Consider the following 72,089-nt stretch of genomic DNA (forward strand, 5'->3'; position numbering starts at 1 on the left):
AACGCAGACAAATATCTGTGTCTGTCACATAAAACATATCAAGAGAACATAATCCATTGTCCCTAATCTCAAAATGATATAATCCGTCACTTTTCTAGATTTATGCTCAAGTAAATATTATTTATGTTATTAAGTTATTGGAAACCGGATCGACTAACTTTTCACTTCAAGGAGGTTGTGTGGTTAAGCAAAAGCATTATTTGTGTAACTTAAACGACTTAAAAGACTATTCTTGATTTGTTCTGAATACTTATGCTCTCAGTAATCAGATTCACAATTTGTATATACTTTGATAGTCACTGGTCATTCATAGCAGTGGCTATAACTCTGACAGGAATTATTTAGAAGTCATTAGCAGTAGTCTTCTTTAACATATCTGTTGCCTGCTTGCAAAATCAATGCCAACGTTAATTAACTGATCATAGACACAAGTACAGCAAATAAAAAGAACTCACTGAATGGTTCATAGGCAACTCTAAATATATTCTACAAAAAAATAATATGTCACAAATGACAGTAAATATTAAATATACCTTCAGAATTCAAAGTGGGGGGGGGGGGGGGAGAACTCATGCAAAGATTGTTGGTGGAATTATGCAATATATTTGTAACTTGATTTTTTTAACTGAACTTCAAAATGTTGGTATTGAAACCAAAATGAAGAAAAAAAAGTAACTGATCTGAAAAAAAAAAAAAAAAAATTCTTTAGTCCTTCTGTCACTGTGGTAACATTGATTCTGTCAGTAGTGAGGGTACATTTCATATAAATCACTACAGCTAAGTCCCCTCGCTTATCACAGGCTTATCACAAGTTGTCTGCGTCAATGAGCAGAGGTCACAAGTATCCACTGTTGCAGCTCACTTCTGGGGATGACTGAAAGAAGAAAAACTGTCAAATGAGACATCAAAACCCCTTCTTTTTTCAGTACTGCTAGAGTAAAAAAAAACACCATGATAAGGACATTAATTTCAACATTGTTGTGGGCAATTTTATGTCTAGTATAAATTTTTATCACCTGCAAATGTGGCTTCTTATTCATTAGTCACTATTGCCATGGTTACATCGTTGAAATTTCTGATCTAGGTAGTAGACAAGCTTCTTATCTTGACATTTAGTTACTTTTAGTTGTAAAGAATAACACAACTGAAATTAGCAGTCAGGTGTTAACTTATCACCAAGAAGATCAGAACATAGATCTTCATCTAAATCAAATGAATAAATAAATAAATAAGTAAATAAAACCACCACCACCAACAACAAAAACAAACCAGTATGAAACCTTAAATTTGTATGATTCTTTACAAAAACAGGATTTTTACTCATACACGTGTGGCATTCAGACTTTATGTCAAAACACAGGAAGCCTTTGACTATCATAGATAAGTAACTTTCTGGGGTCTAGTTTCCATCAGGTCAGTGGCACTAGAAGTAACACATGGAAGTCATTAGAAGCAAACCTGAAATCACGTAACAAGATCTATGCTGTAATTTAATTGTGTACAAACTTGTGGAACAAAAATATCGTTTATATCACTACAGTGATATGATTCAGTGGAGTGTGAAAAACTGATTAAGCCTTCAGCATGCTACAATTAGTCACTTTAAAAATCAAAGGAATAATGCACAGCCTTTCCCCCATCCCTCATTAGTATCAGACAAATTGCAGAAAGCTGAAGGCCTAAGTATAATCTTCAGCATTTGCTTTTTTTTTTTTTTTTTTTTTAATTTATTTTTGAGCATTTCATGGGTATTTAGACAGTGGAAAATATATTGCCTTTGTAAACATTTTATAATCTCACCAAAGTGGATGATGGAGTTCAACTTGAACTTTTCAATCAATATCCAAATAAATTCAGCATCAAACAAAATGAATTCACTCATCTCTCCCTTCACACCTTGTGGCAAATGAAGCTTCCAGCAATGCAGCAAATTGTAAATTCATACCTGTGTGTTCACATGCGAAGGCCCCATTCAGAAATAAATAATACATAACTTGACAATGTATTATTTATTTCAGGAAACACAGTGTGATTGATGCAATCAGACACAATATACTGCAGCACATAGCAGAGAAGCTAAACCTTCAGGAAAAGGAGGAAAAACAAACCAAACCTTTACATCCCTGAAGAAGAAAGAAATTTAGGCATAAAGACACCAAGAAATGAAAAAAATGTTCATTCCAATCCTTTCTTACTCTGGGAGTCCCAGAACTGAACACATTACTTCAGGTGAGGTCTCACAAAATTGGAACAGAAAAGAAAGACCTCTCTCAACTTACTCATTACACTTCTTTTTCTGCAGGTCAGGATATGGTTGACTTTCTAGGCTGCAAGTGCACATTACCAGCTCGTGTCGAGCTTTTTGTTCACTGGTACCTCCTAAGTCCTTCTCTACATGGCTGCTCTCTATTCCCTTGTCACCCAGCCTATATTTATGTTTGGGATTGCTCCAATTCGCATGCATTTGGCCTTGCTGAAACACATGTTGTTCACCTGAGCCTACATCTAGAGCCTGTCAAGATCCCTCTAGATGGCATCCCTTTCCTCCAGCATGCTGACTGCTCCGCACTGTTTGGTGTCATACACAAACATCCTGAGAGTATACTCAATCCCACTGTCCATGTTGCCAACAAAAATGCTAAATAATATTGGTCCCAATGTAGACCCCTGAAGAATACCACATTTCACTGATTCCTTATTTGGACATGGAGTTCTTAACCACAACACTCCGAGTGAGACCACCCAAATAATTCCTCATCCACCAAGGGGTTCCTCTGTCATATCCACATCTCTTCAATTTGGACACAAGGAACTCATGTGGGACATTATGAATATTCTACTTATGAAAGTAGTAACACAATGCAATAATGAATTTAAAATCTATTTCTTTAAACATATGTCATGCTGTGATTTTCCTTGAGTGGTTCTTGAAAGGTAATTATAGGTCTTGCCTTCCTGAAATCTTATGAATTACCATAGGGTTTAAAAGCTAGACCTCAAAAACAGATTCTACAGAAGGATAGAGTTTTCTCTCCATTCTTCAGTATTAGAATCTTCAGTATTAGAATCTTCTTCAGTACTAGAATCTAACCTTGTTACCTGAGTTGTTACTATGTACGCAGGTCTCTCTTATTTATTTCCATGGAAACGGCAACAGATACAAAGAGTACAGTAACATTACTTGATAGAAAAACATCTCAGCTACAAAACACTGTTTTTCAGCATAGTCACTACCATTAGCTGTGCATGTGATTAACTAGAGCCTGCATGCCACACTTGTAAATTCCACATGACCATCTGGAACGTGGCTTGTATTTCACATCGCTTGCCACTGCTGAAATCACCTCACTGTGCTCACATCCACTGTTTGGTTTCCATAAATATTCAGCAAGTATTTATGAATGACAGTGGGCACCATTTTTTCCACATGGAGGGATACAGTACCACCTCTTTGCTCCATATGCACTGCCATGTCAAACACCACAGTGTTGCCTGTCTGTCTGCCATCTGTCCCACAGCAACAATGTGCAACAGAATAGTGGTGGGAAGGTTCAACCTCTGCTGACATCCCACCAACATCCACCTCTGAGGTCGTGAGCCAACATAATAAAATGAGAAGCTTTACTTTCAGAATTGCCCATGCATATAATTCTGCATTATTATTTTTCTTCTTTGAAAGGCTCAGTTTACCTTTTGGTACAAATATAGTTCCTTGATCTTGGTTGTCTAGCTCTCCACCAAGCTTCCTAACTGAATTTTAAATGACTGTAAATTTACTTTGAACAACAGAATGAATGCTGAATACTGTTCTACCTATTATTTCTCTTATCAGGATTCAGAGGAAAACTCCTTCAGTGACAACTGCTTTTCAGATCTGTCAATAAGTTAGCTCTTAATTCATTTCACACAGGCTTTATGGATATGAATAGTGCTATTTTGCTAAAATGGTGTTGAAGGGAACTATCTTATGCATACAGTTACCTTTATCTATCATACTTGTGATCAGAAACACTGAAAATAAGTTTACATCATAAGACAGATTTTGCTTATAGTAAGTTTGGGATATGATGGAATTGTGGGGATACTTCACATACGAATATATTTTTAGCTAATTTACTTCGGGAAAGTAAGTAGTGTTCAGAGTTCATTCTATTTAGGATAACTTTAAGAGATCTCGTTTAATTTTTGTCCTTCTCCAAACAGGGAAAGAAACTGGGAGCTCTACTCCTGTTTAAAAACCAGAAGACAGCACAGTTATCTAAACCTACCTATTTACAAAAATTGAGTCTCTAGCAAATGCTCTCTACTACTACTTGCCATCTCTAATGGATTGGAAAGTGCTTCATTTTTATCAATGGCATTATCAGACACACTAACAAAGTTTCACTGCTTTCCACATACAAAACAGGACTTCTGATTAGTGCATACTTATGCCTTTTCTACATTGTTATTCAAAGTTCCATCATCATCTGTCTGGAATCTGGTTTATGTCGCAGTATTACTTATTATGCTTCCAATATCTTTCAAATACTAAACAAAAACAATAACCAAAAAAAAAAAAAAAACAAAAAAAACAAAAAAAAAAAACACCAAACAAAACAAAACAAAAAAAAACCACAAACAAAAAACTGCACAGCCTTTGCTATTAGGGATATTGCAGCACAGAGCCCCCAGGTAAGGATTAAGGGTACAGATAGCAAAGCAGACATCATTATGGGTATCTACTATCAGCTGTTCACCCAGTAAAATGATATAGATGAGCTGTTCAGTAGGAAAATAGACGTAATATCTGGATCAGTTACCCTTATCCTTATATGATATGTCAACTTCCCAGACATAAAATGCAAATATAATACTTACACAATAAACAACCCTGAGAAATTTCTAAAGCAAGTTGAAGATAACTTCCTATCACAAGCACTGGGTGAGACAACTAGGAACTAGATTTGCTGATTGAGAATAGAGAAGATCTTGCAGGAGAGGTGATGGTAGGTAGCTGTTCCAGCCATGGTGATCTTAAAACAGTTGAGTTCAACATTTTTGGTGTAAGGAGAAAAAAGATCAGCAGAATTCCTATTCCGGACATTAAGAGAGAAAATTTTAAGCTACCCGGGGATCTAGTTAGCAGTGTCCCCTGGGAATCTCTTCCTGAGGCTTTATTTGTCCATGAGAGTTTATCATTTTTTGAGAACCACCTTTTAAGAAGCATAGGAATAGGCAATTCTCTTGTGTCAGAAGTCAAGCAAGAAGTGCAGAAGACCACTCTAGCTGAACAAGGAACTTCCCCTGGAATTAGGGCAGAAATATAAAATAAATAATCTCTATAAGCGAGGCCTGGCTTCACAGGAAGATTACAGAGCTGTAGTTCACATCTGCAGGGATAAAATAAGAAAAGTGAAAGCTCAGCTTGAATTAGCACTGGCAAGTGTAGTGTCAGACAATAAAAAAATAGGCTTTTTCAAGTATGCCAACTGCAAGAGGAGCCTAAGGAAAACATAAGACCAACATTTTATGAGAGTGGTCACCTAACAAGTAAGGCTGATGAAAAGGCAGAGATACTTAAAGACTTTTTATGCCTCAGTCTTTAATAGTAATAACAGAATAATAGATCTTGAGCTGCCTAATCCTCAGCATTGGACGACCTTGATTAGAGCAGTGAGTTTTTATCTGTGGTCATTGAAATTGTAAAAGAACAGTTACATCTGCTGAACACTCATAAGTCCACAGGGTCTGTCTGGATTCGAAGTATTGAAGGATGTTATAGCTGGACCCCTTTCAACAATTTACCAAATGTTCTGGGGGCCTGAGGTAGTCCCTAATGACTGGAAGCTAGCCAACATTATATCCATCTACAAAAGGGGCATGACGGAAGACTCAGGAAACTACAGACCTTTTAGTCTAACCTCAGTGTCTGGAAAAGTTATAGAGAAGATTATCCTGGATTCTACTGAAAGATATTTAAAGAACAAAGCTATTATCAGGCATAGTCAATATGGATTCATGGAAGAAAATTCCCATCTTAATAATTTTATCTTCTTCTATGATAAGGTCACTCACTTGGTGGATGAAGATAGAGCAGTGGATGTAATCTTTCTGGGTTTTACTAAGGCCTTTTATATCATGCCTCACTGCTTCCTTCTGGACAAATAGTCCAATTGTGAACTGAACAAGTTCACTGTACGGTGGGTGATATGCTGGCTTAATGGTAGAGCTCAGAAGGTTACATTGAATAAGGCTACATCTGGTTAGCAGCCATTCACTAGTGGTGCTCCCCAGGGCTAAATTGTAGGGAAAGTTCTGTTCAACATTTTTGTTAATGATCTAGATGCAGGAATTGACTGCATTCTCAGCCAGTTGCTGATGATACTAAACTGGGAGATGCCACTGAATCTTTGGAGCAATGGGAAGCCTTGCAGAGGGATCTGAAGTGGTCAGGCAGTTATATATGATAACGTTTTGCTCCTTTCTTACTGAACTCTTCTTTCCTGACAGATCCTTCTTGCTTTTGCCAATTTTCTATGTATTCAAATTTCTAATTTTTACTGATTTTTTTCCAAGCTTTTCTTTACTTTGATTGCATCATACTTCTTAGTAGCTTTATTTCATCACTTATGTAGTTTACTGTAATTAACTGTATAGAGGAGAAATAGGCAGGTTTAGCCAAGGTTACAAAAAAGAGGATTACTCATTTAAATTAGACATGAACAAAGGACTTGAATCTAAATATAAGGTATGCTTTGAAAACAATGTCTCCTGTTTATTAAACTGGCCTACAGTGTCAGAGGCAGATGTTGGTTGAATGGCAGCAGAGGTTGAATCTTCTGTCAGTATTCCATTACATTTTGTTACTTTGTGACAGATGGCAGCAGAGGAGCAGTCTTACACTATGGTATCTGACATAGAAGTGTGTATGGAGCAAAGGTGTGTCTGTGAATGTGGAAAAAACGTCACCCACTGACATTCATAAATGCTTGCTGAATATTTATGGAGACCAAAGAGAGGATGTGAACACTGTAAGGTGGTTTCAGCAGCAGCAACAGTGATGTGAAAGACAAGTAACATTCTGGATGGTCATGTGGAATTTTACAAGTGTGTCATGCAGGCTCTTGTTCACCACTGGCAAAAATACATGGCTAACAGCGGTGACTATATTAAAAAATAATGTTTTGCATCTGAGAAATTTCTCCATCAGTACAGATAGGAGAGAGCAGAGACAGTTGCTTTAAATCAGTTTCAGATAACCTAAGAAAGGTAGCCATCACACTCCAGTAACAAAAAAGAAAACTTTTACCCTTTTCCAAGGATCAGGCCTCACTAAACATTCCAAAGGAGGCAGTCTCCAAGTAGAGGTGCTTTTCTTGTAGCTGGCAGCTCTTAAATGAAGTTAGGGAGGTACAAAGGTGAACTGCTTCTACCTATGCTTCCCAGACCTACTCAATCACTGGTTCAAGTCATGACCTGTTACTGTACTCTATCAAATAATTTTATTTAACTCTTTGTATCTCTTGTAGTTTCCATCAGAATAAGGAAAAGGCATTACTTTTGGAGTGACCTACATACTTCAGAGTTTAACTTCATATGAAGAAATTTGACATCTGCTAGAGCCAAGTGTGCTGCAAGAATGAAGCATTCTTACGCTAGTTTATCAGTCATCCATTCTATGCTGTGGAGACATGACCTTCCAAACATGACCAGTTTTCATTTATATTCGCACATAATTTTGTCTTTCCTCCCAATTTTTCTGACTTACGATTTTTAAGTTTAGAAATATCACTATTCCAGAAACTCGGCCCTGTTTAATATCTGCTACAGATGTTCTCCATTATAGATCTATAAAGAAAAATCTCTAATCTTAATAGCTAATCTATAAATAATTCCTGTGTACAATAAATAGTCATTTTAAAGGGTTCCTTATTGTGTTCTGTAGCTTGATTTGACTGCTATGTAGCACACCACTTTGTACATTTCTTGTTGAGCTCATTGATCTGCATGCATTGCAGATCAAGCGCTTCTGAGTTTTTTGCGGCTTTAAGTCAGATAATGTTTTATTTTATTTAGAAGATCTGTTTTTCATGCATAGAAGCTTACATATTGTAAATTCCTGAATAAGGTAAAGCAGTTTATAATATGGTGTTCATGTGGATCCTCACAGTCATTATTTTTTTATAATGCCAACTGTATAAAATGTTTGTCACCACCAATAATTTCTGCTTATTTACATTTTCAAAATTTAGCTTTGGTAGTAAATGAAAAACCACCTTTCTTCACAGCTTTGGGAGCTTGCTTTTGTATAGGTCTAGTTTATTTAGCATTCTCTAGGATGTTCTTGCATGCTACTCTTCGATAATATCAGTGTTCTACAAAAATAGGATGGTCTGCTCGCTCATTTTTTTTTTTTTTCTTGCAAAAACACAGTACCCCTAAACACACACAACATACATTAGTTCACCTCTTGTATTTTTTGCCATCTGTCTTTTCTTTAGAAAACCACAAGGACATCCAAAAAACAATTTATATTTTTCTTCTATTCAGTTGCCTTCTGAGCTCACACTGGAAGAGTTTTTGACAATGCAGTCAAGATCAATCTTGCTGTTACGATTTCCATTATGTGAATGTAGAACACCTTGTATAATCTGTGTAAACATATATATGTATTTCACTATTTATATTACAGAGTTGGTGATGAGAATTTCTGCTATGACATGCTTGAATAACTTCCATTAGCACTCGCTTTTTTATGCCAAATCGTATTTTGTTCTTCCAACAGAATAATCTCACTATATGACTCGACAAACCTATGATAAAAATGTGAAATTTCTAGCTGCATAGAAGACCTCCTACTTCTTTTTAGCAGTTGATTATCATATCACCAATCTGTTTCATTTTCCTGGTGGTTTTTCTGAGAAGGATGTCAAATAATTTAAGCTGAAGAAAAACACTGTTGATGCTTATAGTCCATTCAGTTATCAGATTACACTTAATGCTGCTGCAATTTCTCTTTCTCTCTTTTTTCTTTTCTTTCCTCTTTTTTTTTTTTTTTTATTCTTCATCAATATACAGATACACCTGCAGGTTAGTGGTTGATGGTCAGGGAGTGGTCAGGGAGATGGAGAGATGAAGTGGTCAGGGAGATGGAGAGATGAAGTGGGAGGGAGAATAGAAAACAGGAACTGTCCAAGGCAGCTTAGTCATTGTACTTGATTACTCATTATCTTCTTCTGTTACCTGCTGTAAAGCCATCTGTTAGTAGAAGGAACTCTACCCTATTCTTCAAATTTGCTCAAAATCCCTTGTTTATCATTCCGTTCAAGTAGTTTCCTGGGACTAATTGAAGATATAAAGTTAAATTGTGTTCTTACATTTGCATGAAAAAGGTCAAATGTTTGCCAAAAACAGTAAGAAATTACTGACTTTTTCTATTCATTCCTGAATGAATAAAAACACTACTAAGGATCACAAAATAAAACATTTTGTAAAATGCCTTCTTCCTCTATTTTTCCCCAAACTCTAACATATTTTTCACTGAATATACGTGATGAAATTAAAGAGCTATAATCATTATTCACTTCAGCAAATAACTGGGGATTTTTTTTTAGATACTCACCTCACCTGGGCCAGTTAGGGACAGATGGTGTTCATGTTCAAGCTAGACATTTTAACTTTACAGTACATTGAACTGAACCAGTTTTAATGGTGAAGCTATGAGTTAAGTCTTATTCTATATTTTTTGAATAATACTGTTTGTAATTTATAAGCCTATTAGTGAAAAAGAAAATAATGCATAATAATTTCTCCATAAAACATAGCACTGTAAAGAATTATTACAGCAGCTGTAACGTTATATAATTTTACTTCCACAATTTAAGTTTCAGATAAAAGCTTTAAAACAGTCACAACCATTCTAAACTTTTCATTGTTTTTACCCTTGAAACTAACATTGTTAATACTCAGTCTTCAATATCTTCTTGTGTGAAGTACGGACTTGATTTATTTAATCTACTACATCTGTCCATCTGTAAATAATGGATATATAAACAGAAATAATATTTTCCTATATGTTAGGTTTTTGGTGTTTAGCATTTTTTTGTTTTTGTTTTTGTTTTTGTTTTTGTTTTTAATAACAGAAGAATAACAATACTATTTCTTTAGTCATAGAATGATTGAATCACAGAATTGGTTGGGTTGGAAGGGACCTCAAGGATCAACAAGCTCTTATCCCCCTGCTACAGGTGGGGCCACCAGCCCCCAGATATGGTATTGGACCAAGTTTATTGGAACACTGCTTCTCTCAAACATCTTGAATAAAGTACATGAACAGGGAAAAAGCAGGAAAATTTAACCTGCAGTCAGTGTTCCTATAAAATATTGCCGTATATTTGCAGTTAAATCACAAAGATCTAGGAAACCATTAAACACATTAGGTTAAATGCTGTCCTATAAAACAGGTGAGTTTTTTACTTCATATTCCAGATGTGCTAAAATGGGAATATCAAACTATGAGTATTGAATTTAATAAGTTTGTTCTGATGAAGTTGACCGCTTTATTTTATCCGGCTTTTAATTGAACTAAATTAGATTTATATAAAAACACTGAGCTTACAAAGCTTTCCTAATGAGTAAGCCCTGTTGGATTTTTCCTTTCTCATCACAAATTGCTTATAAAAAGGCTACTTCTCATTTTTGTCTTTATGAAAAATTGCTTATGACAAACTAATGATTAGTAGCTCATTATGAGCAAATGGCTGTAAAAACTAATTTTTTTAATGAGAAACTTTACATTGTGTTCTTTTTCATACCTGCTAATCTCTCCAAAACTGTCCATCAGAAGTGAGAAGTTGATGCATTTAATGTAAGGAAAGGCACAGCTATAAATTTCCTATTTGTGCTACAGACTACTTTTCATAATATTCATGACGTAAACTACTCTGAAAAATATTTGAGCAAGGTATTTGAAAAATTTAGTTTTTTTGCTCATGGTGAGGCACAATAACAGAAAACCATTTCAATGGGGAAAATTCAAATGCAACAACAAAGAAGAAAGAATGGAAGAGCAAGCAGTTTCTCACTATTCTTATTAACTAACCAGAGAGTTAAGAGATATCAAAGCAACATCCTGTAAGCTCAGGGGTACAGTAAAACCTGGATTTACTCAAGAGACAGTTCAGCTGTACATTAAACCACGTCCCACTGAAGGGTAGGACAGACACAGCACTCTAATCATCTGCTTCAGCATATGCTCAGGGTTTTGGGTATTCACAAGAGTATTTGATTCTCATTGACTTTGACTAGTTTATACGCTGTTTTGATTTTCTAAAGTTCTGTCACATTATACCTTTTAAACTCTCCAAGAAAAGACAGATCAGGAAATCTTCCATATTTTGTAAAGGACCAATTTCTTTATAGCCTTTGCTCAGTAATTTTACATACAGATTCTGCTTTGTATATACAAAGTCCAACAACAATTTAAGATATACAATTTTTGTTGTTGTTGTTCTTTTAGATGTGTGTCTATTCCAACCGTAACACTTATCTAATAACAGAGTCAATTCTCATCTATCTTACAGATCTCACACATCGTTAGATGAAACTGGTAGAGAGATCCTCCTTTAAAAACATGCATGCATTTCACTGTATCTTCACATTAGGAAGAGAAATAGCTGGATGCAAATAGAAAATTGTAAAAATATTGACATTTTTAAATTATAACAATGATTTGTGTTTAAATTAAATAAAATATTATGCTAGCTATCAGCTATAACTTAAGATCATTTAAGAGATGATTAAGCCATTTCTGGATTGTAATATTACCAGTGTAAATCATCAGAGCTTTAATAATTTACCCAACATTGATCAAAAACAAACAAAAAAAAAAAACATGCAGTGAAACAGTCCAGCCTTTGAACTTTATATTCCAAACAAGCCACAGCCAGAGGTCTGTTACCTAGAAAACTAAAGGTCATGATTTTATCATAAGATCAATATTCCTCTCTTCCTCATTAGAATAGTAGACATCTCTAGTAACAGTAAAATGAATCAAACTATCATAATCCAGTTAGTGGTTATTATTCTTCCTTTCCAAACTTCCTGAAATTTCTCTATAATGTTATCATCTTTTTAACACTTCTCTTCCCTTTATACTTCATTTTATCCTTGCTTTGGCTCCAATCTTCTGGCTATACATAGTTTGATAAATTTGCTCTATAAAAGATTCCCCTAGCCATTGTACAATTTTCCTGCTTTTGCAAATCTGAAGTACCTGAACAATTTGTCTGTTCCAATTGTCGAACATGAAGATATGCTTCCTTGAAAATGAGATTCCATTATTAGCTGTAATAAGAAAGAAGGAAGAAAAACCTTTTTTTTCACTTTGTGCTTTCGATGTCTGCTCTATTCTCCTCAAATGTTTATGCATTCACAATTCTGCACTGACTGGTTGGTCTTTTTTTCTGACAATATTACTCTCCTCTGTACTAGACTCATCTTTTCATTTGGTGTCATATCCTTTTGTAGCAACAGGACAAGAGGTGATGGCCTTAAGTTGTGCCAGAGGAGGTTCTGGTTGGATATTAAAAATGACTTCTCAGAAAGAGTGGTGAAATATTGGAACAGGCTGCCCAGGTAAGTGGTAGAGTTACATTCCCTGGAGGTGTTCAAGGAAAGGGTAAATGTTGCACTGAGTGATATGGTCTAGAGTGGTCATAGGCATGATTTGATGGTTGGATGGTTGGTCTTTCCAACTTTAAAGATTGATTCATCTTCAGAACAGTTGAAACAAGTTATTTTTTGTCCAAAAACTCCTATATCTTCTTGTCTAGCATTCCAATATTTCTTTCTTTCAGTTTCACATCTGTTCTTCAAATTTGCCACCAGCACAGCATAAAGAACACCAGCTGCTGCCCACCAGTTGCCCAGAGAGGTGGTGGATACCCCATCCTTGAAGACATTCAAAGTCAAGCTGAACAGGGCTCTGAGCAACCTGATCAAACTGTTCATTGCAGAGGAGTTGGACATCTGGTTGATCTTTTAATGTCCCTTCCAACTCAAAAGATTCCATGAGTCAATGATTCTTTGATTTATTCTGAAAATTCAGTGTTACAGCTTGAAACAGTTACTGTGTTGCTGCAAGCATTCTACCCTTCTGGACAGACATTTTTCTTTATTGCCCTTTCTGAAGTGAAATGCTCATTCTTCTCCTGCAGTGATTCTAATCACAAGAATATTCTGGTCACTTATAGAAAGAACTAATGTCTTCAACAGAATCCTACATGATGATTAGGAATTCCAAAGATTTCTTCCACTGTTTTCCTTTTGGCTTGATGCACTGGGAAGAATTTTTAAAATAGAGACAATATACATAGAGACAATATGGCCATAACCCAAAATATCTTGCTATTGGTGTAAATTAAACTCCTGTGAATTATACACGCTATTAGTACCTTACAATCCTAATCAGGTGTTTAGCAACTGTATGTACTTTCATGTTACAGCTCTTATATTCCTATGCATTAACCTTGAATCTTCCATTCATACAAATGCTCTGCTGCACGTTTTTTAAATACTTGTCTTATTTCACTCCATGTTTTCTTTATTTTTTCATCTTTTGGGATCACTCCTCCATGTTGTGGCTTACTTTAGAATCTCTAATCTTCCCAATATTGATTTCAGAGATTGTATTTGTTTTCAGCACCTTCTGTGCACAACAAGAGTAGCAATAACCAATCTGAAATTAGACTTTTCAATTAATCAATGGTATTTCTAGATTTTTATGCTTGTATAGAAGCATAAATACATATTATTTTGTTCTTATTTTTGTTTTGTTGTGACTTTTTTTTTTTTTTTTTGCTACATCATAAAAGAAATTTATTTTCTGCTCTATCTTTTGTTGCTGTGAATAATACTGAGCTTTTAAATTAACGTACCTCTAGAGAATGAAGCACTTACTCACTTTCCAGCAGTTGTCATTGTAATTATTCTATTCAAATGTATCCTAGTTTGACATACTGGAAGGGTTATTCCACTTTAATTTTATTGAAGCCAATTCTTCCTGCATTGGTTCTGTTAGTGAAGTTCAATTTTTCTCCTACAATTTTTTCTCAATCACGTACAAACATTTTGTCTGTTCGTGGAAAATTTGCAAAGAAATGGAGCAGTACGTTATAGAATTCCTGATCTTATTTTATACCTGGCAGTTTACTTTTAAAAGTTTAACTAATTATTAGAAAAATTCTTTATTAACTGCGGGTGTATTATTGCATTTTCAGATGTGAAAGAATGACAGGAAAATACAGCAAGTCCGATAATCTGTATACTTAAAGAACTGTGATTATTTAGTTGAGTAAATGTTCACAAGGTGATTCAAATCTATCTGTTCATAAGTAGTTTTAATTATCACTCTGCTTAATGGAGCTTTTCATCAATTGAGATGCTCGAGCTGAGGGGCTACTAACACAGTTTAAAAAAAAAAAGTATTTAACACAGAATTGGGAATAACATTACAAATACCAGAAAATCTTAAAATCTGAAAAAAATGGCATATATATTGCTCTTTCTATAGATTATTGTTTTCCCTATGATTACATCTCCTTTAGGAAGGTTTGATCGATAATTCTAAAATTATTTCAAAAGCTTAAAAATATATTTATTTATTCATCCATAAAATTGAAGCCCAATTAATCATTACAAACATGAGAAAGTACAAGAAGCATGCAGTTAAGTTTTTTTGTGACTGAGGAACAAAATCAGCATGTACCCCCATAGAGCTCCTATTGCATATAAGCACAATATAAGGAATTCCAAGAAACTTGGAATCAGACAACAAGATTTAAAGAGTCTGTATGGAAGAAAACCATGCTGACCTCTTAAAGTCCTTGAACACCACCTGGTCTTACTGTCTGTACTTAAAATAAACTGATTAACTAGGCTGCTGTTTTGATGCTTCCAAATTAAAAATCTGCAGACCTACAGATCTCAGGATGTTGTAACAGAAGACTTCAAAATACAAGAATGGGATACACCAGGGTCCTTAGTTATATAAACACAAATTACAAATGTCTGATGTTAACAAAAGCAAACAACTTTTCAATCTGTATAGTTTTCTTAATAAATCCTCACAAAGATTACAAATGTTTTTATTACAGAAATGAGTAAGTTTCTCAGTTTTCAAACAATAATTATTTTGCATTAGTCCAGTCTTACCTCAAGGGATTTAATATGTAAGTATGTTCAGAAACATAATATCTATTTAAAAGGGAATATTGTTAAGTCAATGCTGAAAGCTGTAGGAAATTCTTCCTACACTCTTATTGTTAGGATTAAGGGAGAAAGAATTAAGTAATTTTATGGTTCAAGCAATAATTTAGTGTCAGAGAATTTTGGTCTGTAATGACTGACTGTGTAATGGTCACTAATGACAGGCTTCCTGAGTGAAAGCATATGGGTGCACACTGAAAAGTAATTCCATTATACCAGCTGAGTAAATTATGCCTATCAGCTGAGCCTTGATAACTAGACTGCTCTCGGTTTGTTCCACCATGAAAACTGTTCACACAGACCAAGTTTAACATCTCATAAAAGTACTTGTAATATGAACTCCATAATCTAATGTCATGGAGACTTTCCAATTGGATGGACTAAATCTGCACATGATCAGTTACTACAGTTACTACTGACAAGCAGAAACTCACTTAACTGTGGTAACTCAATCACTTTAGCATATGCTTACATGTTAAGAAAATATTCAGAACTACCCTGAGCCCTTTCTAGGTAAGTTCTCCAGACTGTCACCCATCTGCTACTACCAAAAATATGAATTCAGTGATACAATTGATTAAATGGATATCTGCTGCCACCATTTCATTTGAAATTTTGGGGAAAACAACAGAAAACAACAGCATTATACTTCTGCAGCACTTCAGATGGTGACAATACTTCTCTAAGCATCCTAGGGCTGCAGGTAGAAGTGCACTGGCAAAAACATCACTGATTTTTTTTTACACCACTTGGTATTCAAAATTAAAGCAAATATTTTTATCTAATTTTCATATTATCAACATTCACATTTTGTTCGTTGGAAGACTCTCGGTGTTGTCTAATAACTAGGAAGGAGATTATACGTAGTTTTTTTCTGCTGTCATTCATATATCGAACTCATAAGAAATTCAAGTAAAATCAGAAAGTCTATTTCATTAAAACATGAACAATGTGGCCTATAATTTTCTCTACCTTGAACAATTGGACCACCTAGTTCACAAGTCCTGCCCAAGCAGTTACTTACAGAATAGAGTTTTGATCTTGCATACCATACCAAGGCCTAAATTTGCAACGGTTATTTGGCTATAGAACACTGAATTGATAAGTTTAAATGATTTTATGTATCCTATTAAAAATACAGCATCAACACATTGTGTAAGAATGAATCTGATTCTATTGAAACTTGAATTTGAATTTCACAATACAACTGTGATAAAAATCTGCCATAATTTCTCAACAACACTTTGATGATATGTTTCCCCACATTCTGCAGATCTTTCAGGAGCCTTTGACTAAGCACTAACTCCCACTTTTGTTAATGCAGATCTACATTCTTAATTGATTTGGGCCTATCTCAAGGGAGTAGTAACGCAGTTTACATTTGAGCTACTCTAATAGATTCTTTTAATAATTTAAAAGAAGCAGCAAGAAGTTGATGAAGCTCAGATATATTAGATGTTTCTGAACATGCTCTTAGTTTCAACCAACTAATAGTGGCTGAAATTTCTTAGTAACTTCTATATTTCATTATTTGAAAATAACTTTAAAATTTATTATGTTTTTTTTTTTTTTCATTTTCATCATATAATTAAGTGCATTCCAATGAATTTTAGGAGATCACATGCTTTTGTATTTATGTCCATGAATGTTTCATTAGCAGAAGCCTTTGTGATACTATTTGAAACAGCGAGAATGAGGCAATGATTGTTCCTTGGAGCAAATTTGATTATATAAGTTAGTGAACTGTAGATGAAAATAACCTGACTGTGTTATTGGTGAGCAATAAGTAGGATGGCTTTTGTTTTCTTTCCTTTTTTTTTTTTTTTTTTTTTTTAAATTCAGTCAGAACTTGAATGTTTGTCAATATGAACTACCTGGGGCTAAAGTAACATTTATTAATAATTTTCAAGAGTATTTTTATTCCCTTTATTAAGGCAAGGAATTGAATGTTGATTACTTTTAAACTTTTTCCAAGCAGTCTGCACCGCTTGGTTGTTTAATAACTGAAAGCCACAGCTTACTACTCATGTAAGTGAAGTTGACAGGCCTGAGTGAATAATGTATTTTAATGTTGACAGTCCTCTGGAAAACATTTTACTGACAGTCCTATTGCTGGTAGTTTTACCTTGATATATATTCTTACAGAACTCAAAAGCCGCTCTGCCAACACACTAAAGACTTTCTAGATTTGCATGTATGTGAGAACTAGGTCTCTGGAGGATAGCAAAGAAGTCCTTTCAGCTAGGGACTGTACTAGACATTATTCAGCATAAAAAAAATTCTCTCTGGGACAGTGCTTGTCAGAAAGAGACTTTAATAATGCAGAGGCACTGACAGTGATTAGCTGATTAAGTTGGGGCCTCTCTTCTACAAACTAACAAAAAAAGCCAACATATTTCTTTCACTACAACTTGTCATTTGAGTATCTCTCAGGCTCAGCTCAAATTTTCCTGTTGAATGTTGAGAAACCTCAAAAACAGCCATAGTATCAGAGCATTTGAATGAACAAGGAGAACTGTAAGTCAGATCTCCACTGTGCATTTGGGTAAATAGCATCATCAGCCATCAGGTGATGGATATTTCCCTCCAGTTTTACACTAAAAATATACCATTTCAACAGTCTTATTCTGATGTAAAATTGAGAATTGGGCAAGTTACTTAGTTTTTCTCCTAGTGTGAAAGCAGAGATAATACAATTGCCTACCTTGTATTATTAACATATGTATCAACTGGTATTTGTGGTGTGCATAACAAGCTTGCTTGACATGTGTAATAAGTTTTATTGTACTTATGAGAGTAATGAAGTCTGATCTTGTATTTTGCAAGGGACAGTTCATTTGACCACAAGAATAAATTGAGCTTTAAAATACAGTTTTGCATGCAACAGAATATGATTTTAACAGTCAATTTCTGAAGGACATGGTGAATGAAACCTATTTAGTGCCATCAGTCCTACTACACTTTTCCCCCAAACACTTTTTAAAGCATCTTTAATCAGACACTAAGGAGTGTACAATCATTGGTAAACTGTTTATCTGATACAAAAATCAGCTAAATTAGGTATTTAAAGGCTCAAGATTTAAAGTAACATAGAGAGGATGTACTTATTTAAATCTATATCACATTCAAACTTGTATATATTACATATATGCAGAAGTAAATTGATTACTCCTTTAGGATTACTTATTATTACTCTAAATACTTAGAAGATTTGGCAATGGAAGGAGCAGTTGAAAGGCAATGCTAACTTGACAAACAAATGTTGATTTAAAGCATTTTACAAAACATGTTACAAAAGCAGTGTGATAGGAAATGAAGAGAAGAATTTCCAGCTTTTATAAAAGAGATCACTTGAAAAAAAGCTTCTCTAAGTTTAAGAGAATCATTGTTATATTTGAATGTTTTTATAGGAATAGTTTTTGTCTTCCTAATCTACACATGTGACTAATCGAGATGAGTTAATTGGTTTTACTCACATACTTATACGTGTACTTAAGTATTGATATGATTATTTTCTTGGTGATTATATGGCAGAGTAATGTTCCTTTCTTATACCAACTGCATTTACAAATTATTTTTATGCTAAATATTGTCTATTATGTTGAATTCGTACAAAAAACAAACAAACAAAAAATAGAAAATTGTTACTACCTCTTTGCTAGCACTGGTGAGATAGTCAAAGATTGCTTTCTAGGGCTATTATCAGCATAAATTATAATCAGCCTACTGGCAGTGGGAGGCTGATTTTCATGAACAAAACTGACCTGTTCTGCTAGTAAGAAACATTTATCTTGGAAATATCACTGTATTAAACCAATAGAAAATATTACTCAAAATATCATGGACTAAGGAACGTGACAATGCCTATAAAAAGGAAGCCTATAAGAAGGCAACAAACTTTTTAGTGGAGTGTGTTGTGACAGGATAAGGTGTAATGTTATCAAACTAAAAGAGGGGAGGAGATTTAGGTTGGATATAAAGAAAGTTTTTTTATGGTAAGGGTGTGAGGCACTAGCACAGGTTGCCCAGAGAGGTGGTGAATGCCTGATCTTTGGAGACATTCAAGTTCAGTTTGGACCAGGCTCTGGGCACCTGATCTAGCTGTCGGTGTCCCTGCTCATTGCGGGGAAGTTCGATTAGGTGACTTTTAAATCTTCCTTTAAACACAAAAGATTCTATGGTACTTGCATTCTATGTGATTTATTCTCATAGTGAAGTTCCTCATCCACAAATCTTCACTTATTTTCAAATGCTCAATGTATATTTTTAGGATATGACATTTGATGTAGAACTTTAAATTGCCTAGTTAGCGACAAGATTAATATAAAACGATATCAACAGGATCGCTTAAAAGTTACTTTGAAACCACGTTATAAAGCCATTATTTTACACTGTTTCTTACACAACAGTGTAGCATGGAAGACTGCATCTAATCTAAGAATATATATTCAAATGAATAAAAAAATTTACATTAAATTATTAAGCTTTAGAAATAAATTCCCCAATAGCACTATGCTGGAGAAAGGCATTTCATGGAGAATGAGTGATCCCACTTCGCATTTTGGAACTTAACATTCTGCTTACATGGTTATAACCTTTTTCAGTCCTAAATGCTGAGCAGAAAATTTTAACTGCTATAAAACTCAAGAATGGGAATGATAACACAAGTTATCTTCTCCAGCATATTCTACTAAAAAAACCTGTAGTATTGCTATGGAAATCACTTGTAACAGTAAGATACTGAATATCATTAAATGCACTGAGTGGACTGTAATACAAGAGCCACTGAATGAAGTGAAAGTCTGCCATTTTGCTAAAGAACAGCATGGATCAATATCAGTATCTTTTCAAACCATTCTGCAATATATTTTAGTCACATTCAAAGCTACTCTGAAAATGGTATTTGTATTCAGTAAAACTGACTGGTAGCCCGTCCATCTAATGATCACCTACATTTTCATCTTGTATATTTCCTATCTGTGCACTGACTGCTGCTTTTTACTGTGTGTCACAAGAGTCACATTTTCTCCACAGGTTGTCATTACTATTTAATGGATAACCAAAGAGAACAGATGCCAACATTTTTGTTTAAAATAAGAGACTAATTAGACAGACACCAAAACAGAACTGTATTGTATACATTCATGCATAAGTAATCTAAAAGGTGATAATATTTTATTTTTTTTTTAATACTTGGCATCTCAGAAGAGTTGTTTAAACCTTTAGTGTTTTCCTTGTAAAATTACATGCAGCAGTCTATAATAGTTCTGTTCTTACTTGCCTTTCTGAGCATTTCCTCCCCCTTGCACTTTTGAGGAGAGGGAGTCAGAGAACAGCATGGAGTTCAGCTAGCCATCAGTGTGAAATAACCATTTCAGTGCTTAAAAATTAGATCTTTCATTCAGGATATGTAAGGCAAAGGAAAGTAAACTTATATAGTTTTATCAATATCAAGGGGAGAAGACAGCATTTTCGCAATACTTTAGAATCACGAGATACTATGTCAGAGCAGCTGGGCAGACTCACTAGAAAATAATCTACAATCTCTCTTTTTATGAAGGGGAGGGGGAAACAATATTTAGAAAGATAATAGGCAAGTATGATTCTTATCCTTTGCAAATCCCAAGTTATCACCAAACTGAATCAAAATCATATGATGAGGTTTTTTTAGCACTATTACTACTCTCTTTACTACTTGATATTTCTATTTTTCTCAATACTGTGTTGTTGGAGGAAACTTTTCTTTGAATGTAGACATTACGGCCAGCCTCCCTAGAAGATTTCACATCCATTGAACCTAGAGGACAAGTTTTTCACCAGCTGGTCATAGATTTCCCTTTAAGTTTTTGCTAGTGTTCAGAGGAATTGGGATAAGGCCAATTCTGTAAACCCTGTAATGTGCAAGTAGACAGCCAGATTGCAAACTCTGAATATCAAGGTTTAAAACCTAAGTTTGTACCTTGTATGAAAGCTGTAGTCATCCCAAAAAGATTGGAACTAAAAATCTGCTTTGACAAATGAAGATCTGCCTTTAAAAATAATCCTGTGCTTCCTGCTGCTACATTTTCTTATACAAAAGATGTAATCTCAATACTCAGAAAAATGGTGAAGGAACAATAATACAACTATGGATGATTTCAGTGTTTTGCCCTAGGACACAGGCTCATTGAGTGCTCCTAAACAAAATCTATCACAGTCACCATGGAGCTTGGCTGTCCTCCACACACATCAGAGCTCCAGGGCTGACATTTCACCACATCATCTACCTTCTGACTGTGAGCCTCTGCCTTCATTATTCCTGGATAACACCTCAATTACTGCCTATACATGCTGTCCATCTGGATAGCGGCCAAAGTCCTGCAGTCTCATGTATGCCCTTCTACACCCAAAAGCAATCCTGAGTGTATCAGCCCAAAGCTGGATGACAGACTGATAGGAAGTTGGCTACTAATGCTCAGTAGCTACTTAAATCTAGCATACTGTAGTGAGTGTTAAAAGCCACAGAAGGATTCCAGTTTTGATGGCAGCTAAGAGGACATGTGTAGTGAAGAGGCTCTTTTAACATGGAACTGTAATAGAAAATATTGCTGTCCTTAACAGAGGCAGTAAGTTGTACCTGTTGCTGCAAAGTCTGAGTGACTTTCAGATGAATAGTTTTTAAGCCTTTGTGTATTCCAGGAGCTCCTTTTCTGAATTCTAGCTGCATTTCAGTCTGGGGACATAACTCCTACTGTGCTTTTAAAAGAAGGTCCACTAAGCTATCACTGGCCAGAAATGATTCCATTGCTTCCTACAGATTCAAGGATGATTTAAGAAGAACGTCTAACCACATGGATGTTCAGATGCATACAGGAAAACATCTGTGTTTGACAGCTCCCTATGAAGGAGCTGACTCCCTGAAAGTCAAATGGGCTTGGTTCTGATATTGCCAAGGAGGACTTTGGTGGAATGATTGTCCTTACTACAAAACACCACTTAAGGTAGTGCTCCCCTGGGGAAAATTGCTTGCACAAAAACCAGGATATTATCAGAGAGATTAACTAACTGATTTATTTTAATAATATTTGTAGTATTGGTCAAATCTAGAACATGGTGACAATAATTGTGTTGCTATTTGCAAGCAGTTCACTGCAAACAGTGGTAAATTTTATTTCCTTGTACTTTATTTCTCTCGTCATCCTCATTCCGTCCATGCACTGATGCACTTGAAACCTTGTCCTCTCTCAGTGTTCTGAACAGTTTCAACTCATTCTGGTCCTGTCACAGCTCATTCTTTTTCACCCACACAGTGTAGATTTCTAGAGCAATCTCTTTAGAAGGTAGCTGCTGAGCACTTTTCTCAGATTTTTCCACAGATTCTCTGAAAATCCCAGCCTCCTGGACTAGTTCTATATTTTGGATGCTTATATCTGGCAGTAGCCCAAACAGAGCAGATTTGTCAGCTCAGCCAGGACATTAACATTCACATTGTGTCCCATCCCTTACAGACAGCATTTAAACCTCAAAAATAGCTTAAAGGTGCCTGGGAGGATGTGAGAGGATATTATTTTCTCCTTTAAATAGAATGAAAAAATATATGATATAGGAACTACCAGCATGCTCAATGATTTTTTTTTTTAGCTAGGACTCTCTAGGTGATATTAAGAGCCACAGTAGTAAATATTTTTTTGTGCAGAGAATATTTAACAGAAATTTTGGGTTACATAACTGTTACATCATTTGAAATAGAGAATTGTACTGTTTTAAGCATACACAGACACTCATGAATTCTTTCCCTTCTGATTGACTAGCCTCTTCAGCTATCTGTCTCTGGATTGATCAAGAGTGATAAGCATAGGAATAAAATTAATGTTCAGTTTTAGTTAGATCAAGTTCTGCTTTCTTTTTTTTTTCTTTTTTTTTTTTTGAAGAGGGAAAGTCAAAACAATTTCTGCATGGCTTAACTCAGATGTTCTTCATAATTGCAACAAATCTGCAATTAATTTCATATTTGAATTATTTCAAGAAGTTCCCACTTTTATTACTGCTCTTTACCTCTCTTTTCAGCTGGTATAAAATGAGTATTTTCTCTTGTACAAGAAGGTTTCAGAAGCAGTTGTAAGAAGTCCTGTGCTTTTATGTGGCAAATAGACATACCCAATATTTGTAAATCACAGTAGTTTAATATGTAGTATAAATCTCTCTCACCTACTATATTCCAGTTTATTTTTTCAGAAATAGATTTCTTATATCTGTGTATTACCTTTTTGGAGATAATTTAGAAATGTTTTAATCTTTTCATTTTTCCCTTAGCAGCTTGACACATTTGCCCTAATTCAATTGAAAACATTTCCTTTAAGTTCAGGAGAAATTGATAAAGCTCAGTACTGAGATTAACAATGAAGTATGTCTCAGTGAAATTCTGAGAGGTTTCTTCAGTGCACTAAGGTATTTATAAATAAAATGTTCATTATGATAACTATCTAAAAAAAAAAAAAAGAGTGAATTATTGTGTAAGATATAAGCAACTTAGATGTCTTACAAGAGTCCAAGACTGAATTCATTAATTATACATGAATATTTTATATTTAAAATATGCTACTAGAGAATGATGCAAGAGACAGCTGAAACATAGCCATGCACCACAGCTCATCCATTGTTTACTTACATGGCTGAGAAATCTAAAACAATCACTTCTCCTCAAGTCTCCCATAGGTTTCTAATAGGCTTCATCACTGTTTTCTCTTGAAAGCAGTGGTAGCCAGGAATCACAGTCAATTGGGTAATGAAAGCTTGAGTCTTCACCATGCAAATGATTTAAAGAGTGCATGCTGCGGACAAGAATTGTTTGGCATTGCAATTTCGTTTGAAGTAATACATAAATTGATGCAATATTTCTCTTTCAGGAGAAATATGGCAGTTAATAGAAAAATAATACCTTGCTTAGGCAGTGTTTTTGCAAAAGGTATCCAAGGGCTTCTGATATCAATGGTAAGATTGTGTTGACATCACTGGCAGACTGGATTACCAGCCATTGAAGCATTTGGTCTGTACCCTTTCCTTCATTTGAAAGACCGTAAAAAGTTGGCTATCGTGTAAAAATAAAAAAGAAAATTCATTTTATGCAATAAATGAATAGTCTTACAGGGGCTTCTTATTTATAGAATTTCCCTCTTTAAGGTGATAATCATCACCTTATTATCTTGACACTTCACATGAATATGTAGACTCTCCTCAAAAGATCCCCAAAATATGGAACAAAAAATTCAGTGTTATGAGGTGAAAAACTGTGACTGAGGGAGCTATACATAATGGTTTATTGGGAATCAGAAACACTGACTCTATAGAAGAATCAAAAATTCAGTGAAAAAAAAAATTAAATATGCTCTGTATTATTATAATGGAGAAAAAAGTCTACACAATCTCAAACTTCAAGCACATTTTAACTTCAAATAATATTTTATGGTGTGCTTTTTAAAGAAATCTTTCATAACTAAAAGTTTTCAAGTTAGTATAATTTTCCCCCATAACTAAGGAAAAACCAAAGCATCAGGCTTGTTTCTTTAAAAATCAAAGCCATAAGAAAGTCACAGTAGTTTCAATCCTCAGCCTGCAAGTAATAGGTTTTCCCTTTCTTTCTTTCCTTAATTTTTTAGAATTATTCCTTTTTTTTTTTTTTTGGTCTGACTGGAAATCTCCTTTTGAAAAGCAGGTTGTATTTTTTCCAGGCTCTGTGCAAGGAGAGTAACAGCCCACAAGAAGTCTTATCATATGTTCAAGGCTGACTACTACTACAATAATCTTAAAATGAGAATGAAATATCATTCTTGTGAAGTCTTCTGGGATTCCTACTTTTTCTTCAGTGTAATAATTCTCTGAATGGGATGCATCCCCTGAGGTACGAGTGTATCTCCACTGATAATCTCTATGAGTTTACACAAAATAATTCATTTGTATTATTGAGAAATACATCATGAATATTCTAAGGAACATTCTTCTTAATTATCTGCAAATGGTTTTCCTTGTATGTTGATATTCTTAAGCAGAAAACATCGCTTAACATTTTGGTCCTTTTTATGTGATGTGAATTTTAAGTCACAAATATTTGGAAGTTCTTCAGTAACCTGTCTCCATATCCAAATATCCAAATAAGGTACATATCAAATTTACACATAATTAATGTCACATTTTCTAAGCACAGTCATTTAGAAATAGTTTGCTGGAAGTCTAGAACCTTTAAATGCACTGAGTCTTCTTAATATAATTGTACTGTACCACACTTAGGTACAGATAAAGCAGCCTCAAGGATTAGAAAGGTTTAGAATCGAATCTGGCACTTAAGCAGAAATCATAAATCACATATGAAGTCCAAAATGATGGGTCTATGGATTGTTTAAAGCAGTGATCATTCTAGAGAGAGACTGCTTTCAAAACAAGGGTTTTTTAAAAATTCCTGTTTGTGGCCTTGGAGGAACCTGGCATTTCATCAAACATGGAAGAAAGCAAAACATTTACCAAATCCATATGAAACACTATTCCTCTCATTTCTCTCCACAAGTAAACACTTTGCATGTTGGAAACAAAGATACATTACTGTTCAGTTTCAGTTTGATTTCAGCAAAGGAAAATAAGATACAGAAACTTACAGAGATGCATTATTTGAATTTCGGAACCACACACATGCATGCACACACATAAAAACCTTCAATTCCATTATGTAAACAACAATCTCTTGCTTCTAAAACAGGTCAGTTTTTGTACGAATAATACAACATATAATTAATGGGGATATATTAGCAAGGATAATAAATATTTTTCTTGCCAAACTGGAGTAGTATTAATCAGTAGATACTTTTGCCTGGTAACTACCTGATGTTCTGATTATTCAGCTTATTTGTGCTTGACAGTAAAAGTAGAATAGTGAAGCCTTTGACCTATGGATTAACAAGCTCATGCATGCATGAATAAGAAAACAACTGGGGTTGAACTATAGATGCATTTGCAGTGAATTTCTAGAACATTTGTAAACGATTCTGTGAGACACAATCAAGGAGGCTTTAGAAACTAAAAATTGTAGGCCAGTTTAACAACCCGTTTAGGAATAGAATGGATAGTATAATTGCATGTGAGTTCTTCAACTCTAATGTAAATTGATGTCAAGGCACCATATATTAGGGAAGCAGATAGAAGTGATTTGCTCATTCCATTTGTTCGTTATCATAAGAAAATATAAAACATGCTGAACAAAAAATGTCACTGACTGAGAAACTGAATGTTGACAAATCCATAATTCCTGAAAACCACAGAATCACAGAATCACAGAATGTCTGGGATTGGAAAGAACCTTAAGGATCACCTAGTTCCAACCTCCTTCCATGGACAGGGTTTCCACCCACTTGATCAGGCTGCCAACCTGGGCTTGAACTCCTCCATCTATCTAATAAAATCCAAGTATTAGATACACGAATAAATAAATAAATAGCAACTTCAATCTATCAATAATCCACATAGTAATATTGTAAGTTTGTAGCGTTTGGCTTCCCACCATCTAGGCCGAAGCGCATGCCAGGTCTGGAAGCTATATGAGCTGCTGACTGAACCAGAAAGACTTAGAGTTTCAATATCATCCTTCATAAAATAAGAGAATTACTGACCACTTTTACTATTGCTCTTCCAGTAGCAATGAAAATACAAGGATAAAATGCCTGCAGCTATCTTATTTCCCTTAGAGTTCATGGTATACTGGATGAAGTCTGTTCTGAGATCAAAATTTACTTTTTATGTCACAAGATTTCTTGTTGTTAATACATAATGAAGTGTAAAGCCCTTGCCACTGAAAAAATCATACAATTACCTTACTTCAACCTCATATGAGTAAAACAAATACATATTTTTAACAGTGCTTCTTCAATACAGCTTTCTGGTGAGAAAGTTAACGCTGCTACTAAATTTGCTCTCAGAATGAGAGCTCTAGTAGGCATGTGATCTCTTACTAACAAATTATGAACATTTACAACAACAGATGCTTATCTCTGATGGCTAAAAGGCTCAAAACAAGAACACTGAATTTACATGAGTAATGGGTGTAGAAATAACACCTTTATATTTACAGCTAAAAAGGTGAAAATTCTGAAAGCTGGTATCAAGAGGATTTTTCTTAGCTCTCAGAATTTTGCAATACTATCTTTATGGAGGAGCACTGGTGAAGTTGTGCTTCAGCACTGGACTTCTGTCCTTTGAAAATGAGATATTACTGCTTTCCAAGGAAAACACTTGCACTGTAATTTGAAGAGAACTTTGACACAGAATTTCCACACAATATGTAATTAAGCTGTGCACCTCATTGTCATAAGAATGTTCAAATACATGACCTAAAATCTATACATATAGAAATTCTTTCTTGCACACCGATTTCTAATTCGTGCCAAGCAGCTTGTCTACATATGAAAGGACTGGCTTTTAAGACAAGGAAGAGAGATTCAAAAATTAACAAAATGTGTGGTATTGTTTTTGTTTTCTTTTTTTATTTATTTATTTATTTTTTACTAAATGCGGTAGTTCTTGAATCAGCATTTTCTTATTTACATGTATTGAGGAGCATGAGACAAAAGATTTCTGAGGAAGTACTTTCCAGAAGAATAATCACCTTTTCACTATTTCAGTATTCTTTGATAGGAGAGAAATAAGTTTTCCTCCTTTCTCAAGGACTTTAAATAACCTTAGTTTCCACTCCAATATAGAACAAAGATCAGCAGAAAGATATCAGCTTCCAAAGTATGTGGGCATTTGCAAAGAAACTGTTAATTTTTATGTGGCCATCACAGTAAAATATCAGAGAAACACAGGATTTTGAGGTGGCTACATTGTCGGGAATTATATGGTACTTGACTATATAAAAACTATGAAAACAAAACAAAACAAAACAAAAAAAAAACTATAAAAATAAGAATACCTCTTGTACATAATAATTTTTTTCTTTTTCCAATTTCTTCACTGTGAAAAGGATGTGAAGGTGTTGAGATATATCAGCTGTTGTGAAGTGTATTTTGTAATGAAATACCAAACAATAGGGCATTTTACCATACTTCAGATTTAAGTAAATTATTTTTCTTACATTTCTTATTCTTTGATAGAACACTGTCATGAAATCCTGAATAAGCTGGCTATTAAATCTTTAAGAGTAAGGCAAAAAGGACTAAGATGAGTACCTTTTAAACAGCTAGCACATGACTGACTACAAAAGAGACACAAACCAAAATTAAAATTATAATCTTTTAGTTATTCTGTAAAGCACTCCTAAAAAAATATCACAAATGCATATCACCTTGGATGATATGCTAAAGAAGAATTGCTTAAAATAATTTATTTCTTCTTGTTTCCTTTGCATTCATTTTGGGTAATAACTTTATTGCTATGCTCTGTCTTCCATTCTTTAAAACATAAAAAATCTGGTTTCCTCTCCACCTACACCCCCCTACAGCCAGGACACTGAGGGTGGGAAAGAGGTGGGGAGGGGACATAGTAAATACAGCCAGTCTAAACCCACAAAGAATATTCCCTACCATATGGCCTCATGCTCATCATGCTGGGAAGGAAGAAAGAACAGGGGGAACTTGCACTATGATAGCATTTGTTTCCCAAGCAACCAGTATGCATATTGAGGCCCTGCTTCCCAAGAAGTGGCTGAACATCATTTTCTATTGGGAGATAGAAAATAATTTTTTTCCCCTCCTTTACTTCCCATGGCTCTTGCTTTTTTTTTTTTCCCCTTTAATTATACTACTCCTATCTGAAACCTACATATTGTTTTCTATATCCTCCATCTCATCTCCTTGCTCTGTCCTGATGAAAATGAGGAGTGAGAAAACAGTTATGTGGTACCTAGCTGCCAATCAGTGTTAAACCACAGTAGACTGCCCATTGTACATCAAGACCTCTTTTCTAATCAGTTAATTATGCTCATGCATATCTCAGTTCTCATTCCAGCTTTTGAAATGATCCCTCCCACATAAAAATGGTTAGAAAGCTACCTGTACATGTCTGTGGCTGTAATGCTTCCAAAAGCACTTGTACTCCCAAGCCTAATCAACTCAAATTTTGGGGGCCTTAAATTCTCGTCACCTTTTTTTCTGTACCTGTATCTATTCTGTTGGAGTACTCCATCATTTTTCAGTGCTGGCCAAAATAAGCCTGATGCTAACATTCAGAAAGATTAAAAGAAAACCTTTACAATAAGTATGGAGTACTGCAAAGCAAAAATACCTTGGTAATCACCAGCGTATACTAGGTCAAAGTACATATTTTGTATCTTCTTGACATGGGAAAAAACAACTGAGTAGTAGTAAGAAAGCAATTTGAAAGTTTAGTTTTCATTCAAGACAGTGTTTAGCTACCATCTGTTTCAGACTCACCTCATCTCTGGTTTTACCTGGAATGCAATTAAGCATTTAACAACCTGCAGGCTTTTGATTCAGATAATCACAGGGAGGTAATGCTATTCTATTCCAGCATGATAATCTAGCAACTTTGGGCTTCAGTAATAAATTTCTATACCTGTCTCCTTGTGGAAGTTTGTTTGTTTGTTCTCCCCTCCAGGAAGAAGTGAGACTATCCTGCCAAAAGGGCTTTGCTGCTGGCTATTGAGGCCTCTCTCCTCTAAGTCCTTTCCTCACCACCTTTTATAATCCTGCTTTTCATATACTGGTCACGGGGAATAGAGAAGCTGGATCAAACTACTTCCACCACCCATTTTGTAATTCAGTCGTGTACTTACAGAAGGTAACTTCTGACAGGAAAATCCTAATCCATGTAAGCACCAGAAGGTGAACACCCTGTTCTCGTTCTGAATGGCTTTAATGCACAAGGAACCAACATACGTTCTCTACAACAAATATTACTCCTGCAAATATATATTTTAATGAACAAAAGCTGCTTAAAATAAATTTAAAACAAACAAGCAAAAATCTCTCAGTATGCTTGTCTCTGTGAGCATCCTTAGTTTGACTACGTTTATTTAGTGAAAAAACAAAGATGACTAATCAGTATCTGTGCTATCACTAAGATTGTTATGCTCAGAAGTCGCAAATTCAGGCACACATAGAAATTACTTCACCTCTGATGAGCTGTGTCCTTCCAGCAGATACAGAGCAAAATTTTGGACAACAGCCTGAGCCCTGTTGAATAAGTGAAACTAAATCTGCTCAGAGAAAGAATCAACAGTGACTGATGTTTTCATTATTTTAGTAGAAAAGAATAGAGGCAAGTTCTCACTGAAAGAACATTGTGCAAAATCTTTTTCACTGAAATGTGTTCCTCTTGTATCTTTTCTGTATAGTGGATTTAATCTCCAAAGCTGCCTATTTGGCATATTTCATAATAACAATTTATTTTGAATTGCTGCACAAGTATATACAATACACTGTTATTTGCAGAACAACCTGTTGTTAGGGTCAGGTTGTTTTTTTTTTTTTGCAAATTGCTACTATTGCATTTGGGATTGATTTATAGACATAGGAAGACTGCCAAAATCGACTTTGTACTACCCTACTGCTTTCAGAGATACACTAAGTTTGAACTGGTGTGCTCAAGAGCAGAATCGAATTATGCAGATAGAAAATTCTACTTTCTTAGACAAGAACAAAGTAGCAAACACTGAATTTATTTCAAGTTGAAAAGAAAATGCTATAGGAATGGAATTTAATACCTAACAAAAATACAAAATTAGAAAATGAGGAACACGACACAACCATGAAAAGTAAAAAATAATTTCAAGTACAAAAACTGTATCATTTTCTTCACAGCACATGAGTTACTGGTAGACAAGTGTACATTATCAATAGATCAATCAGTGTAACTATGTGACAAGAAATCAGTTTCAGCACAGGTATGATTTGCATTTCAAGTTGAGAAACACAGCCTTAGAGAATCACAGAGCAGCTTGGGTTGGAAGTGTTGTTAAAGATCATGCAATTCTAACCTCCCTGTCATGGGCAGAGTTGCTAACTACTTCTTACTTCTATTGTTTGTCACCAGAATTTTTAGTGGGAAAATTTCTGTTCACATTTTAAAAGGGATATTTTCTGAAAGCATGCAATAGAGTTTTCTTTGGGGTTTTTTTGTGACTTTTTATTTACACATCCTGCTTTTTAAGAGTAGATCAGCAAGCCAGTTTTCATTAAAGTGCATTCAAACCTCTTTGCCTGAGTAGAGATTATGAAAGCCTACAAGAAAGTGACTGTGTACTTCTCTACACAGAGAGTTTGTGGGCAGTCAGGAAATAATTTAATTAGAACTCTTCCCTCCTATGATAGTGAGGGAATGAGAAGTACGGATGGAGATCAAATTTAGTATACAGAATGCCTAACAGGATCTGGTCCTAGGAGCTGGTACAAGATCTACTGCAGCCCTATTGAGGTCATTGGGTTTTGGTTGTTTTATTTTGAAAGCAGATATATAACTGAGCATAAAAGTGAAAATATCCTCTTTTACAAGGCTGAGAGCTTGTCAGTGACCTTTCTTAAAAATAAAGGCCTAGCCACAGTCACAGATGCAGCAGAACTAGTGGTAACAAATAAGATTTGAAATGCTTTCTGCCCAACACTAAATACAGCAGATTCAGTACGGGTTAAGCACTGAGCTTTAAGACACTGTAAATGAGAGACAAATTGTCTTCAACTTCAGAAAAGAGACTGCTTTTTCTTTCCAAAGACAGCTGTTCAGAATCTGGAGGGATGCTTGCCTGTCTTGACTTCAGCTCATTTTAATCCAGAGTGGCAAAGAATTTTAATAGCATAAGGTAACAGCAGTTAATCAAGTGGAATTCCAGAAGTGGAGAAAAGATAAACAAGCAGGAAAAATATTTTCTTTCTGTAGATATTCTGGAATTGTGAGTATGTAGATAAAATTTTGAAATTGACTTGGATGGATTTTTAGCTTTCCTCCCATTTTTACATTGAATTATATAAGAAATAATTACATAAGAAAATAAAAATTGCAGATGTTGCTTTTACACATAGCCAAGAGCTGTCAGTGCAAAGCAGATTACTGAAAAATGGATGCAACTGTCCTTTCCAGAGTATTTTCTCACATGTGTCACAGATCAGAGGTGAAAAGTGCATACACATCCTTCTGTGACAAAAACCAACCAGCCCAGCACTAGTAGAACAAGGGATCATTTGGCCAGAAAGGGATACACTAACACTTTCTGATACTGCAGGCAGAACTCAATGCTTGAATTCATGAATAGGTGGCATGGTTCAAGGCATGGGCTAAATTATGTGTTCTGCTGTGCTTGTAATAAAATTCTTAATTGCAAACAATTTTAGAGCACTTTGTTTAAGTTTCTGAACTTTTTCAAAAAGTGAAGAAACAAAATTGTTTGTTTTTACTAAATGACCTATCTTGTTGTTAAACAAAATCCCATTTTGAACCTCAAAATTTCCACTTCACGTAAGTCCACAAAATGTTGACTGTCCCATCATAACTGTTGTAGTAGGAATTACTTGATCCTGGTATAATGCTAAAACCTCATCTCCACCTAGCCACAGAGGCCTGAGCCATCAAAGAATGGCAAGACTTTTCCATCTTAGTATCTCCTACACTTAAAACATCTGAAGCATTATGTGATTCCAGAAGTACTACCTTAGTCAGAGTTCAATCTCAGCTGGAAAAAATATATAACTTCTATTAAAATAGACTGGCCTTTCCTTCCGTTTAAATTATGCTCCAATTCTCCGTTTTTTAATTTAAGCTTTTCCTTATCTAAGAACTAAGTATGCTCTTTACAGTATCACTTAAGGCAGAAATTTCATATGAACATAGGGTGAATGGCCCAGAGGATATGTGCAATAACATTTCAGCAAAACAACTTGTGAGAAAAGAACTACCACAACCCAAAATGTGCTGTTCAAATTGTTTAAAGTGCTTTAAAGTACCTTTGTACTTTACTTGAGGTTAAATACCAAAATGATAAAGATTTTATTGTACTTTGTCTAGAGTATCATCAATCCCTTAAGTATTTTTTCTGCAGTTTAAACCTTTCATCCTCATACTCATTCTCCTTGGATTTCACTTAAATGTTCCCTTTTCCTTCAAGCAATTTCTTCTAATTACTCCTTAAGTTAAAGGCAAGATTCACCTTCCACAGCAGTTAATAAATTCCACTAAAGTACCAGAACACACAGGAAAAAAGACAGCTTTTTGGAATTCAAGATTTGCATGTCTAATTGCAGTGGAATTTTTCCTGTCTTTTATTTTTGATTTGAAGTGACTTGGGTGGCAAGTTTACCTCCTTGGACCTAGATATTGATGATGGATTAAAATTCTTGGAAAAAGAGCCTGTCATTCCATTCTTTTAGATTATCTTTCTCCCAGAAATGTAGATAAAATGAGTTTCACGAAGAAAATATCCAGACTCTAAGTCTGGATATTTTCCTCCATGACAAAATCATAAGAACTGGTTGTCATGTGTAATTGTATGACAATATGTCATGTTGAAACACCAGTGTCAAAAGAAAGAATAAGCATAGACAAAGTTAGAAACTCTTAATAACTCCCGACAGATTTACCTTAGCTAGTCTCCTTTGTGTCTCTAGGAAATAATGGAACTGAAATACAAAGTACTTTTTAATCCAATGCACAACTACTTGCTCCTCTACAGAGCACCTCAGATGGCAAGCATGTCATCCAGAGTCCAGAGGCAGAGTTATCTATTCTTATTCTCTGTATCTTCCTGAACACATTGTTCATGATTAAAAATAGTAAGAAATTATCATAATTCATTTTCACAATATGTATTATTCTTTTCCAAGATATTTGTAGCACAAAGATTTTTTACTTCCTTCTAGGTTTAGAGGGAAAGGAAAAAGGCTTCTGTGTCAAGTGCCCTCAGCAGTACAAACAAAGGAACAAACTCATCATTGGCAATAGGAAATTACTTCTTAAAAGCCTTTCTGGAGGCAGACAACTGAGTCTCAAGTGGCAATCCTTAAAATCTGCTGCCTACATAGCTGTTCTAATCCACTTAGCCTTTTTTGGAAGGTAGCAACCTGAAATTCTTGTGTCAAAACCCTGAGAGCAATCTCTCTTAAACTGTTCCTCTACACAGCAGTATAACTCAATAGCACCACCATTAACATACATTTATTAGCTCTGTAGAGGTGACTAATTATTTTTGATCATACACAAATAGTTGTCTGAATTTGTAGAGAAACTGGTCAACACCTATATAAATGTATGCTTCTAATTTGAATCAGGCTGGAGTCCTTAAAATTTTGAAATCATTTAACATATGAAAACATATAAGAAATGAGAAAAGACATAGTATTTGAGAATATTACACAATGTACTGTAATAGACACCTCTGTGACTAATGAGGAGCTTGTACAAGAACTACAGCCGTTTTTAATTACATCATTAAAGTTTCGAGGAAAATAAATTCAGAAAGTATTGTTAAAATGTCAAGAGCATTAGAAAGAGACATGGAAAAAGGCGTTTTTTTTTTCATTTCAATTTATGACCTGTCAGCCCTTGAATTTACACATCCACTTTCATTGTGCTACAATAAAGCCTCAATGAATTTCTAGTGCAGGTGCTTTTCTACAAGTGGAATGTGGTGAGTTCTTTAATCCTAACTCTAAATTAAACTTGTTTGAATTATGTGGTTAATCAATTTACACAGTTATCCTTAAGACAAATACTTCTGACAAACTCCAACTAACATTTCTATTCTTAAAATAACTAATTCAGAATAACTGTTTCTACATCTGTTCATTACTTCCCACACTTTTTTTTCCCATTCATATCTGACAAGGGAAGAGGTGAAGAGGTAACACAGTGCTGTAAGCATTGATGGATCCTCTGATGTGTACAATAACATTATTACACCTGTTCAGTTTTAGCTGTTTTTGGAACAAACTGACAGAACTCCTCCAGTACATTTAAATACCAATTAAAGATTATCATATCTTCTGTAATTTTCATTTGCAGAATTTCATCAGTGTCATAATCAAACTAATAAATTTGCTTTCGAATTATTATTTGTTTCTGTTTGGGTCATGTTACAGAGCAAGGACGATCCAAATAAGAAAGTAGAACGGAATTAGGAGATGTGCTGAAATATGAAGTCAGCATTATCAAGTAATGTAAGTCTTTGTATGTTACCCTTGAGAGTGGGGATTAAACCTGATGAGTGACTAGCTGAAATATTATTACTAATCCATTTCTAAAATTGCATCAGAATGTCAAAATCTAAGGATCACAGGCAAATGCCTGAATATCTTAGTTCAGCAAAACATCAACTGATCTGATACATGTATTTAAAATATATTATACAACATTAGTTCAGTTGCTGTATTCTTGCAAAATAATTCTGTTTGTTCTACACCATAGTTTAACTATATTTCACTGTACACAGCATATATACTGTTGAAAATACACATTTGCCTACTTGTTAAAATCTAAGGTACTTTCAGAAGGCATTCTGAGACATCACCTCTGACAGTAACTAAATCATTTTCTGCTTATACCAGCTTACACAGTTCTGACCTGCATTTAACTCATCACATCTTAACTTTCCAAACACGCAGTATTTTTCTCCAAGTGTTCAATAACGTATCAGTCAACATGCCATGGGATCTATGATCCCAAGGAGATCAAACTGCAGAAACATATTTTTAAAGGTTTTTTAAGTTTTTGTAATGGTATAACAACCTGACTTAAACTAAATGAAAGTATTAGCAATTTTAATTAATTTCACCATGAAGAATAGCAAGACGCAATTTTTTTGCTTGTTTTCTATTGTTTCTGGAATGTGTATAGACCAGAGTTGGTAGCATAATCCAGTGACAGGGATAGCATTGTTGTAATAACTCATAAATTAATAAACTACTAGAAAGAAGTATTTAGTGTGACATGTTGTTTTCATTATTTGTTTTTTAATCTCATATAGAAGTCAGTGAAAATAAGGCAGTTCAGACTTGTAATGTTGATTTCATGTTGATAATTTATACTCTATATCTGAAATAACTTAGTTTCATCTGCAGAAACTCATCAGTGTTTGGCTTTCTATAATTAAAAGTTAAAACCTTGAATTATTTGTTAGAGCTTCTGTTTGGATTTTGTTTTGATTCACCAAGGATGGAAAAATAACATAAATAATTCTCAACTCATTTTTTGTATATTATGTATGTAAAACTAAATACAATATCTTACTGATGTCTTATTAGAGGTAAATCTCTTTGTACAAACAGCGAATTCAAAACAACAAATAAAAAAATATTTCCTGGTCCATCTGTGCCATATTTTCAGAGACAAATTTGATTTTATATTTACTGGAGAGAGAAATACTCTCTTGGGATAGTCTCAAGTACATTGAGACATTAGAGGAAGGAAGAAAGAATCAAACAACGTGAATATTTGTACCCACGTTTTGTCAGTGCAACTCAGGTCTTGTGTTAAGGAAAAGTCTTTTGCCAAATAGCGCTTTAACTGTGCATTTTTACTATGTTGTTTTCCCTGAAAACTGGGGTGATTTTGTAGTTCCAGTGAAGCCAGTGAAAGTTTTATCATTGTTTTTAAGATCAGGATTTAACTTTTCAACTTCTATATATGTTTTCTACATATCTCCATTTCTCCTCTCCTGTTTTTTGCTAGAATTGCTGAGGTTCTTGGGGAAGCCTTCAAACTGTATTTAAAAAAAAAAGAAAATTGAAAATAATTCACACAACTAATTTTACATATGAAGTCGAATTCAGAGTAACGGAATGGCTGCTTAACAAGGCATGTCATGTTCAGGTATTAAAATTCTACTTTTCTTGTACCACAATTCTGTCTTTTAATGAAGGACAGTGGAGATATTTTTCCAAGACTTTTCAGGAAATATTCCACAATGTGAAACCTCCAGGCATATGTGAAAAAGCCTGATAAGACGTTAAAGTTTCTCATCTAACTTCCAAAGAGAAAAGCTCTACATTGAAATCCTTATTTAATGTTTAAAATCCATCAACTGAGCAATGTCGTTAACAGACATTTCCTGTTCCTGGATCATCTGGCCTCTTTTAGCTAAAATTGCTCAGTGTTAAACTTTGCCTTTATTAAGAGCCACAGGATGACTCAGATTGGAAGGGACCTCAGCATACCATCCTCTAGGCACACTAATTTACAGCTCATAGTGGTATCTCTATACGCATGTAATATTCAATACTATGGCCATTCTGCTCTTCTAACCGGGAATCCTGAAATAATTCTCTCGTTACATAGGTGTGCACAGTTAAATTGTAAAAAGGAATCAGGATGAAAATTCATTTGAAATTGAAATTACTGGCACTAACACATTTCAAATCATGTACTGAAATATGTTGGAATTAATTATATTGCTACTTGACAATGTTGTTTTGTTGTTGATATTTTTCTATCATGATATACTTTGTTCTGTGCGATGAAAAAGTGGGAGCAGCTGCATGTACTGCAAAACTCAAATGATTTTGCTCTAGTCTCAGTATTGTTATGTGAACCAAACTACCATCATACCTGGCAAGTTAAACCAGTTTCACTGCCAAGCTGCTGGTAATTTTACTGCATTAGTAATAAGATAAAAGAAATATAGATGATGACATGAAGTTTTTCTGTATAAACAAATGGTCAACCTGGCCAGCATATGAGCAATGGTAATTATTTGTTTTTTGCACAGGAAACACTCAATTTCAAAATTGTTAATTTACCGGGGGATAGGAAAAATCCTAAAGTTTTTGCAAAGCCTAATAATTACTGTATCTCAGTCTTTCCTTAAGAAGGGAAAATCAGTTCTGCAGCATTCATATTCTTATCAAGAGTCAATACATGGGATATTAATTTTTTTCCATTGAGAACTATCTATGCAGGAGACTCATTTGTAATATCTGACAGTGAAAAAGTAGCTCTTGAATACATCTCATCATTTACCCGCAACGTATGCCTGTCCCTGTAAGACAGAATGATGTTCTATATGACAGTTTTCCAAATAAATCTGATTCCATTCTGTCTTGTAGTCATTGTATTTCTCTGTGCTGTCTATTAAGACTTGCCAAAAAAAAATCAATTATTTTCAGCAGTGACCACGCTGTGTTCTGATTAGAAAGGAAATAGTAGAGGAATTAATGGTTTTGAGGTAATAAAACCAAAACCCTTCTCATGCTCCACTGCATTAATCAAATCTTACTTTTCAAGACATAATTCAGATAATTAATCTGTTGTTACTGGTTGCATTCATTATAGCCACTGTTGTATCATTTATATTAAAAATACAAATATGGTTTTAACAAATGATGGTATTTCAAAACTTGGCTAATGACAGATAGTTCCATTAGTGACAGCAAATAATTGGATACTGATAAAGTACAGCACAGACTTGGGTGAAAGAACCCCACTTCACAGAATAAACAGCACTCAACTTCTGCATCACCTCAGTCCTTCAATGCCTGTAATTTGTATTCTCCACACAGTTTCCAATCAGCAAGTATTTTATACATCACTTTTAGCTCGTCTATCTCAGTAAACTGTGACCATCTCCATAGCTAACCAGCAGCAACAACAGCATACTGAAGCAGAAATACTGCAAGATGTGTGATAAATGTTTTGGATTTGCAGGAAATCAGAATGATAATTTTCTAGTGACTTCAGCAAAGAAGGGCCCTGCGGCCCTTTATGTTAAAACTTTACATTAAAACTGTATTTTCATATTTTTTTTTATAACAAATTCTCACTCATTTCATGGAAAGCAAAAATTCTGATGAAAAAAAGGAACACTTATGAATACTTTTGCAGGGTATAGTTTAAAGATAGACACATAAATGTGGGAATGATTCTTACTCTGTATAGCAGGCAGGGAGGAGCACAAACAGAAGTACCAGAGATTCATGGAAGAAAAAGCAGCCAAACAAGTTTGAGTTCAGGAGGATTTGTACATTCATAAATAATCATCTAGCCAAGAGGTGAGAAGAAGCCTGGAAGTGAAATCCTCTGCTTTATTCAAAGAAATTACCTGGAAAAAGCTTTCCAACAGACTTTCTGTGGATTTACGATATAACTAGATACTAGGAAAGTATCATTTAACTACTTCTATTAAATGGAACAGATTAATTAAGAAAGGATCCAAGCAATTTAGAAGTGAATTTGGACTCAAGGAAAACGATTTGAACTTGAATACTTCACCCTGCAGTCACCTGCTGGACCACAGATGTGGGACATTTTCTCATTATGAATTAAAGTCTGACTTTCAAATAAATACATAAACAAGAAAAGAAAAAAATATTTAAAATATTTTGAGTTTCGGTAGCTGCTCTGATTATAATTATCCTTATACATTTTCCTTATACTTCCAGATATCAACATCTAAAGGGAGGGGTAGAAGTTCCAATCAAGGAAATAACAGAAACCAGCTGAGACATGCTTCCTAAGTAATTTCCCATTTAAAAATGCAACTGATCTGTATCAGCCTTTCTGAACCAGCAGATAAGAATACAAATACAGATTTTGCATCAGCAGTCTTCCCTTTTCTTTTTTATTTCTTTTTTTCTTTTCTTATTGCTTGAAGTCATCTGATCAGTTTTATATTATCCTGGAGCAACATAAAATACGACACACAGAATTACTTATTCAGATGTGGATTCTTATTCCCTATGCTCTACAATACTTTATGCTATTTCAGTTATTTCACTTCACTCTTTTCCTTATGAACATAGTCAAACAAGAAACACTGGTGGCACAAATACTGGGTTAAGGGGTTGTGACCTACTTTCAACTCCCTGTTTCTTTGCTCAGATGGCCACCACCATATTGCAGCACATGCACAGTCTCTTCCTGTTCCAGTTCTGTCAAACAGTCTGAATTTAAAAAACAAACAAAAAACTACAGATGGAACGAGAGTGAAGCAGATGCATAGTTAAGCTGTCAGATCCAAAGGGTGATAAATTCCACCTTACGAAGGCAGAGGGTATAAAAGGAGACAGCAACAAGACACTCAAGGCTGTGATCTAGCGAGCTGCTCAGCTGCAGTCAGAAGAGCATCTCTGGTCACACTCTCAGATGTGCACTTCTGTGGTTGTGCCATGATATCTGCAGTCCCTGGCAAAAATTTTCAAATTTGCAGTATAATGAACATTACAAAGGTCTTAACTACTTCCACAATAAATCTAGATCTACGCTACCAATCTGTCTTTAGATTTTTTTTACTTGTATTCTTTATTTGTATTTATTATTTGCAGAATAAAAGATTAATCAATAGGGTGAATTTCATTTTCAGAACTGAAATTACCAAAGCTATTACAATTTTGAGCCACTGACACTTTGCTCCACTGTATAAACAACTTTCATCAAATTATTGATAACCATACAGAGAGAACAGATAAAAGTTTCATTTACAAAGCCAAAGAAGAAATATGTCTCATCTACTTTTCTAGACATTAGGAAAGCTTTCCAAACAGAAATGATGACTAAAATTATTTCCTGTGTTCCATGCCTACTTTCCCCTGTGTATTAATTACTCTTCCATGCTTATCTGATACCAGTCTGCTTTTAAATCACTAATTAAAATATGAAATGTAGAATGCTATTTTTAAGCACAGAATTCTATTGTTTCATCCAGCTGAATTATTCCTTCCATATTCAAAGAGGAGTTACCATACATTTTAGATCTTAAGACACTGAACAAATAGCACTAGCTTTCAGATCACCTTTCAAAACAAAGCTTTTTCCTCAGTTACAGTTTCCATCTCAACAGATAACTTAAAATCACTATCCTCTGGGAATTATCCTGATCTAATTTGTAATGCTGGGGCATGACCACAAATACAGCCATGTTAATCTCATCTACATTCAAAACATGGGGAAAAGACTGTTTCGGAAAGAAAGATTCCTTTTTTTCTTGACCCTGTACAATTTTCCTATGTCTCTGCTCTGCTTAACTGATTATTCTGGATGTTCATTTTCTTGTACCAGAAAGCCCCCATCAAAAATGAATTTACAAAATACTTTCCTTCCACAGGATCTTTCAAACCACACTCTGTCGGATGCTTGCTCCAAATGAAGCATTGTTACTCAGTAAATATTAGTAAGGATGACTCTAAAGAGTCTTTCATTAGTATTTTTGCAGGATTACATGAACACAGTGCAAGCAGGAGATTATAAAATACATTAAGAAAATGAAGTCTGAAAATTGTACAGACAGTAAATCAGATCCATTTGAATCAACAGATTTTCAAGAAATATCACAAATTTCCTGCTGTTTAACAGACTTGGTATTCACAGTGGGGGATCTACATGGTCAAACAGCCCATCAGGCAATAGATAATATCCTGACTAAAATCTGTTTAAATCATCTACATATATTTTGTGTGCATAAGATTAAAAAAAAAAAAAAAAAAAAAAGAAAGAAACAAAAATAACCTTACAGCTGTAACTACAACTTTGTGAAGTGAAAGCTATGCTGTCAATACTAGCATTGAACAAGAAGGTACTTTTGCAATATACCTCCAGGCTGTTAGAAATGACAAAGGTACCTGAATTATCTGTTATTGTAAAGTGCTATGATCAGCTGGAGACTTTTTGTTTGGTAATAAATACATTGAAATATTTAGCAAAACTCTATACTAAAAATATTTTTATTCCCTCCCTAAAATTTGACATCTTAAGAATATTTATAATAACAAATGAACCCACAGCAAACTAGGTTCAATTATGTTCATCACAGAATGAAAACTGAGAATCTTAAAAAGAAAGTCATTGGTGTGAAATTTATTTTGTGACAGGAGCTTTCTCTTGTGCGAAAGTGAGTAAACAAGAAAGAATTCAACATTTGTGTCAGATTCATTCTGAGCAAGGTCAATAACAGCCTCTCATGGTAAATCCCAGAAAGTGAAAAATCAAGTAGATCCAGAAAGAATTCCGCCATAGCAGCTGATACTGAAATATCAGTATCAGTGAAATATGCTCACCTCTATGAGGTCTTCATTTTCACAGTCACAGACAGATATTTTCTAACCTTTTGTTACATGTTACGGCTTTGCACAAACTTGAGCTACAACTTGTGTATTTTTTTCAAAGAATGAAGACTATAAGGAAATAAGCCAATGAGCCACATACAAATTCACATTGGGTCTTCTTGACCCAATTTGAGTCACATTTTGGACACACATTTGGACCCATGCAGATGCCCCAAAATATTCTGTGGTGACAGAAATATATGTTATCTTCTGGGCATAAGATAGCACAAAACTCTTATCCTGTCACTCTTTCTCTGTCTTGCTTCTAACTATATAGTCTAGTTTCCAAAGGCAAGCTCCTGTCAGGTCAGAAGAAAAACATTTTTTTTATCCAGTGCACTCATCTCGCCGTACCACATTGTTTTACTTCGGGTCATACTGAACTATATCAAAGTACAGGCTGTCATACACATTTGCAATATGCTGTAGCACATCATTAGTGGATACAGATGCTCAGACTAAGGACAAGTTTGTGTATATACATATGTACACAGAAAGATAACTGGATGTGATCTTTGCTGTTCACCCAGCAACAGGTTGGTTAGACAAAGATCACTCCAGGGATATATAAATATAATAGAAAAGATCCATACACCATCTCAACTTCCCTTGTACCTGTCTGACACTGTCAACTTGCACAAAAACCCAGCTGCACAGAAATATTATTGTATGTGTATCTATCTTCGCAAATTTCCTTTTAATAATACAGACAAGCAAAGGGATTTCAACTTTTCAGAGTCTTATTCTTTTCAACTTGTTGTCATGGATACTACATCTTCTCCTTTTTCCCTTTTTCCCATCATCGTATCTGTCTTTTGCGTGCTGGTGTCCATGGTGACATCCTGCTATCAGCACACATTGCATGTCTCAACTTCCACATTTTTTACAATGGTCTCAGGTATTTAAAGGAGTTTCCCCTATATGACTAACATTATTGCATATTAATCTCTCTTTACTAGGAGAAAAGAAAGAAAAATAATAAAACAAACAAACAAACAAAAAAAAAAAATTTGTGTGCTTATGCAATATTTTCAGTTTTATTCACTTCAATAAATTCACAAGTTGCAACAACTTATTTTCAGGATGGCCTCTGGGGACAGCTGCCATACATTCAATCCATCACACAGGCAAAGGAGGATGCAGAGAAATCAGGCAAGTGTTTATGCATCAAAATATAATTGGCTAAATTTTCAGAGATGCTGAACTTCAAAAGTAGATAGTGTGAGCAATCAGGCAGAGAAAGATATTCCAGAATCTGAGAAAAGTAAGACTGCGCATTTCAGAAATGCATATTTCCCCCTACAGTCACAAAAAAAAAAAAAAAAAAAAAAAAAAAAAAAGATGGATAGGAAAAATAAAAGAAGGAACAAAGGAAAAAATGAAAAAAGGAAAGAAGGAAAAAAAAATCAATTAAACAGTGATACATACGATTTCATTATTTATTTTCTATTTCTTAGACCCTCTTTTCAAAGGATCCAGCATGCACACTCTGGGGATGAAGAACCTACCACTCAGAACATGCCTGAAGATCCTCCTTGAACTTCTGTTGCTATGAATGCATACCTTGTTTTAATGATTTGGACTTTAAAAGAACTGTGTAGAGTTATATCAGTCTTTGCTTAGTATAAGATCTAGAAAATTTTAGCTTGTAGAAAAAAATATTTTCTGATACACTTCTGAGCAGTGTATCAGTGGTAATAATGGTAATCAATAATGACAAAGCCTCTGATACCTTCAGTAGGGCCAGGATCCTGAGCAGCACTGCAAATTTATAGTGAGTGAAACCTAAGCTGAGCAGAAAGTCAGTAAAAGCTCTAGGCTTACCAAAGCTGCACAGAAACCTTAAAACAGAGCAGAAGTGAATCGCTATATTGGATTTTACCAGATGGTTGCTTTCTAACGCTCCCCTGAGTATTTGTGATAGGGATCCTATCAAATTGTTGCAGTCAACATGTAAAGAAATCATTCAGATCTTTATCTTGATGCAATAAAGTAACTCAAATAAAAGATGCTTATATGAAATCATATTTGTTGGAGTACAAGTGTAGGATTTCTTAAGTATATGATATTCACAGGAAGCTTTCCCTAGTGCTATGAGTTGCAGAAATTCAGCCACGGATACTGTGAATCACTGACTTGGTAGTACCTCCCTGAGATGCAGTTCAGAAACATCTCCCTAATTTCCTTCATTTGTTTTTCCATCTCCCCAGGAGGGAACTATCCTAACTTGCCTGCTCAGTACACTGAGATCTGAAAACTGGCTGCTAATTACCATGCCTTTCAATTCTCAGCTTAACGGGTGATCTGGGAAATCAAGCCATGGTCTCATATGCACAATACGATCAATAAGCTACCATCTAGACTGCTGTGACATGATGCTAGTGTTTGCTGTTATATAGCACATTTGACTCTGGGTTGCTCCGAAATTCTGATGATCATGTACAGTGAAGTTATGCAGACTATTTGGTCAGATGTACTCTTATTCTGAAGGAAAAAAAAAACAAAACAAAACAAAACCCTAAACAATAGCAGCAACAACCAAACCACAAATGTACTCTTAGTAGCTATAGATAAGTGATTCCAGTACAGCTTCTAGCTAATGTGAAAAAAAAAGTTTTACAGTTTATCTTTCCCTGATTTTTAAAAAGGTGGGGAGGAGCACACATAAGTTATGGCTGTTGCCTTATCTATTATTCAATAAACCTTTTTAAAATAATAAAAGGACAGTAAAAAAGCTATACAGACTAAAGAGAAAAATGCTGGGAAACTATACAGGAAGAATTCTTTTTTTTTCATATGGAATAGTACAGTCCTATTGAATGAAACATACTTGAGTAAACTAGCACCAATATGGAGTGCAGTACATGTTCCCCCAATAACTAATAATGAAGAACTGAGATTATAAAAAAATTTCATCAAATTTATGTTATAAAACAGCCTGTACATAAATATATGAAACCTGTAGTTTTTGGAGGACATTTGGGACAAATCAGTAAGCAAAATAAATGTGAATCTTGAAGTATTCTTTTGATTTTGCAGTAGAGAAGAACCATGAAGAAAAAAAGAACACTTACAAGACAATACAAAGTAGTTTCCACATTGTAGAGGGGAATTAGTTTTAGAATGGATTAGATTTAACTGGGTTAAAAATTAAATGCTATTACTGGCAAAAGATTGTACAATTATGGACCAAAAAGGCAGGTTTATGCATCTTGTTTCATAGTTTGTGATCTTTCAAGCATTTTCTGGCACATCTCAATTCTATTATAGTGATTTACAATTAAAATCCTTTATTTGTGATCTCCCTATCTACTCCCATACTTACACCTTAAGCCTTTCTAACACTAAGGTCATTATCTGATCCTTCCAGCTTATCCTCTCTGACACATTAAAGCTCTTATCTAGTGATCTATCACAGGGTCACACGTCTGTCCAAAAATGTGATAGTCTTGACTGAAAGAAAAATAATAACCCTTTTGCTCCTAGTTCCCCTCATCACCAGTGATGCTTACATGTTATCCAGCAATTATTTTTGGCAGTGGAGTATTGGTTTTGATGTGCATCTCTTCTAAGCAAGATCCACACCAGAACTATCAAAAAGAGCAAAACTGTGAGCAAGTGACTGGAAAAAAGGAACAATAATTTACTTCCATGCTATTATTCCATGCTTCTCTGAATGCTGAATACTTGTTCTTCATTAGTCTAAACTTTGGGCATACCCATGACACTCAGGAAATGTAAAACAGCAACTTGTCTTGTTCAGCTGAATAAAGCTTCCAGCATATTATGAACTGCTTTCTTTTTGTAGTTCTCTATATCTAATCAGTGCAGGTGGCCCAAAATCTGCCTGGGGAGGGTTTTTTATTTGCTTCTGGTTATAACATGACAGTTTGAAGAAACAATCAGTTCCAAGTAATATTTGTCCATTAGAGCTCCAGAATGTTTTAGGAAATAAATTTACCTGTTTACTTCCTTACACATTACTTCCTTTTAAAGAACAACTCAAAAGATTTGCCAAAGCTCTAGGCACCCTAATATACCATTAATAATTCAATTAAATCACAGTAGCATTAAAATAACAAATTCAAAGAGAATTCAGCCAGACAGCTGGCTCTCAGCAACTGGATACATTTCTGTGACACAATAGATCCAGAAAATTTCTGGATCACATTTTGGCACTTACAACTTGATATGCCCTGGGAAGGAATACACTTGAGATCATCCATTTTCAATTAGCCTGCTGAAAGACCTTCAGTAACAAACTCAGGTTTAAACTAACTATCTTTTTAAAAGAGAAACTGCTAAGTTTATATGTCTTTATTTTTGATTCATAAAAAAAAAATATTTTTTCCCAGCAGGAATATTATATGGCTATACCTCACAAGATCTATTTTTCTGTGCTTAAATATTTCCATTATCTGCAGTGGTTTTAGCTGCCATGAACATAATCGTCACAAACCAGTGTAATCACAGACTCCCTACGAGCCCTGACAGATAGGTACCATAGGTACCAGGGAGATATAACCTAACCTAAGACTGTTATAGAAAAGAGAATGAAAAAAGAGTTACTAAATTACAGTTTCAGAAAGCACTAAAGTAGCTTTGCAAAACAAAATAATTTGGGCTTAAATGTCTGCTAGACATTTATTCTTGTGGAAAGAGTATCTGACCAGCAGTATTTTGAAGACATGTAGACCAAACCATTGAAGAAACTGTGACCTTTGCAGAGCTAAGACAGATTTTCTTTTTTCCTGAAAAATTCATTTAGCTTTGTACTTTCTACCTGTATTTTCCATGTGTGTAAGAAATGGTTTTTTGTTTGTTTGTTTGTTTGTTTCTCTCCTGTTTCCATTTGGAAAACAGTTAACTAAAGCTAGACTCCTTCCATGCTCTGGACAGCTGATGATTACTGATACAAACTTGCTTAGAAATATTTCCATTTGAACATTACAATGGCACTGTTCTAATCCCTGTGAAGCAAGTCAACTGCTATTTAACAGAAAACTTGTTTAACCATGGATTGTAAACTTAAATGTGGGAAGGCAGGGCATAAAACACTGCAGTGAATTCAGGATAATATACTTCTGGTTTTGTTTTGTTTTGTTTTGTTTTTTTTTAAAGGAGAAAAACGCTTAACACTGACACAGATTTCAGGGCTCTTAAGGTAAACTTATGAATTGTAAATGTGTGTACTAGAAATGTTTGTTTAGAGTAGTCTTGTATCACCTATGGCCTCAAAACTTGCTTCCCACTGTCCTGTTGAATGTTTGCCTGGTGCAGTAGATACTTACATGAAAGCTGAGTGGAAGCTGATTTGTATATTTAATGCATAATTGCTTTTAAATAGTAATAAAACCTTTTAAAAGCATTAACTGTGCAATTGCACTGTAATAAGACAGCTTTCAGACTCCTATCTTCTATTTCTTTGAATTTAAATTGCTATTGATGATGCAATAACTACAGCTACGTAATTAGACCTCATTTTGGAAGTTCTGTGTACAGAGGTGTGCCGCAGCTCTTAGCACTTCCAGATGAAGCCAGAAGATACTGGCTTCAGTATCTTCGTCAGTGCTGTCTGGAGCACTCAGCAGTTCAGACCACCTTCTCCAACAGCACTCATAGCTGCAGTGCTGTGCAGCTGGATTTCAGAGGCTACAATTTACAGTCCTGGTTTGGCCTGAGAAATTTGGTATTTCCATATCCAACAGCCTTCTTGTTAATGAAAGGTCACTGTAGGATGTGCTTGTGTTTATTCTTTCCTATGTTTTTTTCCACTTTACTTTGGAAACATAAAACCTTGTTTTCCAAATTGTGAAGAAGAAAAGATACATTTATAGGATATTTTAAATGGTAAGCCTGAACAGCACATGGGACTAATACAGGACTTGGAGAACTAGCTAGTTGAATTTTTGAAGGAGTATTTCACTTGATATGCAACCATAGCAGGTGGGAACATTTTAACAAAACCTAGTGAGGAAAATTGCAACACTTGCAGGACTTGCTAAGAGAAACAAGAAGCAACTTTTTGCTATCATCCTGTCTCCATTTCTCCAGAAGTATCCAGCTCACTGAAGATTTTCTTCCTACACAAAATTTCAAATTTAGATCTGAATGTTGATATTCCAAAAGTCAAGAATCACTATCAGGTCATGCACAGACACCATCTTGTATTTTTTTGACCACTCCAAGAGAGTGGTGTGCTGCTGCTTAGCTGCCCATCAGTGTTAAAACAACACATCTAAAAGAAGTCATAAACCAGAGCCCTCCCCACTTAGCTACATCTTGAGCAGGGAAAGACATGTTTTCTGCCATCTAAAAGAAATGTTATGGTTCTAAAGGTTTTCTTATGCATGTCGGATAGCAATTCTGTTAATATGCATGCATCTTTTTCCAAAGCCTACCAATTTCAGATCATCAGAATTCTGACAGACTCATTCTTCCTTGCCCTTCACTCTCCTTTACCTAGTGCTCTTGTGCTGTCCTACTATTAAGGGCTTCTTCTGGCTGAATACTAGCAGATAGACCTTTTAGTGGGGTTTTATACACAGACTACACTTCGAATGGGACTGCTGCTCCTGATGGCGCCTCTCAAAACTGCCTTCTTCCTTTTATGCTCATACACTCTATGTTCATATGCACTGACCATAACAATGCTGTTGGCAATTACGAAGTAATAAAAACCTTTTCCACCAACAGTCATTAATCCATTGGAAAATGATGTCAAACATGAAAGCAGTCTACAAGAACCACATGCTTTTCAAGCTCAACTATTATGCTAATGTATATTTCTGTTGCTTATTTTGTTTCTATTCTCCTTATTCCCATGGGCAGCTAAGCCACTCAAGGAAATAAACTGTAATCCAAACACACAAAAAATCTACCTACTAGCAATGCCTCATTAGTATTTATTCATTGATTTCCTTTGCTTTAAAGAACAATAAGCCAGAATATAATACAAACTTTTTTATTAGTATTTAAATTCCACTTTACTCTAATTAGTATATTGCTTATTTCATTCCATCACTGGTTTCAGTAGGCTTGTCAGCAAAACAAACCTTTATTTAATGGAGGTTATTCCAGCTATGACCTTGGACATGAAAACGAAAGATTTATGTTCTGAGGAGATTTTCTTCCAAAACTAATGGTGAGAAGAAAAAGTATCTCAGAGAGCCTGAATATAAACTACAAAGTAAAATTCAGCTCCAGGACTGACCCTACAGTGGAACTGAAAATAAAAATAACTTTAATGACTGTCAATGAACTGAAAATAATATCGCAGATAACTAATCTAAATAATCTTCTTATTTGTTGGTGAACTGCATGACTAGACAGTCAGTACCAACTGTAGAAAAAGAATCAAATATCTCTAAACATGTTAAATAAATGTTTAATATGTTCAAATTAAATATAAATAGACATACCTCGGTCAAACAAATTAATCTGCAAAAAGTTCAGGATATTATAAGTAACATTTTAATTTTAAACAACGGTAAGTAACTAGGATATAGGAGTAAACTTTCAGCATAACATATTCTCTCCAAGTTTCTGATTAAAAGATGAATGTTTGAAGCAATTGGCTTTTAGCTGACTTTTCCATTTATCAATTTTCTTGACAAAAAGAGTCTGTTAAAAGAAAATTTTTACTAAGAGTTATTTTTAATCAAAGTTTAATAATATTTAATCTTAAGATAATTTACACCATATTCTACATTGGTAGACTTCCTTATGAAGTCCATATTGAAGCTTGAGAATTTTAATATTGAGTATTTTGCCAATGCTCTTTTTTTCCCCGCAGCAGTGATTATTTGTTTTAAATTCTACTTTAATTTGTTGAATAAGTTAGTCTGTGTCTCCTGCATTCTTCAGCAAATAAACAGCAGTTGAAACACTGGCCTAAATCTATTGAACATTAAATGCTGATAACTTTTGAAAATTAGGTGATTTGTAAAACATTTTATCTAAATATTGTATTAGTATATGATAACTTAATAGTTATGGAATGTGAAAGACATGATGGAGTTCTCATATGCACTGTTACTTTGAAAAGTATGGAAATAATTTCAAGTGGTAGCAGGAGAAGACACTTTGTTGTTGCTGCCCATTTTCTAAAACTTGGTTCCACCTAATACATGTCTGCACAGACAGGTTTTGCGAGTACTCTTTAATCTGCTCCTGTTGCTGCCCTATAAATATCTGTTTCACTGGTGGTTTAAATTTAGGGAAAAACTGTACACATCAGGTGGTTTGGAGCACTGACACTGTTTTAGCTAGTGAGGCTGTGAAAAGCAGCAGGATGATGACATCTCCCACAGCTACCGCCAGAAGAGCAAGATACCTCTCTGGTGGCTTTTTTATGTCATTTAAGACAATCTACCCTTTTTCTTTTTTTTTTTTTTTTTTTTTTTTTTTTAAACTTGCCCTTCCCCTCGTCCTTTACGTGGGCATACTTTGAAAGCTGTTGCATTGTTCCAGGCTTCCATGGCACAGAGTTACCTTAATCCTAGCAAAGGCAGAGAACATCTATCTTAATTAACAGCTAAGAAATAGAAGCTCTAAGAAGTTTCTTCCTCTACCTCTTGTTCCAGAGAGGGGGCATGAAGTGTTATCTCATACCCTTAGTAAGCCTTCTCCAAGCATACAAACAACATTTCTACCAGTCTGCAGAAATGTGAACAAACAAACCATTATTGAATTTCCACCCTTTCACATAGAACAGGAGGTTGGCCAAGGGAATTTTTTTTTCCTACTGAGTGGTGAAGTCAGACATTTTGTATCTCTCAATATATCCATATAAGTCTTTCTATCCCAGGCAGCCTCATATAGCGAGTGGCTGTATTAACCATTCTATATGGACCCAAGCAATTGAGCACAAACAACTCAATTCAAGAAAATGTGGTGCCTCGCAGTAAAAATGAGTAATACATTCATTTACCAGAAATTGTTACTGGGGAGACTGAGATTCAAAAGTTAATCATTTCATATCTATTCTCATTCAAATATTTTGTCCCTTTATGCCCTAAACTATATGCATTTCCCAAATTCTCAACTTTATAAATTATGTTTAACCCTTTAATAAAAATTGAATGTACCCTTTATATCTTTAATATTAATGGCGATGACAACTTCTACACATAAAGAAAAAAAATTAAAATGAACAATTAAAACATGATATATTTTTATATTTGTATATAAACAAATACAGAAAATGGCCTAGTAAACTTTTGGGCTGAATCAGCACTGAGGTAGTGCATCTTTGACTTTTTTCTTATTGTACTGCCTTACTACTGGTGTAACGAGATGAGCAATCTGATCAGGGTTGTTTTTTTTTTTCAGTGATGGTGCTGTGTTCTCACTGTTTCTTTGCTTCATTTTCTCTGCAGAATTATCAGGAATTTAACAAGAATTTATACTTACTGCTCATCAAAATAATCTTAGATTGCCTTGAATAATGCTATCAAGTATCAATTTTAAAGAAATAATTTAAAAATACTGTTGACTAATTTTTAGAGTATAGACACACTTTAAGCTTGAGCAGGGTTCATAAGCCTGGCTTTCAGTTTTGCTTTTTTTTTCCATTATAGTTCTAATTGCCATAACAATAAAGTGCCTTCCTAAAATTACTTTTAATATCTGGTCACAGCTATGACTCTAGCTTGAATGTTGGTTGATTTTACAGAAATGCATTGTGCTGTGCTCTCCTCCAAATTTTAAAATGTGTTAAATGTCAGTAAACTAATAAATAATCTGAAAAGAAACAACAGAAAAGGTCGAACTACATTAGAAGTATTGGAATTGCACAAAACTGACGTAGGTGCAGTCAGCAATTAAAACTCATGTGAGTAACTGCATTGAAACTCAACATCCTGTGATCATAATAAAGTCTTATTTTTAACCTAGTAGGAGATTATGTCTGGTTATTATTAAAGCTAAATCACATCTTCTGGAAAAAGAAAACAAAACACTCATACGTGTGATTTATATATAGAGGAATCACTTTACCTTAAGGGACACCATTTTCTATACAACTGGAATTATGATCTTTGAAAAGATCCATCATAGCTGACTGTTTCAGAGGTTGTATTGCTCTAGAACTTGAATTCTATTTCATGAATATTCATTTTCAGTAATTCCCAGATATAAATTATTAAACACTAACAGAAAGATAGGTTGCCCTGCTGCCAGTCAAGTACCAGAATCAGAAAGCTGGATACAGTCATGCTCAGAAACAGCCACCTGCAATTACTGAACAACTCTGCTAGCACAAAGTCAACCTTATCCAGAAGGACACTCCCCGAGTACTTCCTGCTCTTTCTACTTGAATTGTTTCTATTTATTTATCTCCTGCTCTTTTTTATCATCTAATTACTACCTGTACCCTAGCAAAGTACAAATTCAGATTCCATATATCTATATAGATAAACAACAAACGGGAAAAAAACAACAGTATTTTAAGTAAAATCAGGAATCTCACTCATCAACCATTGGAGCTTTAATTAGACTTCTGTTTTTCACAATTTCTCTAAAGAAATAATATTTGCTTCCTGTCCTTGCCTCGAGCATCTGATCAGAATTCAAATTTTGCTTATCAGCTTTCCCAGACAACACAAAATTGTTTTTTCTTTTATTTGCCGTAAGTATTGGTCCTTTAAATTGAAGTATAGTCTTATAAACATGTATTATAAATAATTTCATAACCATTCTTAAAGGGCAGTGTTTGTACTGTCTGAATCCATAAAATTAAAATCACTTAAATAATTGATTAAGTGCTGCTAAACTAAATTTAGAGAGGTTTTATCTACATAAAGTAATTTCTTCTAAACATTAACCTATTAATAGCAGAGTACAATATTTCAGATGGTAATGTAATGGGAGTAGTGTAATAAAAGTCAGAAATACTGCTATTTATATAGGAAAATACTGGAAATTACTAGAAACATATTTGCTTCTCTAATTATTGGTAGTACACACTTGCTAGTAAACTGCCTAGAAAAAAGTCTGAAATTTTGTAGCTATATTACATGCAAAGCAATGAACGTTGCAATCTGTTAGATTGTTGATAAGCATTAATAATCACCTCTGTTTTGCAGAGACATCAAAATGGATTTTTTTTTTCCAATCTTTTGGCAGAACCACTTGTATTAAACAGTAGTAACAGCTTTTGCTATATTGTGTTGAACTACATCCACTTACACACATGGATGTCTCAATTTTTACACTATAAGCTACATACCAGACGTTTGAGAAAGAGTCTTGCAACCATAAGATTGCAAAGCTACTATTTGTGGGAGAAAAGCCTCACTAATGGCAGTGGCAAGTGGGCCTCCATGAACCTGCCTTAGACAGGAGCACTTTGTTTTAATCTCTGGCTGGTTCCATCTAAATAGAAGTAGAGGGCAAGAATTGAAATTACTGAAGGGATTCTTAACTGTGCTTCATGAATTGGTATGAAGATTATTAGCAGGAATACACAAGCATGAACAGAACATATATACTGGAGATGAAGTTATTTTTATGATGTTAATTTACTGTTACCTACTTACAAAAAGAAATGGAAGATTATGGCTTCATGGACAGAGAAAATGTCACTTGTTTGATTTTGATTAGTATTAAGATTATTTTTAAAAAAATGCATCTCTTCTACATCATTCACTTCAGAAGGCTCACTTGAAAAAAATCACTAATGTTTTCTGTGAATAAGCTTCTGAATTAAGAAATTTCTGTTTAAGATAAACATTTTAAGACATATACCTTGCAACTCTTGAAGATAATATATGGGAAGTGAGGTGGAAATAACAAACTAAATACACATGTACAAAAAATTCAAAAGTCCTCATATTAGACTAGTCTAAGAGTTGCCCTTTAAAGCATCAGCATAAGCCATCACATACCACACTTTAAAGATGTAAAAACAGTGGATTGTAGATAAAATTTTAAAAAATTTATTAAAATATGAAATTCTATTTTACATATTCATCTATAGCAAAATGAGGGGTTTTTTAAGGGTTATAGTAGCAGTTAGTTAACAATAGAGATGACCAAATCTAGCATTAGGCATCACCATTCTTTGCCATGTTATAATGAAAAGCTGTTTTCAGAGATCCGATAATTTGCAACCCTAAGTCACTTTGAAAGCAGTTAGGATTTTTGACCAAGGAAAACTTCTGAAAACTCTGCTTTCCATGGGGGAAAAACAAAACAGAACAGAAACTTTTATTAAACACAACAGAAAATTTTGATTCCAGAAGGCCTCTACTGTCATTCTCAAAATCTGACTTCTGTCCCTTGCTTTTCATGTAAAGATTCTAAGAAAGCATCAGGTATGAATGGATAAATTGATTAAAATCCATAAGAACAGAAAATACAGAGTTATTTTTCCCCTCCCTTCATTCAAGACAGAGGACAAGATTACAGATTGCCAGAGTAAAACAGTTTTAAGACAGAGAAGTCAACAATTATGAATTCGCCGAGATGTAAAATCTTGTGTACTAAAAGAAGTATATTTTAGCTTGATAGTTTGCTGAAGTATAGGAATATATTCTAATTAATTTCACCAGCTTGTAGTTGGACGAGGATATGGAATCCCACTATAAGCTTAGAGTTGAAAAAAGAAAGGTAAACAGGTGAGATACAGGCTATAAAGGTTGTTAGTACTTTTAGCCTGAACCAGGAAAATTGAGGAAGGAAACATGAAAACAGAGACTGAGGGTAAGGGAGAAAGTGTTCATGAAGGAAAAACAGAAAAAGTGAGAGAAATGCCAGTTGTGTTTTCTTTACACACCAGTACAGCTGATGCGGCATCATGAAGCAGCAATACAAAAAAAAACGGGAGGCTATGTAAGGTGCTGCAAGGAAAATAAGAGCAAGCTGCTCTGCAAATCATAGCAGTGGAATTTTTACCTCACATTTAACCACTGAGTTACCACTGCAGGCTTTCTCTGTTCAAGAGGAGAGACAAGCAAGGCAATTCATTGTATGTGCATTAATGAGTGGCTAACACTTTCATTCACTATAGAGTACCTGAACAAAGACTAAATTCAAAACAATGGCTTTCTGATGAATAATTACATATCAACAAACTTTTAAATTATCATAAGAAATCGATCTTCACAGATATGCAATTTATTGCACACAGCAGCACTCTCAAAATAAATTAATAATTTTGCCAGGTGCAAAATTGAAATAGCAAAGAATCATTACACTACAGCACAATAACATGAAAATAAAACATTCCAACTCTGAAAAAAAAACCCACTATTGAAGCATTTGCTGTATGACTATATTTTTCAATTTCACCCTTCCCGGAAAAAAACAGAGTAGAAAAGAAAATCAAGGAGTGTTCTTCAAATTGACACTTCATTCACTTTCACTAGAAATGTTTTTGAGTATAGCAACAAATAGCATTTGTTAATACAAATGCAGAATTTCTTATTTATTTATCTTTTAAGAAAGGATCCAATGAGATGTGACTACTGGATTTTCAACTTTCCAATTCTCGTTTCCATTGCAAATCCCAAATATAAATCACTACTCACTTGAGTTTTTGGATGAGCCCATTTTAAAGACAAAACCTAGTAATCAATTTGAAAGCTATTACATTCTAGAAATTCTACTTTCCATCTCTAAAGTGAGGAACATATTTAAAAGAAATACACTGTCATTTTGTGTACATCAGTCTTGCAGTTCATTATTTTAAAATAATTCTACACTTTGGATGAACAAAAATCATATACAGAATGTCACAATCTTCTCTGACAGATTCAGAAGTTTTCAATGGTAGAAAATAAAGACCCAGAAATGATATTCCCAATGACCGTCTTTCATATACACAGCTAATTAAGAATCCATTTTTTCAGTTTTTAAGATCAAGTGACCACAATTAAATAACTTTTTTTTTTTTTTTAATATAATTTAAAAAATCTTCATTGCTTATGGGAAAATTGCAGAGAAAATAGCTGCTGCTCAACCCCACCCTCAAGTTAACCAGGCTCTCAAAGAACACATTACTTCTGTCCCTGAAGTCAAACTTGCAACCCCATTCATAAGCTCTTAAGTGAACTTGCATGCAAATAGTAAAATTTCACGCGAAATGACTCGAAGTTCTGCAATGAAAAGCCAACAGAAGGATGAGAAAGAGAAGACTGTTATCACTTGATTGTCATTTGCCATCTGGTTGAATTTAACACGATAGGATTTTAACAAAAATTCAAAAATTCATTCACTAGAAGACAAAACCTAAATAAAATTATAGCATTACAACTATCTCCTCTAAGTTGTTAGGGATAAAAGAGGAAAATTTCTTTTTTAATGCACCAAATAAGGAAGGAAAAATCACTTACTTAAAAGGTCTGGAAATAGACAGTACATAAGTTTACACACATGTAGACAGTTTAGATCTTGTAAAAATGGTCTAATGTGAAAGCTGTACAGGGAGAAAGATTAAAGAAAATATATTTTTTTCTCCAGCATTTGATTATGGAAGCATTAGGAAATACCAAAATTTCACTCCTATATCTAAAGAAACTGAATCTTGAGCAACAATCCTCTCCAGTTACAAGAAATCATGCTACACACTATTTTATTCATAATCTTTATAAGATCCATCTTCAGTTATTTTGGGGGGCATTTTTGCTCTCATTATTTCTCTTTTCAACACTTAACAGTTTTGCTCTGGAAGTAACACTTACACATTTAAATGTTGACACCTTACAGTGTAGCTTTTAAAATGTGAAAAAGTACCATTTAACCAAATTTTCATGTCATTTTAATCTAAAGGTGTCAGATGCTGGAGGCAGCACTTCTTCAAAGTTTAGGTTTTGCCATATGAGATACTAGAATTTTTCAGCATCTATAATGTAAAGGGATTTTTTTTTTCTTCCCATTAAAAGAAAGAAAATGTTGTTTTTAGGACTGTTCAAGTAATGAATTATTCTCTCTCTACTCTGTAGCAATTCAGACAGCTTACAAGAAGAGAGATGTCAGGAACTGTATGTCTACTATATTGGAGCAGGTTAACTGGGAGAAAACTACAGAAAACAATATTGCTGTTATAACTGCTGGAGATAGGAAATAGGTACATTATTAAACAATAAATGATGAATTGGTAATAATGTCTGATTATAGAGATATTAGTAATGATTTCAGAATACTAAGAATTCAGTGGGAAATAAAATTTAAAAGTACATTGTTAGAATCAAACTTTATCACTCTACATTCAATATGGGAAAAAGGCAAATTCTAAATGAATCTTAATAGAGAGTAGGCATCTAACTATTTACTAGAAATGTTTTTAATGCAGATATACACCCAAATACTTATGGTAAGTGTGAATGCATATCACCAATCAGAAATTATGATGTTTAAAGTTCTATACTTAAACAAGATCTGTGATTAAATTGCAGGTGTAGGGTAAAAGAAATTCATAATCTTCCCAGCTGTCAACAGATACCATAACCAGTAGTTTTATGAACAAAGTGTGGTCTTAACTGTAGAAAGCAAGATGCTTCCATGAAATATTTTCTAAATGCATAATCAATTTCTCATGACATCAAGAGTACATGGAAATATCCATTAAGAAGAAAAGTAGTGAAATTTCTTAAAGGGAAAAAAGAAAGAACAGTTTTGTCACAAGATTTTATCCCAAACAGAGAAATTAGAAAAAACTGAATCAGTAATGGCTTTGAAGCAGACCTGTCAGGCTTTGAGAGAACTCACCAAGGTAAACCTCAGGCTTCTATGATCACAAAAGCAAGAGAAACGCCACTGAGGACAAAGAAGAACTGAAAACCAGTCATTGCTCACAGAAGCTCAGAAAGGGTCACATCTTTAATGGATATCTCAAATAATTGCTGGCAGTTTTGTTGTGCCCTTGTGTCGTTGTTTTACTGGACTGGCAGCTCAGCAACACACAACTGCTTGCTTACCCTTCAGATGGCATGGGGAACAGAACTGGAAAGGTAAAATTGCAAAAATTCATGAGTTGAGATAAAGAGAGTTTGCTAGGCAAAGAGAAGCTGCATGTGCAAACAAAGCAAAGCAAGGAATTCATTTACTACTTCCCATCAGCAGGCAGATGTTCATCCATTGCCACGAAAGCAGGGCTCATCATACTTAACACTTTCTTGGGAAGACAAATGCCATCAATCCAAATTTGCCATATCCATCACTTACTCCTTCTTTTTCCCAGTTTTATTGCTAACATGATGCTGTATGGCACAGGACATCCCTTTGGACAGACTGGGTCAGCTGTACTAGTTTTGTCTGCTCCCAGCCCCCCGCACAGCCCCAGCTCCCCACTGGAAGGACAGTGCGAGGAGCTGTGTAAGTACTGATCTGCAATGAAGTTTTTCTAAAAACAATGGTATCACCACTATTTTTCATCAAAATTACAAAATACAGTATCATAGGAGGCTCTAAAAAGAAAATAAGCTGCATCCTTGCAGAGATCATCTTTTAAATCTTTAGCAATAAAGTAAAGACATTTATATTTATGAATCATTAGTTACTTCCATTATAAATTAAGGAGAGTTTTAAAATTAGGACTTTTTTTCTCCACTCTGTGAAAATAAATTTATCTGTCTTGGAAACGTGCAGAAACCCATATTTCATTTCTAGAGAAACTTCAGTAAGGATGATAAAATTTCTACTATAAGCCTGTTGAAGAAAACATGTTTTGACAGAGATCTTGTGAATGTTTGCTTAGTTGCTTCATTTTCACTTTTTGCCTGCGTGATAAACATTACAGTCACAATTAATCACAAATCAAAACCAGGAATATAAAGTCATCCTCTTCCAGTATCAATTTCTGACTAAGAAGTCCATATTTACATACAAACTGTCCCAAAAATGTGACAGCTACTTGACAGGGAGTATGGAAAGTTAATGATGCTGCATGCTCTTTATTTCTGTGATTTCTGACTTCTGCGAACTTGAATAAGATCTACAACACTTCCATATGATTGATCTTAAATTTTTCTCCCTTATCAGCTTTTGCCCATAAATGTTGAATAATTGATTTATTACCATCTTTTATTTGTAAAATTATTCATTGGGTGAAACAAATTATGTAGTATGTACACTAATGTCATCCCCAGCTACTTTTTTGTTCTAGGTATGTCTTCTAGGTAGTTATTTGAAAACCAAACTTGATCAATAAAGTCAGCTTTGGCAAATTCTGCATAAGCTGTGCTTTTAATACAAAAGGAGTCACTGTATGTAAAAAAAAAAAAAAAAAAAAAAAAATAATAATAATAATAATAAAAAAATATATCAAAACAGTAATATGAAAATGAAAGTTATTTAACCTATCATAAGTCTTATTCTCCAAGTCCTTTCATTTGGTCTGGCCTGGTCATTTTTCCCTGTGTTGACCTTGCTGTTGTATTTCAACACAAGAAGCAGTCCATTAAAGACTGTAGCCAGCAATACTCCAGTACAAGGTTTAAGTGCATTGTCTGATTATTTGCTGTCTCTGTTCAGCCAACTGGCTTCTGAAAATTCATCTCTAAGGAATGCAATTATTCCTTTTCCACTATAAAAAGAGACAGAACTGCATAAAGCTGCTCAAGACATAGTTGAATCGTTCCAGTCTCCATTAAGAACAATAACTACAGCAAAGTTGCATCACTGCAATGTCTTTGTTAAAGCAAGGAAAATCAAGTACAAAGAAAGATTATGCCAAGAATAGACATCCTAGCTTCAGAAAAATCTAGACTGAAGGTAGAGCAAGTCCATGAACTGCTGTAATGTGTACAAACAACCATAATCAATGAGAGTCTCAATCTGAATCAGCCTGCCACAATTAGAAACAAGAGGGTACATTAGGAATGGATAATTTTAACTCATACTATTTGATCTATATTTCTGAGCTGAAGATACTACAGACATGACTATGAATAAGGCATTTTCAAATAGTAATTAGAATTAAGAAAATAATACAAAGAAAGGCAATATCAAACAAAAATTTTCAGAAAAACAGTATTTCATTTTGAGAGTGCATAGCTGAAGAGAGAATTACAGCAAAAAGTTTTACATTAGCTTCAGTACTTAAAAATGTGCTCAGTAGACTCTGGTTGTACACTCTTAGAAGGATGTCAGAAGGTGCGAGTTTTCTTGAGTTCGCTCACCTTGTGAAGCACTAGGTATTTATGCCAGTATTTCTGACAACTGACAAAAGATAAAACATCAGTAGTTTAACATTTACAACATATGACCATTTTGTTTAACTTGAACAGACCATGGAACAACCTTCTAGTATCTATGTGAATTTTAAAAGATTGTGCCGTTATCAGAAATTTGTCAGCATTTTCCATTCAAAATCATGACTTTCCATCTCAAAATCATGAGAAATTGGAACTTGGCAGTATTTAAAAATGTTTCCAAATTAATTCTGCTTTATAATTTTATTTTTCCATCAACTGCATGGTAATACAGTTTACCTGGGGACCTGGGCAGGTACACAAACACTTAACACAAAACTGCTATTTATCAGAATAAAGATTTCATAGCTCATTTGTACCTAAAGTAACATTAAGACTAAAAGTGTTTGATCTGAACAGGTTTGTCACAGAAACGTACGTGATATCTCTCACTATTATATTTTTAGATAGACCTACTTGCCTGGAAAGGTGAAAGGTTCCTTGTGTCATCTATGAAAAATGGCAAAAAAAAACAACCCACAAACAGCCTGACAGTTTCCTAATGCCAATATCTTTTATCTTTAAAGTAAATATTGGATCATTTTGTGTACATATAAATTAAGTAACTATTTAAATCTTCAAGTTCTCCTGCTTCATAGCCACCAACTTGCATTTTGGTTGTCGGGCAGAAAACATTCCTTCACATTGAAAACAGTGATAATTACACAATTTATCCAACAACTGGATCACAACCACTTAACTTTTATTATAACTATGCAACCATCATAATATAATAGATGGTAGAAAGCTGCCCGATATCCCACAGTCTATACTCAACACCATTGCCAATCAGTTCCATCTGGACATATTCCTTAGAGGAAGGAAGCTGCTTGAACATCTATTCAGGTAAGAGAGTTGAATAAAAATTCAATTCTGAGGCCTTGAAAACTCTGTACAGGGTTTGCAGTCTGCTACTAACAGTGAAAATGCTATACTGCTGGGTCACATGACTATATACTGTCAAATCAAAATATCTTCTAGACAGATTGTGTCTGCCATCAAATCATAGACTTTCCACTGATACCAGGTAAAACTTTCTATAATTCTCCTTAAAATTATTAATAATGATGACCATATGCCACAGAATATTTTAAAAGAATCCAGACTCCAATTCACTTCAACATATTATTCCAAAAATAGGCTTCCTCTTCTGAATTCTGCTATTTGCTCTTATATTTGGGAAACCGTGTAAATAACAGTTTCACTAAAAACAGACGCCAGAACATGCCACAAAACTGAGCAAACAAAAATGAGTTTGAGCCCTGTGTTTTTTCACAGATATAATCAGAATCATGTAGGTTTTAACACTTGCACTCTGATATGACAACTTCATCCTCTGTTTAGACATGATGAAGATATGTAATTTTAAAACTTACTCTTTCAATTATTGTCTTTTAAAGCTGCTCAGCCCTACAGACCAGGAAAAGTAGGCAGGCTATTCACTGCTGGAAGTGCTGGGAGATACTCTTCAGCTTCAGCATCCTCCAGTGACAGTATAGCTCTGCACAAATCCAAATAAAAACCACACTTTTGAGGGACTAATTATCCTGTCAGTAAGAGGGAGAAAATTTTAAATGTTGATATAGCCAGATGATCTAAAAGAGGGCTGTAGAGATATGAACACTGAATTTTTCTGCTTATTTCAAGTTGAAAATCAGCACTCACACAAATAAAATTCCAAAAGTTATTGTGAAGCTTATGGAGAGCATATTTAGTTGAAGGATGATACTGATACTGCACAGGTTAGCAACAGGTGATATCTTTTCAAGATTTAGGATTTTTGTATTAGCTTTAGTATGTAAAATGTCTAATGTAGAATTAAACTAAAGCTGTTTAACTGCTACCTGTAGTGCACTTATGCACTTAGAAATAAAAGATGTAGTTTTCACTAAAGTTTACTGTAATGAAAAATAATGAATGACTATTTGTTGCAATCCACTGATTCAGAAGTGGATGTAGAGCACATTTAACCTTCCCTGTTAATGCAGTGGGCTTCAGATAAGACTAATGATACACAAGATACAATGCTGACATTTCCATCCACCTGAATGCCATATCTACTGTATTTTGTTCTGTAAAGTTTGCTTTTCATGCTTCAGTTCTTGTCTTCTGTAAGTACAACATAGCTGCTTTCATAGGCTTCATACTAGGAATTGTATTCATCAAGTATCCTAAGTCTAAAAATTACAACAATAATGGATTCTACTGAACTGTACACTTTTACTTGTACAGGCATACACCTGGCATAAAAGATTGGCAAAAAACAGCTGTTCATCCACTGAGTCAGGCACTCCCTCACTAAATTCAAAGTTTTACTGAATTTCTGTAAAATTACTGGGTTTCTATTCATGACTTCAAATTTAGTTTTACCAGTAAATGTGTTTACCTGCAGGGAAGTGGACTTTTGGAAAAAGAAATGAAATTTAAATAAAATTTAAACTCCATGTGATTTTTTTTGTCCCTTTATGGGCTCTGCTAATAACTGATCTTTCATTTTATCAGCAAAACTGGATCCACTCAAACAATGGACAGTAACTTTTATCCCTCAGCCCAAGGGCTCCAATGTAAAGGAAGTTCAAAACAAAAGCCTTCTGTAAGGATAATTGAGATATTCAAAGATGCTCATTCCATGAGCAATCTGATCTAGTGTAAGGGTGTAAGGTATTCCAACCCATGGCATGGATGATCTTTTAGACCCCTTCCAACCAAAACTAGTCTACAATAATACATTAGTTTAGAGTTCTAGGAGAAGGAAAAAAAAAAAAAAAAAAAAAAAAAAAAGCAGGCAAAATTCCTTCTAATAGGAATTATCCTTTTTTTCTGCTCGAACAATTTTCTAGTTCTATCTTCCTCAGCAGTTGCAAAAAAAATTTCCTCTGCAAATCTACACAAACCCAGGTAATTTTTGTAGCATCTTCCAAGTTTTGTTTCTGTGGAGTCTACCTATTCTAATCATATATGAAATCCTAGGAGGCACGAATCCAAACAAGCTGTGGGTGTCTTTATCATTCACCAAGTGTAGGCAGTGGGCACAGATATGTTCATGATATGGATGTCTGTGATTGGCTGACATTTGGTAAATGCCTATGGGGTAGGATGGCTTTAGTATTAATCATCTGTGACATGGCTTAAAAGGGTTTTATATGACTCAGTATACTTTGATGTGTAAAGATCTGGGCCTTTGTTTTTAGGACAGTTTTTTCCAAATGAATAAATTGCCAACATTTTGTTCTTAAAAAAAAAAAAAAAAAGCCTAGATCACCTTTTTTAGTCACAAAAACAAATGAACTTATATGTAGCAATAATGTGAAGATGTGTCATTTTGCTATAGATAGAAAGCTCCAGCTATATCTGCTAGAGAGTAGTGCACTGGAGAGCATCACAAAACCTTAAGCATCTCATGCATTCTTACAATAAGTTTTTTGATCTCAACTAATATTTAGATCATTCTTCCAGAACACCAATGCAGTTCTAGAAGCCTCAACAGATATCAGCTTTATCTATGTGATCAGTAAACAGCTTTCAGTGGTAACTCTATTGTCACCATCTGACCTTTAACATTAAAATCATCTCTACTCTGAAATTAGTTCTGTTACATCCTTCTGCTTTCATTGGTTCTGCATGCTTGCATAGCTATCAAAAAAGATGATCCACAAAGTTGACTGCCATTACTGATAAAGCTACTGCAAACCAGTGCAGGAAGCATTATCTTATCAAAAAATATAAAAGTTATCACGAATTCAAATTTCAAGACAAAGAAGTCACCTTCCACAAATCTTTCAACAGAAATTCTCATTCCTCACAATGATCAGGGAGCAAATTCAGTGTTTCCACATCCCCTGAGGGGACTTCTACATAACTAGTTATCTTTCAGGATTTACTGCCCTTTCAACATCTTGAAAATTTGTATCCTGATAAAGAAATGTAAAAACAGCACTATGTTTCATCAGAATGAAATCCACTTTCTTCTTTAACGTAGCATGTTTATGGAAATGTTGAAATACTATGGCAAATTAAATAACATTATGCGAATTTATGCTAATGTTGTGTTATTCTACAGTAATACAGATAGAATTTTAGTAAGTAGTCATTCAAAGAGGTAAAACATATATTCATATATAATTTATTCAACTGTTAGAAGAAAGCCTGGTGGTAGCATAATTTTCTATAAATATTTTACTCACTGAAACAGCTAATATATAAATAACAAACTTGACTTGTTAATATTTTATTCAATGCAAAATACCAAAATTCACTGCATAAATCATATGCAATAATTCATATACCTGTAATTGCTTGTCACTACTCAAGGATTCAAAAGAAGTTTTTTTTGTTGTTTTTTTTTTTGTTGTTGTTGTTGTTTTTGTATTAAATCAGTAATGGATGAATATATTGAGTTTGGTTGTTTTTTCCCATGTTTTCTGCAATTCATTGTTTGTGTTTACCTTTAGTGTCAGTTCTTACAGAGAACTCTGTTAGATAAGTAGTGTACAGAAACTGGTGAATCACAGCCTGAACAAGTGCTGGAACACCTGGGGAAAAGACCCAGTCAGCCCTGAAAGGACAGGTGAAGGCAATTCTGCTGTGTGACCAAAAAGGGTGGATCCTGGCTGCTTCACTCTTGGACTTTATTTTAGGATTGACTGCCACTAGAGAAGGGTTCCTTTCTAGAGATCCCTTCTTGGTGAAGCTTTTCCCTGTGAATGTAGAATCTTCTGATACAGGTGAGCAATCTTCCTCCCTTTCTTTATAGCACCTTTCTATCATGCTGGTTCTTCCATCATCACACTTTTGTTGTAATACCTTTCCTATTGTATTGATCTATCCAATTGCTACAAGTAGTAAGCCACGATTCCACAGTAAAAGAAATTACAGCATCCTTGCCTAGAAGTTCGCCCTCATAGGACAGAAACTTGGTATGTAAAAAACAGAAAAAACTTAGTAAATTAAAGAGCGTACAGTAACTCAAATTACAAGTAACAAAGCCTACAAAGTAATAAAGGAAATTAAAGACATCAAGGAAATAATCTCACATTTGGGTTCAGACATCATGAGTTTGAAGCATAAGATGAACATGGAGGTAATACAAGCTTGTATCAGAAAGGGAATAAAATTGTCAACAATTACATAAGAGAAAAAAAATTGTGCATAAATTATTTTTGTATTTCAATATAGGTATAGTATATCCTCAGTCCACAAGGCTGTGAAGTACTTTCTATCAAAGACAAATATAAAATTTATTATGTAAATTATACATTAGAAATCAAATCCTGAATACCTCCAACAGTTCTACAAATGTAGCTGAGGATATCTGTTGATGTTAGATTTTCTAAATAAACCTTGAAAATATTGAAACACTGTAGGAATGTTAATATTGCACATCTGTTTACAACAGGAAAGCAAAATAATCTGAAAAATCATATAATCGTTATGATTGGAAAAGACCACTAAGATCCTCTAGTCCAGCTGTCCACCTACCACCAATACTGTCCATTAAAGTTTATCATTAAGTACATGTATCCTTTCCTTCAACACTTCCAGAGATAGTGACAACTGCTTTCCTGGGCAACATGTTCCAATGACTCACCAGTCTTCCTAATATCCAGTCCAAATCTCCCCTAGCACACTTTGAGCCCTTTCCCTTTTGTCCTATTACTAGAAAAGAGGCTAACTTCCACATCAATACACTCTCAGGTAATTTAGAGAGCAATAAGGTCTTCTTTGAGCCTCTTTCACTCTAGACTGAACAAACATAGTTCCCTCTGCTACTTGTGTTACTAAAACTTGTGCTCCAGCCTCCTCACAACTTCACTGTCTTTGTCCAGGCACATTCCAGGACCTCCGTATCTTTTTTTGTAATGTAAGGACCAAACCTGAACACAGTACTCAAAATATGGTCTCACCAGAGCTGAGTACAAGGAAATGATCACTTGTCTAGTTCTTCTGGCAACACTATTTCTGCTACAATTCCCAATACTTCTTAGCCACCTGAGCACAGGGCTGGCTCATGTTCATCTGAGCATTGACCAACTCCCCCAGATCTCTCTCTGCTACACACCTTTCTAGCAACTCTGACCCAAGCCTGTAGCGATAAATGAAGTTGTTGTGACCAAAGTGCAGGACTGACACGGTCTCATTGAACTTCATCCTACTGGCCTCAGCCCATTGATCCAACCCATCCAGATCTCTCTGTAGGGCCTTTCAACCTTCAGACAGATCTATACTTCCTCCTAAACATAGGGGTCATCTTCAGACTTACTCAGGATGCACTCAATTCCCTCATCCACGTCATCGATAAGGATATTAAAAGAGGGTGGGCCCAGTACTGACCCCTGAGGAACACTACTTATAACCAGTTGCCAGATGGATTAAACTCCATTCACCACCACTGTCTAGCTGCTCCCAGCCATCCAGTCAGTTTTTGATCAAGTAAAGAATGTGTTTGTCCAGGCCATGAGCTGCCAACACTTGGAGAGTATTGAGGGAAGATAGTGTAAAAGTCTTCACTGAAGCCTAGGTAGACTACATCAACAGCCTTTTCCACATCCACTAAGTGGGTCACCTGGTCATAGAAGGAGACAAGGTTGATCAGGCAGGCCTTGCCTTTCATGAACCAATGCTGGCTGGCCTGATCCCATTGTTGACCTGTGCATGCCCTGTAATTACAATCAAGCTGATCCGAATCAGAGTGGGCTGATCAGTTTTCAGAAGAAAACACTTCCAGTAAAGTAATTCTGATTACTTCCTTTGATATTTAGAAAAAGTTAACTTTTTAAAGCTAATAAATATGAATTTGATGTAGCACTGCCTAATAATCCAACATTGTAGTGTGTGTTGGAAACAGATTACAAGCCACCTAATAAATAAATAAATTCATAGTTGCAGTTTCCAGAGAAGAATGACATGAGAAATTCTACTCAGATTTTGCTGAGGCTGATACTGCACTTCTATTTAACATTTTCACTGATAGCTTAGACATTCTTACCACTAAGCTTTGCCTGCAACACAAAGATAACTGTGTTTCACCTTATCTGGCATCTTACTTTTTTGATATCTTGAATTTATTCAGCAATCTGTGCTCAACTATTTGTAAGCTCCACAAGCCTTTCAAGACCAGTGAAGATCACAAAAGTGGTTTTTTGTTCACTACTGACAAAAAGCCTTTGAAAGAAAGTATCATAGCCATTAAAGTTTCCACACAAAATGTATTTTGAAAGCAGTTCTTATCAACTGATAAATAATCTTTATCCTTCTATTTTGTGAAATACATTTTAACTGCTCCAGATATGTCTTTATATAAATGCCCTTGACCCTTCCATTTATGATCATAACATTGGTTTCAGACTATCTCTTCTGGGAAATTAAACCCCAGACAAGTAGGAAACTGAATTTGGGGTTCCCAAGCCTTCTATAGCATTGTCTCATTTGGTAAATTAATTCTGTAAAAAGTTTATTTTAACCTAAATGCAGAACAAAAAACAAACAAACAAACAAACAAAAAAAAAAAAAAAAAAAAGAAAAAAAGAAATCTGAAATGCTACAAGCTATTTAAAAAATAAAACCGTTCTACATTCAAACATTCAAGTAGAGTCTTAATACTATTAATTTCTTATTCACGTTATTTTGCACCCTAATGAATAAGCACTTAAGTCAGTTTAAACTCTGCTGTTCTTGATGCTACAAGCACATTATGAAGAAAGGTTCCTCCCTCAAGGGGTGTGTGGCTCATGACTTTCACCCTGCAAAGATTTGTTCAGAAGGTTAGTTCTGTTAGTTGTGATAAGAGTAACAAGCCTAAGTAATTTGTCTACCCATTGTGTTGGGAAAAGGATACTAGTGGTATCAGTGGAACTGCTCACAGACTATTTAATTATTGGCACATATTTGTTTAAGGTCATATACATTGCATTTATTGCCTTTTGCACAGCACAATTTATGCATTTTCTAATGGTGTAGAACCAGGAGCTGCTGAGTGACCATTTTTGTTCAAATGGTCAATCTTGTCCCCTCAGCTGCACGGTCTATTGTGAATCATCAACTTGTGATATTTCAGTGTTACATCTCCTATTAGTTTGCCTCTAATGGCTGTAGTGAGAGACTTGCCTGCCAACAGCAAGAGGTAAGACAGGCTCCACTCCTCCCGTGGCCTGTCAGCTCTGCTAGCACAACCTGGAGTCCAGTGCTGTGGCACACCACAGTGCTGGGCCAATGGCACAGGATGCACAGGGGCAAGTCCTCTCTTCAAAAATGCATGCATAGAACAATGGAGGAAGTCACAGCCATCAATGCTCCTGCGACTTCCTGTATCAGTTTAGATACTGTTTAGAAGTGATGGTAAGTTTTAAAATGTTTTGTAAAATCATACATTAGTTATCCTCAAAAGCACACATTGAAAATTGTTTGACTTTTTCACTTTAGCACTAAAATATCATTAAATTTCCTGTGCAAGGACACTGACACATATTTATCTAGTTGACAACATTTCCATCCACTGCAGCATTTTCTAACAGAAAAAGAAATGCCTGTGCATGATGCATGAATAGCAAAGGTGCAACCTGAAATGTTTAGTGCTTGGACCAATACTCCTACATATTAGAAGTGACCCAGTACCTTAATTTTTCACCTTCATTGAGAACGAAATAAGTTTACTAGAAACAATATTTTATGTAGGTGATTTTGTAAAATGAAAAAGGCAATTTCCTTCATGCAGTGCTGATAATTTAATACTGGAATTCTTTGTCCCGGTACTCAGTCTTTAATAATTACACACAGATAATAAACCAATATTTGTTTATGCATATAACTCTTGTACATGGGCATTAATCTTGACTATAAAGTGGAAAGTAAACTAAAAGTTATAAAGCATTACTGTCTGCTTCTTTCCATTACTTTTGCTGTATCAAGCAGTTGTATGTAAAACGAGTAACAACTATTTAGTGTTGTTATGGTAAAAAGTAAATTGTAGTTTTGGAATATCTTAGTAAAGCAATTACAGTTTTGAAGTGTAATTTGTGGATTTATGTGACAGTGAAACACCAAACCATGTGTCCATATTATGTTAAGATGCATTTGTAAATTAGTTCCATCTTCATGAAAGGTCTAAAATAATGTATCACTAAACTGTACTGTAAAAAAGAGCAAATATCTACAAATATGTACAGGAATCTGTATATCAGTGCCTGCTATCATCTAGATGTAGAAGACAGCCAAACAAGGGGAAAAAAACCTCCAAATTTTCTTTTGCTGTTCCAGCAGCCTAGGGAACCTGCAATATATTTGATTAGCAATTATTCAAAGAGAAATTACTGAAGTGCTACTTAAAATAAGCTGTCAACAGGAAAAGGATAGATATACTTGGCATGCTCGTGAAATAGGGTTAAGACTTTAAATGAGCAGTACAGTTTAGCATTTAGATTACTGAGGATGAAGTAGCACAAGCAAAGCTTACAAAATGTGGAATAGCCAAAAAAGGAACAAAACGGCTTTAAAAAATATGTAAGACTGAGTTACTTTATGATTTTTGTTGATAGTACTTGTCTATTTAAAGGTAACTTTAAACTTCTATGATGCTACACAAGAAAGACAGGAAAAATAGATAGTGCAGTTTTCCTGTTAGGATATGATATAATTTTGCAGTGATATCATTAAAAAAGCAGTTACTGCACTATGCTATTTATACTGTACTGTACAGTTTGGTATAATACATGCATATGACCTTGAACATTTTTGAGTATAAAAAAGCCTAGTTTCATTGGTGGACTCAGGTTAATTTATTGTAATACAATCTGAATAAGAAATAAACTGTCTCTTGAAAAGGGACAACATTTGTTAAAAGATTCATCAATGCTTTTATACCAAGAAGTGAACATTGTTTCCACATCTTATTTTTACAGAACATTTTTATTGTAAATGTTACATTTTCATAAAAAGATAGCATGTTACCTGCTGCTGTAACAGTTTTATCTGCTTATGCTGTTTCAGTTATTATCATTGCCATCCCACTTCCATTTAACTAACACTAAGTTCTCCAAGGCTTATTCAATTTATCAGTCCTAATCTTTTGCCTTACATATTAGAACAGGTATGAAATGTGTTACATTCACTACACAGCACCCCAGCTTTGTAGTTTCATGTGAACACAAATGCTGATAAAAAACAAACTCAGGAATTACCATTGCCAGTACCTGTTTTGATCTCCTAGTTGGTTCAAGTTTGCAAAAATCTATATAACTTATTGAGTTTTATGATACTCCTTGATATCTTATCCCATTCTGCTACTGAGAAGGAAAAAAAAAAATCAACATTTGCTTCTCTTAATTTCTAAACTGGTATCAGTATCTGTGCATCCTTTCCTTCTTTGATATTCAAACTTGTATTTTATACTTAAAAAGTTTCCTGATCACATAGTCCTTAACTACTTTTTACTGATTAATTTTATTATTTCTTATTTCTGGAGCTATCGGTTGCCTTGTAATCATTGTTTTATGAGGCCCACCAAAGTTGGAATACATTTTTTTCTGATTTTCATGGGCATATTCTATGTTCAAGAAATTCTAATAAGATCTTCCATACTTTGATTCAAGCAGAAGCAGATTCTAGACATTTAATAGCATGCTCTTCCATACAACATTTATTACCTTTCTATTTAATAGTTTATAACTAGAAGCATAATTGATGAATACTCTAAGTACATGCAGTATTTGTTGACAGCTGCAGAAATTTGATATACCATCCACTGTTGCAGTTTAAGAAAATTATATGTAACTACAAGTCTAGCATGAATGTATGCATACACACAAGTGCACAAATCAATAAGAAATTCAGGAAAATGTGCTAAATTTCATGAAAGTGATTTACAAACATAACTCCAACATGTAATCAGAAAGGTAGATGAGTTGCTGAATCCAGTGTAAATAATCCTAATAAAATTGGTAATATTAAGATTGTCTAACACTTCTTATCAAAGTAAATTATTCATGTTTGTTGTGGTATTGGCAAGCTTGCGTGACTCAGGATGATTTTTTTTTATAAGGCAGCTAGTCTTTTTTGTCATAATGAAATGTGTTCTTTCACCAAGCTAGACTATCTAGAGAACCTAGTACTGCACTTTGAAATATCATAGGAAGTATCCTAATTTGAGGACAGCCCTGTGTCACTGTTATCAGTTGTTACCAAGAGTTTAATCAAATAAATAGAAAGGTATTTCAGAATTCACCAGCTGTGAAGTAACACTCCTGAAGTATGCTGGGTAGGAAATACTATTGATAATTCAGTATTATGTATTTATTATGGCTTTAATTTGCTTTACCATAAGACCCCTCAGACAAATTATTGCTCCATTTGATTGTAGAATCTACCTAGTTGAGTCTTAACATCCCAGGGCATAATTAAATAGGCTTTTGTTTTGGTTACACTTTTTAAAATCTACAGACAACCCCCAAAAAAACAACAAAAACATTCCAATCAGATGCTCCTAATCTTAACTCAATTTCCATGTTTGTATGAAGTGAAAACAATTCTAAACATTAGTCTTATTTAACCTAAAACACAAATGGGAGAGATTGCGACAGTCAAAGCATTAGAAACAGAACCCAAACCCCCAGTACCTGAGCCCATTAATCTATATTACACAGTAAATAGATGTAACTTTTAT

This window comes from Tympanuchus pallidicinctus, unplaced genomic scaffold (genome assembly GCF_026119805.1).
Source record: "Tympanuchus pallidicinctus isolate F22 unplaced genomic scaffold, pur_lepc_1.0 scaffold1, whole genome shotgun sequence".
NCBI classification, from domain to species: Eukaryota; Metazoa; Chordata; class Aves; order Galliformes; family Phasianidae; genus Tympanuchus; species Tympanuchus pallidicinctus.